Source organism: Schistocerca piceifrons, chromosome 3 (assembly GCF_021461385.2).
Source record: "Schistocerca piceifrons isolate TAMUIC-IGC-003096 chromosome 3, iqSchPice1.1, whole genome shotgun sequence".
NCBI lineage: Eukaryota > Metazoa > Arthropoda > Insecta > Orthoptera > Acrididae > Schistocerca > Schistocerca piceifrons.
Genome location: NC_060140.1, coordinates 550608139 through 550680227, shown reverse-complemented (window position 1 = coordinate 550680227; position 72089 = coordinate 550608139). Strand labels below are relative to the sequence as shown.

At 45.0% G+C, this 72089-nt stretch overlaps 1 protein-coding gene across 1 annotated transcript; it reads left to right on the top strand.

The window, feature by feature from the left end:
• Positions 1-28336: 28336 nt before the first annotated feature.
• LOC124788826 (trypsin-like) lies at positions 28337-55228 on the top strand. Its single transcript, XM_047256107.1, has 4 exons — positions 28337-28684; positions 40320-40436; positions 50405-50560; positions 54989-55228. Exons 1-4 carry the CDS (start codon positions 28337-28339, stop codon positions 55226-55228), a joined length of 861 nt encoding a protein of 286 aa, XP_047112063.1.
• Positions 55229-72089: the final 16861 nt, after the last annotated feature.

Below are 72089 nucleotides of genomic sequence, written 5' to 3'. Positions count from 1 at the left end.
ATACACGAGATGAAACTGGAAGGAAAGAGACCAAGGGGAAGACCGAGAGGCAGATGGCTGAAAGGGGTAGAGGAAGGTGGCCAGAAGAAAGGAGAAGACTGGACCACGGGGAGACTGTGGCAAGACAGAAGACGATGAAGAGGCCTGTGTTCCATACAGACCCGGCCAGAGGCTGGAAATGTCCAAGATGATGATGATGATGACAATTTTACGTTTCTGACCATTTGAAGTTAGCTGCCAATCTTTGTACCACTTTGAACACTTATCAAGGTTTGACAATATTTATGCACAGCTTAAACCGTTTATGAAATTATAAACCGCCAGTGTTTCCTTATACACTGCTTAGTGTCTGATTGGCTGTCACGTTACGAGTGGTTGTTGTACGATCCCCAGACACAATTAGAGATTTCGGCGATAAATGACGTGACTTTCAAACCGTACATGTAATTTATGAATTTAAACATCGTAGTTCTAGAGTCATAAAAACTCAGGCATGTAAGTGACATTATTTTTGGAACTTCCTGGCAGATTAATACTAATTGCCGAAACGAGACTCGAACTCGGGACTTTTGCCTTTCGCAGGCAGGTGCTCTACCGACTGAGCTACCCAAGCGGACGGTAAATTATAGTTAAGTGCATCATTTGCGGAAAGTCTGAGGTTGCTATCAATACTGTCCGCAAGGTCATGATATACAACATGAACAGCAATGGTCCCAGCGTACTTCCTCGGGGCACACGAAGTTAACATCTGTCGATGACTTTCCGCCCACGGTAACTGGCAACGTCCTGCCTAACAATCAATCCTCAGTCCAGTCACAAATTTCGCTAGATACCCCATACTATCATACTTCTGGTAATAAGCGTAGGGGTTCTACCGAGCTAAATACTTGTCGAAAATCGAGAAATTGCGCCTCTACCTGACTGCCTCGATCCGTGGCTTTGAGTATGTCATGTGAGAATACGGCCAGTTGGATTTCATATAATCGATGTTTTAGAGGAGTTGAAGCGACGTTGGTCAGTAACACATTTCCGTAGACTTGTCTCCACAAACGAAGAAAGTTTACTCTGGTAACCTAATTTATTCACACTCTCTGCTTCAGTTGTGGAACAAACGTTGGTCCGAAATACCTCCGGTCTCATTCGAAAACGCCACTGCTTTACACCACGCAAATGGAAACTGAAGTGAGGAATAACTTCTGAAACACCCTGAGTCGTTGCCACAAACCCTAAAATGGGTGGCTACAAGTACTTTTGTTTCCATAAACTAATGAAAACTCTCTTGTCTTTGACAGAATGCCTCTGGACAGCCCTTTTAGGACTTGCTGGAAAGTGGCAGCTCTCCTAAATTTCTTGCCGTACGTCTGGCAAACATGCTGAATTCGCAGTTAAAATACGCTTCACCAGGCGCCCCGTCGGCTGTGTTTTTTCATTGGTTTTTCACTGGCCCATCAGCGAGCCATTTGCATGCTGCCTTTTGTTGCCTCACTGCTGCCGTGTTACGAAAATGTTTTCATAAAAGCTGTTTAATGTTCCTCGCGTGAGGCATTTTGCATCACTTTCTACAGAGGGCGAACTGCTGCAAAACATTTCCGACTGTGTGCACGAGACTGTGCGATCCCTCGAGGTTTATTCTCACACCGACCCCTTCCTCTCCTTGCAGTCTTCACGAAATTTCAAAGCAACGACAGTATGGAGTGCTCTGTTCTGGGATACCAAGACAGAAAACACACACACACACACACACACACACACACACACACATACACAGACAGACAGAGAGAGAACCTTTCGTTGGAACTCGTACTTAAAAAATAGAGTGGCCAAAAATAATGTCTCCAGAAAGTAATTTTCAGTCTTCAGCGGAGTGTGCGCTGGTATGAAACTTCCTGGCAGGTTAAAACTGTATGCCGGACTGAGACTCAAACTCGGGACCTATGCCTTTTGCGGGCAAGTGCTCTACCGACTGAGCTACGCAAGTACGGCTCACGACCCCTCCTCACAGCTTTACTTATGCCAGTACCTGTCTCCAACCTTCCAAACTTCACTTTCCCGCGACAGGAAAAGGTTCCGGGTTCGAGACTCGGATCGGCACACAGTTTTAATCTGCTAGGAAGTTCCATATCAGCGCACACTCCGCTGAAGAGCGGAAATTTCATTCAGTAAACATCCCCCAGACTGTGGATAAGCCAAGTCTCCGCAGTATCATTTCTTCCAGGAATGCTAGTCTCTAAAATCTTCGCAGGAGAGTTTCCGTTAAGTCTGGAAGGTAGGAGACGAGGTACTGGCGGAAGCAAAGCTGTGATGACGGGTCATGAGTCGTGCTTGGGTAGCTCAGTCGGTAGAGCACCTGACCGCGAAAGGCAAAAGTTCCGAGTTCGAGTCTAGATCCAACACACAGTTTTAATCTTCTATAAAGTTTCAAGAATAATGTCGCTTCAATGCATTAATTTTTACGGCTCTAGAACTACCAGGTTTAAATTCATAAAGTACATTTACGGTTTGAAAGTCACGTCATTTACCGTCGAAATCTCTACTTGTGTCTGGAGATCGTACACCAACCACTTGTAACGTGACCTCCAATCAGACACTTAACTGTGTATCAGGAAACGCCAACGGCCTAGTATTTCATAAACGGCTCATGCTATGCACAGCAAGTTTTCGGGAAACGGTAGTACAGAACAGAATGTTTCGCTATATGGACAATACACATTTACGATACTGAGAAGTGTGTATTATTAGTGTTATAAATTCAACATCCACTTACTGATTACTGCTATCCGCACGGTAAGTTTAAACATATTCACACAGATATTTAGTTAGAGGGCAATACTAGACCATCTGCACTAATAACTAGCCGTGACCACAAAGCACAATTCTCCAAATTGTTCTCAACGCTCATTCCTTAGTGACTGTTTCATTCGCCTAACACACTACCAGCGGATCGCAGAGTTGATTTCTGAGCAGTACGGTTTATAGCATCTTGTTGTCACAAACACCCCGCAATCAGCGCAGTACATAGTTAATATTACAGAACCACAAGTTTCAGAGACCCTTTAATCCTGCTAGCGACTTTGGTAGAGATACCATCAGCTATGACAGCCTGCTCTTGAAGGTCGGTAATCCTTCCGGTGTAGTATCCTTGAAATATCTGGGACTGTACATCTATCTATACACTTGAAAACTCTAAGAATCCTGAATTCTTGGTAATATTAGACATGTTTCTGTCGTTCCTTGAGCTCAGACAGACCGTTAACTTACAAGCGTGCTTTCTGCTGTTTGTCAGTTGGTTGTCGCAATTGTAGTACGCACAATGCGTTCGTGACTACATGATTTGTGAGTCCATTTGACCCTATCGGGGCCTTTTGAACATTTCACGTAAGGAAATGTCTCATGTGATATATGTGGGTACATTCCTTTCCTGCCTTTTAAACATGATTAATGTAATACGAAGAGTTGAAGAAAATGAATTCTAGAATGGAAATAGAGTTTTAAGGCTAAGGTCCGCATAACATATTTTCTGTGTCAGGAGCGTTTCCCGTAAGTTTTGCCACACAATTTCGTTACATCTTGGGTAGAAGGAGCCACGTGCAATTCCTTCTAATTTTTTCCCAATGTTTACTTGTATATTTAAGCGATTAAGTGGTATCAGACATGTTCATAAATCTCATATAATGCTTCATTTCACATTGACTGACTGCCTATTTCACTTGTGAAACCAATCATTGCGTGCTATTCGATGGTCAAACAATTCTGCACATTAAATACCGTAGAACGCAATGAGGTTATCCGAGTAAAAACAAAAATTATATTCACGACGCTCAGCACTAACTTCTCCTGCCTGTGAACAATAGTTGTTTTTCTAAGCGGAGCATCCATGTTGTCCATTTTGTTTTCTAACTAAATACAGTAATTCAAACCAAACAAACGTGTTATTAACGATGAAACTTATTTATCACTCAGTTTGTAATGATTTCTTAACTACCCTCTCGAAATTTTGCACATCTTTTCTGCTTTCTTTTTGCTGTTTTACTTCTTGAATATATAATAGCGACAAGTTGTAGGTGATATTTGAAATTATTTAGGCAACACCATTTTTTTTCGTCAAATCACCGCTATATTAAAGGACGTCTTACACAGTATGCGAGTGCACTTCTAGTTTGCGTCCACTCCCTAAGGCTGCTACCATAACAAAAACACAATTGTTTTATTTTTCTCCTTCCATTGTTGACAAATAACAGTGTGTCGGCAGCTCAGAGGTAACTACTCAATTGAGCGCCTAATCCATTGAAAAAGAAGCAGGACTGAAAAAATAAAGCAATGCCATAAACAAACCACCAAACTAAACAGACTGACAGGGGGTGGACAATAATATGCGAATATCACGAACACAACACATTACCTTGCCTAATACGGTGCAGGAAAACCGTAGGTATTTATACAACTTCTAGTCGTCTCATAATCGATAAATACAGCTCCCGTACGGATTTCAAATGAATCTTATACTATTCTGCTTAAAAATAGTGCCAAATTCAGATAACGATGACGGAGGTGATAGCGATTGTGTAGCCTTCTCTCTGAAGTACACCGCAAAGGCTCATTGATATTGAGACCTGGTGATTGTGGTGGCCAAGAGACGCAATAATTCATCCTCGTCCTCACAAAACCAGTCCTGGACGACGTGAGCTATGTGAAAAGCGGCCCTGTCGTCTTTGAACACGGCATCGCCACCGGGGAGAGAACTTTGTACCTCGGCATGGGCCTGAGCAGGCAAAATGTTCACATAATACTTGACAGTAATGCGACCCTGCAGGGTCCACGGAATACCACAGTATGGCTGCCCACATCATCACTGAACATCCGTCGCGTTTGACTCTTGAGACGTAAAGTCGACCACAAGTAGGGAACAGTGAGAAGCAAGACTCATCCGATCAAATGACTCTTCTATCGCGCAACCGACCGGGTCTTACGGCCTCGGCACTATTTTTCCTGGTAGGGGCATTTGCGTCAATGACGAACAATTTTTGGAATTCCAGTTCGGCATGCAATTCCGTGTTTACGGAGCTCCCTCCGCGTTGTTTTGGTACTGACGGGGTTCGCGAGTGCAACATTCAGTTCTGCAGTGACTTCTGCAACTGTCGGGCCCTTATTTTTCGTCACAGTCCACTTCAATGACCGTCCGTCACGACCGCTCGACACATTCTTTCGTCCGCGTTACGACTTAGCGGACAATGTTTTTCTGCTTTCAACGTATGCGTGACACAAAAGCTGTCTAGTAATCCTTATTTATTATGATCGGTTTCCATCACTGGCCGTCCTCATAGTGCCGTGCGAGTGACAAAACAGAAGAAAAACGCGATGTATCACCAAAACAGAATACATGATCCAACGAGATTACACATTCAACTTCAAATACTTACGAAAAGCTACAATCAGAACATCGCATGTCTTACACGTCTTCAAATATGCCCTTAAAACATCATTGTGTACTCAAGAATTTTACTTCTCTTGCGCCTTTGAATCTTTCCCATTTTCTCTCTGTGCATACTTCACAAATCTTCACAAATTTTTCTCTAAATTTATTTTTGTCCGCACTATTGCGATTGAAACGGGAATCTTTCTTTTTACAATTAATCATTGTGCATATTAAGTAATTACATTCAGTGTCTGCATTATCTTCAGTAATAGTTGCCTGTTCATATGCCCCTCTTTCTTGTGTCAAGTAGGCTAGTGCTCTGATGATACATGATTACTTTATGAAGCTCCTTACGTTACTGTCATTTGTTGTCTTGCAACGCAATGTGATTTTCAGTATATTTATGGATGTTAAATGACACGAGTACACCAGTTTAATTATTGAGGATCTTATGATATACGAGGTCCATTTTTACTTTCCTGAGACTTGGTTTGAGAGATTTTGTACTTCAGTGTAGAAGGGAAGGATGATTGACGTATTTAATTTCTTGGCACAGTTTGGTTGGCTTTGACGTGTTGCACTTCATTACAAGAACGAATGAGGACTGAAGTAATTAATTTCATTACACTTTTGTATTCATGTATTATTAGTTAATCATTTTTAATGACCTAACGTGGGTTCTTGAACCTGTTTACTGCACCTTTCATGCAGTTGGATTGTACTACATCTTTAATTATGTGGTTTTATGAGATTACTTGGCGTCAGTTTACATCTTAAACCTTATGTTATGGGTTATGCACAGTTTTTTGTATTATATTTGTGTGACACATACATGTGAAGAATCTTTACGCCTTGTACATGTATTCCACTCGTGAAAGGGAAAACCTCCTTACGTTCAAGATGGCCGTTTCACTGTTTTACCAGTATACTAACCTCCACATTAATATTACGTAAAATTGGTTCTTTGTATGATCTTTGGCTTGTGATCTCTTCTTAGATCGTACCTGCGTAACTGATTACCCAGTGTAATACTTGCCACTTCTCGAGCCATACTGCTTTGGTGATGGCTCTTATGTTTGCTTTATGTATTTGGACTGTTATAAGTTGTTCCTCAGATTTGGAAGCATGTAATGTTACTGTAATTTTTAGTAAGTATTTGAAGTTGACTGTGTTGTCTTTTTCGATCTTGTATACTGTTTTGATGTTAGAGTGCGTTTTTCTTCTGTTCTGTCGTCTGCATAGCATCGTGACGGTGGTCAGTGACCGAAATCGGTAGTAATAACTAAGGATTACAAGACAGCATTGTCTGATGCATGTATTCCGGAATGTGTATGGTGTTAACTGTCGCCTAAAAAAAAGTTCTATATAGATTTTCGATATGGTAACTCCTGAAACACTTCAGGTATCTTTGTAACCGAATCCCAAACACTAATGGTAGTCGAGAATGGGTCGCACCAACGTTCTGTATGTTGCGTACTTTATGCATGATCGCCCTTTTCAAGAATTCTCCTAATAAATAAAAGTCGACGGTTCGCCGACCACGCTAGAGTCCTTATGTGCCCTTTCCATTTCATTTAGCTTTGCAGCATTATGCCTAGATATTAGATCGAGGTGACACAGTCAATCTGCACACTAGTAATACTGTATCTTAACATAATATGCTTACTTTTGCAACCCAGGATTGTGGTTTCTATTCATCTGCATTAACTTAAATTTTTATGCATTCGTAGTGAGCTGCCATTTCATCGCACCTGCTTAAAATTTTTTCTAAGTCATCTTGTATCTCCTATAGTCACTGAACGACAACTTCCCGTGTACCACAGCACTATCAGCCAACAGTCTCAGATTGCTTCTCACCCAATTCGTCACATCATATATATATAATAGCAGCCCTATCACACTTCCCTGGGGCATTCCTCTTGTCTCTGATGAACACTCGCCGTCGATGACAACGTATTAGGTTGAGTGACTTAAGGAGTCTTCGAGTCGGTCACATATCAGGAAACCCACTCCGCACGCTCGTACCGTCCTTAACAGTCCACAGTGTGGCCCTGCGTCAAAGGCTATCCGGAAATCTAGGAATATGGCGTCTACCGTTACCCTTAATCAACGATTCGCAGGATATCGCGTTGAAAAGGGCAAGCTGAGTTTCGTACGAGCGATGCTTTCTAGATCCGTGCTGATTGGTGGACGGAAACTTTTCAGTGTCTAAGAAATTTATTACCTTCGAAAATTCTACAGCAAACCGACATTAACGACATTGGTCGGCAACACTGCGGTCTTTTACTCTTATTATATATGGGAATCAGCTGATCATCTGCGGTTTTTTCCTGTCTGCGAGTGGTTCGTGATAAAATGCAAGATACATTTGGGGCCAACGCCGACGAGCGCTCTCTGTAAAATCCAAATGTCGTCGAAGGAGGCGAACGAACATTCCGATGGGCTCAGCCGATCAGAATGAGGGAAGCGCCTTAGCGTGCCGACTGCCGAGGGAAACGTGTATCCGGATCCGGCGTGTTACGCGGAAAGCTGCCCGCGCCGTTCCGGCTCTGTTTCACTCCCTGCAACCCGAGAGTTGTCGCGAAACCCGAGCTGACGAGGCGAGAGGAGAGGAGAGCGGAGAGAGAGAGAGAGAGAGAGAGAGAGAGAGAGGAGCTTGTCAGATGTGCAGCGCTACGCCGTCGCCCTGCCACCAGACACCGCGCCGCAATGGGATACCTGGCCGCGAAGCGCCTGCCGGCGCCACTTAGAGCCGCGCACTCACTGCTTAGTAGCGGCCGTCGCTCTGAAGCGGCAGGCAGGGTCCTCTGCCGAAGCCGGAGCCCGTACATTCCAGACGCATTACGACCATGTGTAGTCCCATTTCAGTCATGGCGCTTAGGGTGTCAATAGGGGAGCACGAAACAACACGCACCGTCCACGTAATACGGTGAGGAGCCCCCATATCATCAGAGAGAGCCCGGCTCCCGTTTGGGATAACATTGTAATGTTCCGTGACAACACTGATTTGGTGCAGCCCACCACATTATCACGTGCAACGCTCTTCATCTCTGCTTAACTGTTGCAACATACAGTCATTTGAACCTGCCCTGGTCGCCCAGCAGAGTTCTTCAATTTCTCTCCCCTGCCCACTTCTCCATCCAAATTTCCCTCCATTACTGTATTTCTAGGACATAAATCTTAAGGCTGACCGGGAGACGAACATGAAGAGGTGGTACTTGGCTGTTGGAACAGAGAAAGTAAATAATTTGGAGGTGGATGGAGAAATGATTGTACGTCTGGGAAAGGCAAAATACCGTGGAATATTATCCAATAAACAGGGCACAAGCAATGATGATAAAGTAATAGGATTAATGAAGGGCGAGCTATAACAAGGGCAAAGAACTCTGTTCCATAGAAGAGATGAAAAACGAAGAAGAAAATGTGTAAGACAGAGCGCAGTTTAGAGAGAGAGAGAGAGAGAGAGAGAGAGATGGATTGCTTACGGCGAAGCTCAAGTTGTACTAGGACGACTAAGAGGAAAAGAAATGACGTAATTCGACAAAGGTTTAAAACGGATAGGGATATTTGTGGTGGTTTGGTCATGTGAATACGATGAATGAAGACAGGATACCAATAGGATACTACGAAGGATACCATCCCAGGTGGAGAAAAACGAAGAATAATTCTGTTGCTCTGGACTGCTCGTTTGTTATCTGGGGGTTGGCAACATAATTTACTGTCTACATACGTACGTAATACTATTTCGTAATCGGAGGTATAGCGGCAATTTTATCTGAACGTCAAGCAACAGACTGGCTTCATGGAAAGGATGATAACGAAAACTATGAAGTATTACAATAGGTCATAACGTTATGTGTGGTATATTTAGTATCTGTTCTTTATGTTCTCATTCTAGTTAACTTTACAAATGTCAAAAGAAATTTTTATCAGTAGCCTACATATAGAAATTTAGTGAATTAACATTACAGTAATAATCAATATAACACTATCAATTAGTATTTCACAACAAACTGGATACATTATTTTTTTCATAGGCAATAAAGGATGTTGAGACTTAGTTTCAAAAAGCAAGTCAGGCCTACGAGACTTGTGCTTTCACTACAAATTCGATTATCACAAACCTCAATTTTTCTCAGAACTTCGTCTCTGTGCTTTGGGCCCTTACAGTTCTCAGTCCCTGAGTAAAAAGGTTTATAATTTAAGCAACAACCAGCCACTATTGTGGTTTTAAAAAGTTTAACTCAATTATCCGTTTTGGAATTTTAGAAACCCATCTTCAGATGCTTCTTACAGCTTTTCCTTCTTTCCTACAGGGGCTTAGTTGTTTTGTGTTCTTACTCTAACACCTTTCAAATTTTTGTTTTGTGTGTGTGTGTGTGTGTGTGTGTGTGTGTGTGTGTGTGTGTGTGTGCGCTGCCATAAAACATAAAATGGTTTATATTATAGCAGTTTGCAGTGAATTAAACAACACTTACATACCGTCTGTACAAGTGTTAATTTAGTTATGTTGAACACAAATACAGGGATAATTCGTCACACAGGAGCTTCTACGACGCAAGTTTTAGCCACATTTCCTGTTTTATTAACTAAAATAATGTCACCAATGTTCCTGTGAAAGTCAAAATGCGTTGTGAACAAAAAACCTTTTGTTTACCCTGCTGCACCACACCAGCAATCGACACAAATTGGGGCCCCAGGAGGAAAGAATGGGAGATAGGAAGGGACATTTGAAGATCGGTTTGTAAATATCCGAAACGAGTAAAGGTCTGAGTTAAATAAACCTCTTTAAATCAAACTTGCGACTGGTTGCTTCTTCAATTATGAACCTTACAAACAAGAATAAAAGTGTAACAGTCAGATTGTGTGTGTGTGTGTGTGTGTGTGTGTGTGTGTGTGTGTGTGTGTCTTGAGGCACTGTAGCCGACGTCGCACTACAAATGAGAGCACTTAGCGGCTCCCACCATACTTCACATGTAATTCCAAACCTTTTCTGAACGTTTTCTGGCTTACACGCCTAACGTCAAATATGTAACCCATAAATTCATTTTTAAAGTAATCAGACGTTTGAAGCTGTTCTATACACGGGAGTTCGATTCTTTAAGGAATCTACAGTTTCCTGGTACCTTCTGAAAAAGAATTCCTAAGACTTAAATTCATACTGAATGTTAAATTTTTCTTTTTCAGAAATCATTTTCTTGCTATAGCCTGTTTGCATCTTATCTACTTCGGCCGCCGTTAGTCATTTTTCCGCCCAAATAACACTAATTTACAATTTTTAGTGTTTTTCTAATTAGTTCCTTCAATATCGCCTGATATAATTTGACTATATTCCATTACCCAAGTCTTACTTTTGTTAACAGCCATCTTTTTTTGGGTCATCAGTCTTCTGACTGGTTTGATGCGGCCGACCACGACCCTCCTGTACCAGACTTTTCGTTTCAGAGTAGCACTTGCATCCTAAGTCCTCAGTTATTTGCTGAAGAATCTCATTATTTACTGTATCAGTCCATCTGATTTTCAACTTTCTTCTGTAGCATCACTTCTCAAACGCTTCGACTCTCTTCCGTTCTGGTTTCCCCGCAGTCCATGTTTCACTACCGTACAATGCTGTGCTCCAAATTTACATTCTTAGAAATTTCTTCTTCCAATTAAGGCCTATGTTTGATACTAGTAGACTTCTCTTGGGCAGGAATACCCTTTTTGCCAGTGCTACTCAGCTTTTGATGCCCTCCTTGCTCCGTCCTTCGTTGGTTATTTTGCTGTCTAGGTAGCAGAATTCCCGAAATTCATCTACTCTGTGACCATCCATTCTGGTGTTAAATTTCTCACTGATTCTCAATACTATCTTATAATCTCTTTTCAAAACAACAGTTATTGCATTCAGCATATTTCTCAAGTCCTCTGACAACTCCGACTGAATTACGGCGTCATCGGAAAACCGTGAAGTTTTAATTCCTTCTACCACAATTTTAATTCCCTTTCCAATTTTCTTCTTAGTTTCCTTTACTGCTTTCTCAGCCTACAGAATGAATAACAATGACGATAGGCTACATCCCTGAAGCATTCTCTTCTTAACAACCACTTCCTCTTCATGTCCTTCGATAGTTATCTAGGGGATAGAGCCACATACATCCTGAAGGCAGTCCGTAATAATATACACAATTTCTTGGATAATAAAAATGAGAAAGGCAGTGAATAAAAGTTGTTTTATCGTCACATACATGATTAGCCCACATGAATACCAGTTTCAGTAAGAGATGCTTAAGACACTCTAATAATACTCAAAAATTAACCGAAAATGACCAGAGTAAAGGGAGACCTCATAATGGACAACGTAACAGTAGCCAAGGTACGGAAGATGAATTCAAAGGTTGGACTGCTATTAGAAGAGATATCAAAACAGACAGCCAGTGCCTGCATCTTCTCAGATTTGCTGACGGGATCATGATCGTACGTGAAGACCTGACATTGGTGCTTGAGAACTGTGAGTCCCAATGCAGCTGTGGTTTGTAGTTACATATGAGGGAAACTAACAGTCGTTACATCCAATACTTTACAAATGGCCACGAAAGTGTTGAAGTCGTTTGCTAACACATCTACTGTGAGCATAGACTACAACTTTTGAAAGCTGTCTTAAAGGCAGAAATTCTAATAAGAATCTGTTTGAGCTGGATAGCATTCTGAGAACTTCAGTTCATAACCTGACCAACAAGGGTTGTGTCCTACCAGTCCAAACTTAAAGTCTAGAAAAACTGATTATGTCAGAATCGAGAGGTCATGCATAGCGCACGAAGAGTAATGATAGCAATTGTTGGTGATCAGACTAAGGCATAAGATGAGGAATGAGGCCATCCAAAAAAGGACCCAGGCTAAGGGCATCCTCGAGAATGTCATCAGTTGGATGTCAATGAAGTGGCCACATAACGATGCAGTATTTCAACTGATTAAGCCATAAGATCTTTCACTGGATGCTTGGGGGGCGTAAAAGGAGGGAGGATCGATAAAATTAAAACCGTTGCTGGAATACAGTGGTGTTTCAGAAGGACAAAGAGTAGGAAAAGAATGTGGCATCAGTGACTGACGGAAAAAGGCTGGAGAGAGAGAAAAAAAATAGCGGCAGGAGCAGAAGATCCTTGTTGGATGTAATTACTTCGCCACTGCGTGAACAGAATGCACAATGGGTCACTGTGATAACCCGTTAATATTCTTTCGGTGCTCCAAGAGCACCCAATGGAAAGTGGTGCGACCGCTGGAAACTTCCGCAACAATTCGGGGTTTGGGAAACAAAACCGTACGAGCTTTTGCAGGAGAAGCTCCCGCCGAACTCAGGACCACTAGACGGATAATTTATTTGTTCAATGTGAGAGTCGTACTGATGGATGCAGAAGTTCTACATATCCCCAGTAGACTTGCAAATATTGTCGAAAACCTGCCAGCCAAGTGGGTACCGACTACAGTAGACGCTTTCATTGCAGACCCATAAGGTCAAGTAAGTAAGAGACCGCAACACAGTGGCCGTTTGGAGTATTGCCACTGGCGTTTTTGTTTGTTTTAACTGGGGAAGAAAATTTAGCGTGGATGTCTTAGAGGTGATTTAGAAATCTCACTGTTGAATAAGGTTTCTATACTGGGCTGATCATATAAATTTTGTTCAGTTTGTGTAAATTGAGAGCAGATGGAATCTGACCCGAAACAAATTTTGTTAAGCAGACAGAACGTAATAGGGTAGTAAGAATTCAAGAAGGTTTATATCCTAAAATTACACCACTTCGCCTACGCTGCCTTCTGCTGCAGGCGCTCTAGAAACCAGCACGAAAGCAAAATTTAGTCACAAACACACACCATTCTACAAGTGGTTGTTGGGCGGCTGGCTGTATTACCGTAGCGTATACACTTTGTCAGAGGAGCCTTCAGGGTATTCTTAAACACAGACATAGCTTAATTAATGTTAACACAGTTAACTTCTTTAGAACATATGGACAGATCCGAGCACGCAGTCCAAAACTGTGAGAGTCGTGTAATGAGGTACTTACGGACAAGAATCAGTATTTCACCAGAAGACGTACGTGTGTGTGTGTGTGTGTGTGTGTGTGGTGGGGCTGAAGAGGAGGGAGGGGGGGGGGGGGAAGAGAGCGAGCGCACTTCCTAATCATCGAAACAGCGCCAAGCATAGGCGACAGAAGATTATGCATCATCAGCGTCACACAATACGAGAATTTATGTTCACCTGACAATATACTGTCGAGTGGTAGGCTGTTTATCTATACCTGTCCACCTTATCTTGACAAACATCAATTAGCAGCTCATGATTTGTTTACTCTGGCAGGACATCCAGCTTGCTCTGGAGACTTCATATATTTTTCTACGCCTGTCGCTCCAATGGATAACTTCGAACTGTTTAAAGCTTACGCCATTTAAAGTTAACAATTATTCCAGCAGATGCATGAGATTACTCTGCCTACATTCGACGTTGCTTACAGTGGCCCCACACGTTCCCGCAATCTCGACAAACATGCACGTGCTAGCATTTTCTACGGTGCAAACACAAATCTTCCTCGACTACACAAACCGGCAAGCATGTTTGAGCTGTGTGCTGGCATCAGGTCGAGGTCAAACGACGAAAAATTTCTTGGTTGCGTTCTCATTAGAGATGGAAAGAAGCAGAAGTATGGTGTACGGCCTACAGAAGGACTGATAACAAAAAAACATCATTTTTTCACCAAGCTAACTCGAAGATGAATGAATGAGCGTGGTATAATTATTTGGAGGATGAATGAAGAGACGCAATTGCACCTTTTGTCATTCAAACAGCATAGCTGTGAGTAGCAGTAATACCACACGAAAGACTTACAGCAACATAACCATTTTCCCCAAAGGTACCAAGAAAGGTCTCAGATATGCGACCGTCGTTGCGCAACGAGCATTGGGACACGTAATTCCTGAAACCTGCCGCATTATTTAAGAGTCCTGAAAAAGAATGAAAAATATAGTACCATATGGGTTTATACACTTTTATTATGCCTTTCCCAGGCGTACAACAATCTTATATCTGTGTATTATTATTATTATTATTATTATTTATTATTTTTTCTTCGCAACTTGACTCTGAAGGAGGTGATTTTCTAAATGACCCAGTGTTTAACGGTTGTCGGTTTGAATACTTACTACTTGGACCATCAGATACATCACACCCTGCGACAAACCTGTTCTTACCATGATACTCTTCACGATTTTATTTATTCTCAACATACGTGATTGGCTGACGCATACACGAATACAATATTTGAGCATATCATGTTCTACGTGGTTGAGTTCGCTTTACATGCTACTACCACCAAAACCAAACAGAACCAATATTTCCTTGGTCCAGCGGGCAAGAATTTGGCAAGCATACTCACCCATAGATCCTTGTGCATACTTGTATAATCCAAAACCCTTCAAGCCTCAGGCCATTCAAATGCTTAAAATGCTAGCGCACTCCCCACATTAGATCTAGCACGGTTTTCATAGAATGCTTACAACGCATGGTTGTCCAGCTTGCAGTAACCTGTGAGTGCCACTTTCACGATCTCTAGTTCTTGAGAACGTGTGGCTCTTTGTTTGCCACAGATCAGACATACCCAGTTTATATGGGGCTCCTAAAACCGGATTTCGTAAACCGATTTCCCTGTACCGCTTCTGGGTGGCGCTGTTAACACCTCAACATCAATCCTGGAAGTCCGCTTCTGGTTGCCGGTTTTCCAATTCCGCAATCGATTTTCGCTTCGTGTAAAAGCGACCGTTTCTGAAACGTGTTTGGGCTGTCGGGTTTCGTTTTGTTATTTTAAAAAAAAATTCTGTTAATATGGACGGAGTGGCTTTTTGTACAGTGGACGGCAAGTGGAAGTATTAGACTGAAGCTGTTTATACCTCGTCTAATTGAAGAGAAATAGAGACTGTTCTGACTAAATCGGAAACACTAACAGTTGTGTTCCAGGCGCCATATTTAACTGAGCTAGCAAATCTGCTTCAGACCTTAACATGTAAACGACATCGAAGAACGGTTTCCGAAAGATGGGTCGCGTGTAAACGTAGCGACAGAGGGCGACATGTGGAAAACGAGAGCTGTGATGATGATGATGATGTTTCAGCTCACGGCGACAGCAGTCTGCGACATGCTGCGGGACGAGCGGCTCCCAGTGCGCGGACACGTGGTGGGCGGCGAGAATGCGGGAGACTCCGAATTTCCCAGCCAGGTGCGTAGCACAGTGTCCTCCTTTCAAACGTTACTACTATTGCCTTATACGAGAGAGCAGTCAAAGTTTTCATTATCTCGAAATAACAATGTCACCCAATTAACTTTATGTTTGCAGTCTGCAGTCCTGGTACACACTGAAATCCCCACGTCACAGTACCGTTAGTGATGAGAACAACGGAATGAAAACAATAGATTCAGTCTGTGGTGAAAAACAATCGACTCACTCGGTTGTAGCTTTGTATATCGGCTGAATTAGTCAATCGTTCTTCTTAGTAGGACTCGTCGATGAGAGCAACCGAATGGAAACAATCGAATCAGTCTGTTGTAGTTTACGCATCTGTGGGATGTTTATTCATTCATTTCCTTCACGTGAAACCAACCAAATGAAAACAGTCGACACAGTCCAGTGGTGTCTTGCGTACTGATTGAGTTATTCATTCTTTTCTTTTAAAATGAAACGAATGTTTAGTTTTTCTGTCAATTGAAGCTTATATTCATTCGTCCATTCAGCTTAACGCATTGTTTAGTGGTTTAGCTGACCGAATTATCCGGTTATTATTTTGAGTGAAACCAGTCTTTAGTACTTTCATTAGGTGAAGTAAAGCGGTGGTACAGAATACAAACCGGGGTGCACATATTCCCAGGTGTACACGAAGACAAGCTGCACCCAGTATTATGCTCTGAAATAGCTATATTACCTCCTGTACACCATCTGAAAGCCTCAAAAGGTTCGAAAAAACTGTTCATGGAATACATAACTAATTCAGAAACCAAATGGTCGCAGTTTTATGTACGTAAATGGAATTAACAGTCACAGGTTCTTAAACATTCGTAACAGATAAGCTTAGTAAACAAATTAGTTTCATTATGTACTGAAAGCTAATTATTCTATTCAGCATAAAATAGACTGACGTTCAGGTGAAAATGTACGTGAAAATCACTCAATCGCAGAGACTGACTGACAACATTCATATAACTCGCGTAACCGACAAATACTTGTGTCAGTGGGTGTCTCACATTAAGTGAAAAGCCACTGAAATCTGAAGAGCGACATGCCCGCAGACTAGTTTGTTTCACTCGACTGAAAAAACCTACTAAACGAAAAAGCAATCGACGAGCCTATCTGTCGGTTGTTGAGAAGTCAGGCCAAACTATGAGGTCATCAGTCCCTTCATCCTATATTCGTCAAGCTGGGAAGAGTCATCAAAGACGAAGGACACAGAAACCAAATCCTGTAACCTAGAACCAATACAACCAAGAAACAGGAGCGAGGAGAATAGAGAGAGGGCTAAGAGGGAGGGGTGGGTGAGTTCCTACGTTCATAAAGCAGCGAGAAGCCTCGAAGACATGTTATGCGATGGGAGAGAGAACCTTTGCACCCGACTGGCTTTTCCTCATCCAGCATCACCACAAGAAAAGCTAGCAATGCAGAAAATTCAATACAATCTAAGGAAAGAGAACGACGACGACGACGACGACGACGACGACGACGACGACGACGACGACGAGACAGTAACTGAACGACAGTTGTAAAAGAATAAGTAACACATAAAAAAGACTGGAAGGGCAGTACCCAGGCTGGACCACGGAGCAATGGTATACAAAGGCTCCCTGGGTTAGAGCAAGCAACAGGGCACCCCACCAATCCCTCAAGTGACTGACGAGGCCAATGTGCCCTATCTCACAAAGAGTAGAAACAACCTTCATGGGTAACGTAAAATAAAATCAGGCACTTTGGCGTCGTCCGCTAGCACCAGAGGAGCATGTCATCAAGTTTAAGGTTTCGCCATAAGTTGGACAAATTAGAGTAGTCAAGTTAGATGTGGGACACCATCAGATGGGCACCACATGGACATTGGGGTGGATCCTCACATTGTAGAAAGTCGCAATGGGTCAGCCAATTGTGGGCAATGAGAAGTTAACAAAACAGTAGATTCTCTACGAGAAACACAAAGGAAAAACTGCCACATGGTCATGGTCCCCTTTATTGCTCACAGTTCGTTTGGAAAACCAAGGTACACCAATACCACGTTCTGAGTCTCCAAGATCAGATTGCATTGAGTTGAGAGAAGTTCTGGTTACAGTACCCCTATCTGCAAAGTAGTAGCCAACTTGGTCAGCTTGTTCGTTCAGTTGGATCCCAATGTGACCCGCGGCCCAAAGAAAGACAACCGACACAGCAATGGAGTGGTGGTGCTAGGGGGATTCACAAGCACACATAATGTCGCTCGAACTAACGAAGTTTCATGCTTTTATTACACACAAATATTTAAACAGAAAACTCAAAGAGGTGAATGCCCAGTTAGCCTTACAGCAGAATCGACAGAACAATTTTATCACACAATTTTTTTAAATACAACTTTTAAGATCAATGAGCATGGAAAATTTGAATTTAAACTTTCATTTCTTTTTACGGGAATTGAACTAGCAAGACAAACGTACTTGGAATCAACCAAAACAACTTTCAAGTTATGCTCTGGGTTCACTTTCCTGGCCGCAAGGGATAGCCGTGCGATCTCAAGCGCCTTGCCACGGTTCGCGCGGCTCCACCCCCCCCCTCCCCCCACCCCCTCAGAGGTTTGAGTCCTCCCTCTCGGACGCGTGTGTGTGTGTGTGTGTGTGTGTGTGTGTGTGTGTGTGTGTGTGTGTGTGTGTGTTGTCCTTTAGCGTAAGTTAGTTTGACTAAGTAGTGTGTAAGCCTAGAGACTGATGATCTCAGCAACTTGGTCCCATACGAACTCGTCACAAATTTCCAATTTTTCACTTTCCTGCATTTAGAATACAGCATTTTAAAAAGGGCCCACAGATGATCTTTAGATAAAAAAGAAATCCCATTAACTAACATGGCAGGCATAATGACACAGATCTCACTAGCAGTTAACAAGAAAGATTTAAATTTACGCACTGAGTTCACCGTCTTGCATTTCAGAATAAATAACACTAAAATGGTAAGAGGTAATCCTTACACGACAATGAAGACCACTACTACACTGAATTGATAGCTTCTAAATTAACATTACCCACATACAGCGCTCCTTCCAAAACGTGAGCGATACCTTTTGAACAATAATCAGACGAATAACAGGATACACAGTACTCAACATAATGTAATAAATATGATTCTTGTTAAAACAAGCACACACATCCAAAACATGGAGTCAATACAATAACCACGATGTGCACCAATAACGTAATTCACTACAACCAAGTGAGCAGTGTACGTGTCTTTATCAGCCGTAACGGGCACACAAATCCACATAGGCTAACAGATGAAGACGGTCATCTCGACCAACATCGCCCCTTTTTTCTATGTCGCTGTTTAACGTCGCTCACAGTCCACAGTTCGGCGAATGGCGGTATGCAGCAGTTCCAGCGGGCTCCTTAGCAAAACTCTTCGTGCCCTCTGGATCCAACAACGGCTTGGAACCGACATCGTGGCCCGACCAGTCCAACGGATCACCAGGGCAATGGTTGCAGCCACTATTCATCAGTTATCTCTGTCGCAGCGGGTGTTTCCGCCGTCCCCCTCCGGAATGTTCTGCCCGTGCGCTGCCCGCAGCACGGGCGCCACCGACGCTGGAGCGCCCTCTCAGGCACTGCGGCCGCCGGAGACGCCGCTAGGCAGGAATTCAAAGAGGCGGCCGACGGCCCCGGAGTCCAACCGTATCACATTCAGCTTGGTGGAAGCCAGAAAGAAAATCCTGGATACTCACGACCAGTTGTTGTCGAGGGTAGCACTAGTAGTTAGCCTCAAGACGACTCAGCGAATAACAGCGGAACTTTCGCCGATGCAAGAACTACCGTGACTGAGGGCTCAAGTGAAAGCCACCAATTCTACAGTGAATACACTGCATCCGTTCATCAGGGAGAGCGTTGTTCACGACAGCTTGCACGAGTACAGCCAAAACAAGTTCGTTTGTCTTGTAGAACCATTAGTGTACACCACTTCCAAATCGATAAATCCATCAAGGACAGTCAATAACAGGTGGCAGAAAACCGTGGAGTCAATGGACTCACTCTGTCCAAAGGATAGGTCGATACAGATCCGAGACAAGGTACGTAATGTGAGTATACGTGATTGCTCCCTGACCAGAAGGGGCAATGTGGGAAGTTGCAGCTCAGAACAAAGACACTGTATGTGAATTGTAATCGTGACTCAAGTCCTGAGCATCTGTTGAAGGAGATGGAGCTCCTACCAGGATAAAGAACACGCTGGTTTGGATATCGAGGGAGCAGTGAATGTGTACTGCAAAACTGAGCAGCAGTTGTTTGTTTCTGTCTGTACTGGAAGGACCCGAGTAGAGATGTTCAAATTTCTTCTTGGCCTCCTGATACCTGAGCTGGTCAAGAGTCTTGTATTCCTGAATTTTCTTATCTATTTGGAAGGCGGTGCACACCGGTGAACAGGGGGAATGGTGCCCCTACAGTCGATACAAAGAGAGGAGGGGCACAGGAAGTATCCACTTGCAACTGACGTCCCCGATCCCTACACACAGAGCTGGAGTTACGAAGCGATGACATGTGCTCGAATTATTTTTCAGAACCATCATTGTGGTGTCCTAACAGATCATGCTCGTAAGGAGGCAAACTGCCACAGGAACGTGCTGCAGAAATATCCTGTCCACGTTGTAGAAGATGAAGCGCCACGACAACCTGTCCAAGAGGGAGTCTTTGCTCATTTTGCACAGGACAGTCACACGTGCTACTTCTTTGGACTATCTCGTTTTGACTCAGCCTCGCATTCTCCTGGAATCTTTCCTCGAGTGAAGAAACCATTGCGCGACAAGCATTTCCAAAATAATGTGTTTTTCGACGTGAGACGTGTACTAAACAGCCAAAACGAAGACTTCTACGACCAAGATATCTACAAAGTAATCAATTATTGGGAGTAATGTATGACACAATGTTGAGTATGAAATCCAAGATTAAAAGGATCGCCGCTTTTCACTGCCACAGCTTGTTTCTTTCGAGATGGTAATTAAAGCTGAAGATTAACCTTCGTAATGCATATTCCTGTCCGTTCGGAAAAGTTATACCAAAATTTCCCGGCATATGAACTTAAGATCTATGACGGCAGAACTAAGACATCATAAATCAAAAGATCGACAATTAACAGAGTGCTATCTTCTGAAAACATGCGGTAATTATGAGATTAACAAGCCTATTTTTGCATGACGCACGTAATATAAAAATTGGCTTCAGGTCAAAAAATTTCTGGTCTAATTCTTCATTTCTAAAAATTGCATCGGGTATGAAATCACGTCACGGAGAGTTAATGTCTACAGGAATTATTACAATCCCCGACTAGTTAATGACGACGACGAAGTTTGGTTTGTGGGGCGCTCAACTGCGCGGTCATCAGCGCCCGTACAAAGTCCTCCAGTCCGGCCACTTTCACGAATGATGATGATATGATGAGGGAAACACAACACCCTGTCCCCAGGAAAAAAAAAAAAAAAAAAATCCCTACTAGTTAATGTCGCTAATGTAACCGGACTGTGAGTCTGGATTCCAGAGCAGTAAATTTTTTTTACTCGCAGTAATTGGCAGAGAAGTCTAAGATACATGACGATTAGCAATTCATGTCTGCATTTAGTTATTCGGAGCTAGATCACTTGTATTTTTATGACGTGTGATGAGGGCGTAAAACTGTCAACAGAGACAAAACCATTGCATTTTGGACGATGAGGCCGGTGGTCTTTTTTGTAGTAGTCAATAAGAGTAAGCCTTGGCTCACAATAGAGTTTAATGTTGACTATGTCAGTACGTCATTCGGTACGTGATGTTATCGTATCGAACGTCTTCCACGAATGAATAGGGCGTCGCATAACTGAACTGTATGAACTTTTTTACAAACTCCACTAAGAGACACTCATCAGCGCAGTTGCTACGTTCACATTGGAGGGAGGGGGGGGTGGGGAGGGGAGGGAACAAACAAGGTTTTCATAAACCTGTTTCCAAGATGCCGCTTCTGGATGGTCATGCAGACACTCCAGTACGGTTTTTAGAAATGTGGTTCTAGTTACCGTATTCCGTCTTCCACATTTTCGCTCTCGCATAAATGTTCAACAATGTTTTAAAATTGCTTGAGAGTTGTTAAATGCAATCTTGTTTTTATAGATATCAGCTTATCTGTTGGGACTGATTTTTCTGCAGCGGAGGAGGAGAAGAAATATTAGACTGAGAAAGAAGCTATCCATGACGTATATTGGACTTTGGAGAAAAAACCATCACGCTGAATAAGTCTCAGACTTGAGCAGTTGATTTTTAGAAGCCTTTCGTGTAAAACTACTAACGATCTAAAACTAGAATTAGATATGGCTAGCCAAACGGATTCAGGCGTTAACATGTGAAACTACAGCGAAAAATGGTTCGTGATTTCGGCGTTCGTTTTCTGGAAACAGAGTCGTATTAAAACGTAGACGTTGATTTGTTAACTACAGTACGTGTGGCTGTTCCTGTTCGCAGCTGGCGCTGCAAGTCCGGAGGCCTGGCGAGGAGACGCAGCACCGGCTGGTGTGCGGCGCCTCCATACTCAACGAGCACTGGGCGCTCACCGCGGCGCACTGCGTGCAGCCGCGTCTCCAGTGAGTACACACACACACACACACACACACACACACACACACACACACACACACACGGCGTAGCGGCCTAACCGAGACCTGCAGGGCGTCGAAGGAGTGCAACAGCAGCGTGGAGCAACTGGCAGCGGCAGTGCAAACAGCACTGCCAGCAGACTGTTGGACGGAAGGGAAGGGCGGGGGGTTGTGTGGTGATGTTAGTGGCAGGAGAGAGGGTTGTGGGAGATTAAGGAGTGGGAGAGAGGGCACTGGGAAGAGTGGGATAGAGAGATTGTGACGGGGGTGTCATTTTTCTGAATAAATTGCATGATAGTTTAGTTACGAAGCACAAACAAGTAGATTACAGTTGTTACACCGTATTGGTCTGAATTTAAGTGGAACTTTTAAGCTACTTTCGCATCGGGCGCATAGACAAATGTATGCCAAGGTTATCAGCTTTTGTGAATTTGCGTGCTAGGCTCGACCAGTCGTAGGTAGTAACACCGATTGAAATATATATACGCAGATGTCACTTTTGTTGTTTGTAGAAAGTCGACTAAGTACATGCTCGTATTGCTGTAGTGAGTTCTGGTTTTGCTATTTGGGAACAGAAAATAACCGAAAGAATGACGGAAGAAAAGACGGTTGTGTGTCAGGAAGTGCGTACTAAATAGGACATCGGACCGATGTAATGTAGCCGACACAGAACTCAATAATTACTACCCGGATGATTTCATGCACTTACTAGTATCTGTAGGTTAATTTGAATAGCCCCTTTAAAGTATTTCACCACTGATGCCAAATTCAGATTTATTTTTCATATACGAGAGCTAGCTGAAAAGTAACGTCTCAAATTTTTTTTATTCCGTTCTCAATATCGGTTGAGGTATTACATGCCGTACATACCACTCTGTCGACTTTCCCGCTTCGCTGGCGCAAGATGCAACCTGCAGCCGCTAAAGGGCTGCGCCGAACGTGGCCTGTAACTTGGCGGCAAGGTAACTACGTTGGTGCATGAGAAACAGCGTACCGTACTCGATTTTCGAATTCGAAGAGTTCGTCCACACATGGAGCGCCCCCTCTTTCTGCACGACGATCCCCAACCACACACGAAGGATGCGACATCTGTAATTACCCGACGCCTCCGTTTCAGTGTCATCGAACATCCTCCATGCGGTCACTACTTGGCCCCGTCCGATTTTCATTTGTTTCCAAAACTTTGATAGTGATGAAGAGGTGCAAGCAGAGATGAGGCTGTGGCTCCGTCAACAAAGTCTAACTTTCTACTGTGGCGGATCAACAAAATGGGCTCTCGTTGGGAGAAATATGTTCGTCGCCAGGACATGTTGGGAAATAAAATGGCAGACATGAAGAATAAAGATGTAGAAAGTTAAATTTTTGGAGGTATTAATTTTCAAGACGTCCTCGTATTATATAAACTTTTTTATTGATCAAATTTTAATAAGTGGGTCATTTCTGAAGAAATGACATAATGAAATTATTCATTTAGAGGAATCAAAGAGTTCTAGATTCAAGTTCAGTCAGTGAAGGATACTGATTGTTCGTAATCAGTTGATTTTCTACTCCTGACAGTAACTACTACTCAAATTTTTGAATTATGAATTCGACACTCTTAATCTGAAGCTAGGTATTGAGAGGGCACTAGAAATTATCTTTGTCGTTAGCTTTGTTACATCATTATCTGCGTAATGTTCCATGTTTACATCACACAGCACTGGTTTTTCCTCCAGACCGCAGAGTTTCAGTCTTGCAGTTTTATCACCCGACCCGTTGTTGACATGGTGGAAGCAAACACACGACTGCAAATCAAACAAGTTTGATATGAGGCGGAAGTCCTGACGCTTGCCAGTTACGTCATAGGATTTGCAACTACTCTTCTTTCACAAGGATCGTAGCATTGGGAAAATGTGAAAATGCCTTCCTTTTTTGGGGGGGGGGGAGGGGGGGAAGGGGGAAGGGGGGGGGGAAGAAAATCAGAAGCTCAGTGTGTAAAAAATTATGCCAGTCACCCATTTACAAAACCTGTTCACAACATGGTCACACTCAGTCACGTTTTTTAAATGTTGAATGTACGTAAATTACACAGAAATACCAGTCTTGTTATCACAGTCTTCAAGTCTTCACTGATTTCACTTCACAACTAGTATTTGTTTCATCATTGTCACTACTTTTATGAAACTCTTCCCGAAGTGCGTTGTAATCTCTACCAACTTGGGCACTGTACACACAGCAACGAGTCATACTTTCTTAAAACTCTAATGTACGTACTCTCTGTGCACGAAAATATGCGAGTTTGAAATTTGCTTAATAACTACGTCCAGTTCTTAAGTTTGTTGATGATTTTCTTTTTATGTTACCTCCCAGTGGTGAACTCTGAACTTTGTTCTGTAGTTAGGGAATAATTGTGTCTGTCCTGCCTATAAAACAGCGTAAGTGTGAGCACTATAATACCTGAATGAAATGTCAACGTTCTGATATCATCCAGCTTTAGGATTGGAGTTAGCGAACGAAGTATCAACGATCCAAGACTGAGACAGAGACTCTGCTACCTTATACAGGGTGATGTTTTCCACCATGTACAAACTAAGGATTGATCGATGAGAGGATACGGAACGAAAAAAGGTCTAATAACTTAAGTCCGGAAATGCAGTGTTTCTATCCTAGAGACCATTTATTCAGTCATACAATGTTACAGAGACTGTGGTCTAATGGGCGCTGTACCATGCAGCCACAGTTACAGTATGCATGCTTTCCTCCTAGAGAGTGGTACTGTTCCTCATACGTCACGCCCTAGCGCCCTCTCCTGCCATAGTAACTGGTAATGTTGTGTCCGATTCACTTCTGTTGCTGTCTCACCTTGTAGTGGATGTGATATAGCGTTGTACATAATGGTTTGGTATTCGAATCGAGAACTTGCCGATATAGTGTTTACTTACGGAAAGGCAAATAGCAGCCGGCGGCGAGGAGCAACGTTGTATCATGAGACCTATCCCCGCCGACAATAACACAGCATTTAATGTTTGCAACAGTGTTTCGCCGTTTGTCTGAGACAGGGTCGTTTCAGGAAGCAGGAAACCATGAAGGACGTACCCGAAATGTTCGGACAGCAGACCTCGAGGAAAATGTGACGCCAGTACACCGTAAGCCGGACGACCGTGTGGAACATTCTCCATGACAACTATTATTACCATCATCACTTACAGAGTGTTTTGCGATTACTGGCGACAGACTTTCCACATCGGGAGAAGTTTTATCACTGGTTTCTTCACCATGCAACCACAATTCTGGGATTTGTGTAATCCAATCTATTCACAGACGAGGCCACCTTTACGCAGAGTGGTATCTTCAACTTTCGTAACAGACATCTGTGGAACAGTATGCAGAACAGCTATGGTACGGTAACAGCGAATTATCAGCATCGGTGCAGTCGGAATGTATGGGGCCAGGATAACTAGGGACCGAATTTTGGGACCAGTCTTCCTTCCACGTCGCATAATAGGCCGCAACTGTCGGCGTTTCTTCCGGTGACTCTGTCTCCCCTGCTGGGAGAAGTACAAATGACGATTCGAAGGATTTGTGGCTGCTACATGATGGTGCTCTAGAACATGCTATGGCGCGTACAAGCGTGGGTTGAGCCACAAGGAAACCATTTTCAACAGGCACTGCATCTGTAGCTGCATCCTGTGTCTGTAACAACGCATGACTGAATAAATGGTCTCTATCATAGAAACCATGCATTTCCGGACATGAGTTTATTAGACCTTTTTTATTCCGTATCCTCTCATCGACCAATCCCTAGAGTTTGTACACGTTGGAAATACGAGTATAACCCTGCATACAACGCTTAACTTCCAAACATTAGCGATAATCTGCTTCATTTCTAATTAAAGGACGATCACTACAAATGGTTCAAATGGCTCTGAGCACTATGGGACTCAACTGCTGAGGTCATTAGTCCCCTAGAACTTAGAACTAGTTAAACCTTACTAACCTAAGGACATTACAAACATCCATGCCCGAGGTAGGATTCGAACCTGCGACCGTAGCGGTCTCGCGGTTCCAGACTGCAGCGCCTTTAACCGCACGGCCACTTCGGCCGGCGACGATCACTACAGACTAACTTTCTATGGTGAGTAAATACACCGGTATCTGTAAGGTCGCGCCCGTAAACAGCACACTAACATTTCGTGGAATAATATTTGGGGAACAAGTATGACTTATTCGGTCCAATACGGTTTATCTTAATGGAAATCGTTTTCCTATGTAGGCTGCTTTTTTTACTTAATCTCACTATTAGTGATTAGCTAATTCTGCCTCCTTGGTCAATGACAAGCTACCTGGCAAGTAATAGGTTATGAGCCACTTTAAGTAAAACAGTAATAAACACCAACGCTAGTCGTTCCATGGAATGTGAATCGGAAAGAGCATCCTGTTTATTGCTACGTCGTTCATCTGATATAAAATCCACGCGGTTTCTTCATACGTAAACACGTGGAAGATCTGTACTTCGAGACATCCGCGAAGACTTACGGTAATTTCCAACTCAAGTTGGTCGGGTTTGGCTACCCTGCAAATGTAAGCAACTAGAAACATAATAAATTAATTCATTACTTAGTAGCAACAGCTGTTCGCGAGTTCTGATGTTCAACTGCAGAATTTTCTCCACATTCATTTCATTTGCTGAGGTTACCAATTTACTTGACATGTTCCCTGGTTGTATGCATCAGGTCTTATGAACACATGCTATATTTGTGTTATGAGCTATACTGGGTGTGTAAAAAAGTGTCACATATTGATTCAATAGGTAGAATTGGTTACAACTAGAAGAAATATTTTTAAAATTATTCTGTCATATCCCTGAATACTGATTACTTCTCCTGTGACAGACAGTAAGGTCTCAAACCAATACGTTTTGAGATATGGGCAGTTTTTCTTGTATGGTATTGGGTCGTGTGGACGCCCTATTGTTACAGTTCACTGCGCATGTCTGAATAGCTGTAATCTGCAGATCACTGATGGTTACCCTTGAGGAAAGAAAACGATTTTGGTTTATGCACGACGGAGTACCCCCTGTTTTCTGTGGATCGTGCGACAGTACATCGCCGCAACGCTTCGTGGGAGATGGACTTGTTTAAGTGGTTCCGTATCATGGTCTCCCCGTTCACCAGACCCGAATCCTTTATATTTCTGGTTGTGGTGACAATTTTAAAGGCACTTGAGTACGCTCGAACCATCGACAATGTGTAGGTGTTATATGAAAGTCTGACAAATATACGTGATGCAATGCGAGCAGAGCCAAGTATATTTGGAAGAGTATATGATACACTGCAAAGAAGGGTCGAAGGGTGTGCCAGGATACGAGGTAACCACGTGCAGCACTGCCTATAGTGTCTACGTACAAGCAACACGCAGATGGGAATGAGAGACCAGGTTGGCCTGTATCTCAACAGGTATTGGTTTTTTGTCATATCATTATAGGAGCACTATTTCTAGGTTTGACCATTACTAGCTTTTGCAGGCGTAAGTGACACTTCTCAACACCCTGCGGTTCATATTATGATTTTACAGAAAAAATAAGGACACTATGAAGTTACAAATATAATGTATAGGTTACATACCATGACCAGTTCTCGAAATTAATTCTAAGGAAGTGTTATACATTGATAAAGTGTCGGTCTCGGTAAAACTCTAGTCACAGCACTATGTTAACAATTTCGGAAGTCTAAATATCGCCCTATGTTTTCGTTGGACTTTATTTTATTTATACCTGCCCAGAAATCAGCGTTTTTTGATGAAAGTCAAAGATTCACATCTACAGCGATGTTTCCCCTGACATCACTGTTTAGAGAACACACTAATACGATGTGATCAGGCGTACCGATCTCTCCACATTTGTGTCTATCAGATTTTGGCCAATTCTATAGATATGCAGTATGAAATGGATCTCACGTCTGCTTGGATTTATATACAGCAGTTTCAAGTTTTTTTCCAGAACACATTTACCTACATAGCTTTAGCTTTTATATTCAGTCGTTTCTGGACCTGAGTAGTCAATCTCAAATGGATCCAATTTTCTTTTACTGTGGCGCCTGGAGCTTGATGCCACATTCCCATCATCCCCCTCCCCATCATCAGCCCCATCTGATCACCGACCCATCATCCCAACCCAATGCCCATCCAATCATCCTAACAGTCGCGGCATCCCAGCACGAGGTCGTAGCTGTAGTTAGTGGTGGCTACAGCGCTCTCTGCCGTCTCACTCTGCCAGAGGCGAGTGGAAGTGACGCCGCGGCTGTGCCCTGTCACAGTGAGGTGGACTCGCTGTCGGTGGTGTCCGGCACGACGTCGCTGAGCTACGGCGGCACGCGCCATCAGCTGAGTGGAGTGCTCGTCCACCCGGGATATGACCCAGTGAACTTCTGGCGCCACGACATCGCTCTGCTCAAGGTACGACGTCAAAAATAATCAATACAAATCATAATTGAAAGCAGACAGGTCAGTGCAAATTTATGTACAAATGACGACGAAATAACTTGTTTAAGTACCTAAATATAGGCCCGGACAGCTCGACAAACATCGGCCTTTACTGTACAAACCACGGCTGCGACTATAGAATGACGTTTTTTCTTATTAAATATTAAATTGTTGTACCAAACATCAGCTATTTTGTTACCGTATCATTTCCTGAGCGCACTCGTGTGCTAGCCCCGGGGGTATTCTGTACGCCAGAGACCGTTTTCGGTATCGGGGCGAGGTGCTTTTCTGTACACTTGAGGTGAATGGCTGGTATGTACTGATGCAGTTGCATATTTGTGGCTGAGCCTGCGACTGCATGTGCTTTTCCAGCACCCGCTGGAAAGAGGCATCTGGTAGCTGTACGTTTAGCGGTTGTTACATATCATTTTGCCGCCTCCAGTGTAGAAAAAAATCGAAGTCGATATAATTATGAAGACATTTATTGTTCTCTGGACATCAGTGTGTCTTTCTCTTTCTGAAGACGAAGGCGACGCCGGGAAGACAGTTTAGTTCTTAATAGTTCTCTTAATTAACAACACACAAAAATTTCTTCCAGCATTACATAAAAGTGGCGCCAATGTAGTGTAGCGATCTATTTGGGAGACTACTGTGTGAAAACATTTAACTAATGAGAACGTGCATACTCAGTATTGTTGTGAAAAAAGAACCGACTAAAAGAAGGGAAATAACATTCTAATTTTCTGTCTTATGCGCCACAAACCGTATCCGAGCTCGCTAACACACGCCTGTGCGGTGACGCTCGACTCCGAGATAAACTGGTACGAAGCCTGGTGATGGCATAACGTTTCTTGTCACCAGTCTTTGCCTCAATGTCCTGGATTAAACTCCAAACCTCTCCGCAGTGTCCCATGAAGTGAGGGCATGTGACACTGTTGATGGAGATCCGTTCGTCGGATGGTGACGTTGAGCTTGGCGACCCCTCGCCGCTATTCGCGAGCACTACGCCATGTGCCGGCTCCTAGTTTCACCGTCTCTTCTCCTTTGAACCATGACAACACAAATCCAGCATCACTCTTATCCACAGTGATCCACACAGATACGCACTGCACACTTCATAACAAATCGGACAACGGCAGCGGCAGACCACCTCCACTAGAACCTTTCCATGGGCGGCAGATCAGGATTCCTATATCTGCTCCCTCTACGCTGATTCCGTGAGTATGGGACAATATTACTGTATCTGCACTACGAAACAGTTAAACGATTACTTTTCGAAACCCCGTAATCGCCTCTCACTGCGAGGCGGAAGTTTGAAACTGGGCTCAAAGGTGACTATAACCTCTGCAATGATGCATAAGCATGGCGCCCTGCGAGATCACCCTCGGTCTCAGCGGCGCTTGAAATAGGAAGGCGTTCACACAGGGAAAGAAAGGCCACAGCTCAGAAATTGATGTGAGCCGTACGGTGGGTTAATGGTGTCACATTCGCGCCAAATTCTGCGCAGTGCAATCGTCGACCTGCCATACGTTGCGAACGTCGTCACACACACAGTCTCAGCCACGTGCCACCCCTCCTCTTGACGCTTCTGCCATGGAGGTCACAATCGCGATGCCAAGGGTCGAAATCGCGCTGTTTGCACACACACACACACACACACACACACACACACACACACACACACACACACCGCCGCTCAGCAAATGCACGGGAAGGCCTCAGGAGGCGGCACAGAGGGCGTCAGTGGAACCATATCTTTCCTCGGGACGTCGATTTCCACACATTTCACGACAGTTTGCAGCGCGGTGAATAGCAGAAAGACGTCCTTCACAACCTTTGACACCGCTGACACTCTTGGGCGTTTTTCAGCACTCCTGTGGCTTGATCACGCAGCAATGCAACAGTAACATGTGCATGAATGAAACGGCAAACGGTTCCTCCAGGGCCCACGATTTCGTCAACACCCTCGGTGCCACCTTCGCATCTTTGGTAAGAGCGTTAAAAATGTACCTCCAGAAATTGCGACACCAAACCAGCCTGGCGGCTGCTGTAGTGTCCAGATATTTAGTAAACCCCCTCGATACACCTTCGGTGAGGTTCGCCTACTTTCAGGCGCTAGGACAGCTGTCAGGCTGAACTGGTGTCGAAATTTCTGTAGGTACATTCGTAAAGTACACAACAAAGGTGCGCGGGAGGCACTGGAGGTGACGCTAAACTGGAGGAAGGGTCTTTGAGGGACTCATTGCCATATTATTCGTGCACTTCTTAATGTTGCAGCCATGCTTGATTACGGCATAGGCCACAAAATAGGAGCGCTGAAAAAACGTAAGCACTCTTAGTTGCTTCGGATCACGTTCAGATTTCTTCGAATGCTTTCGAACGGTACGCAGTGGTTCCAGCTGTACACGAGAGCTAACACTGCGGCTGCGGTCACGTCCTATGGGAGTGCAAGCCCCACAAGCTCCTTACAGAACGGTTGACCCGCTAGAGGGTGTCAGTAGTGTCAAAGGTTGTGGAGAACGTCTTTTCGGCCGTGATATGTTTGGGAATCAACGTGCCAAGGAAAGAGGTGGTTTCATAGTCGCTCTTTATGTCACCCCTTGCGGCCTTTTCTAGCCGTTTTTAAGCGGCGGTGTGTCTGGAACATTTTACTCAACCATTCGTACGAAAACTGTGCGATTTCAACGCTGGGCGTCGCTGTTTTGACCTCCATCGCATAGGCGTAAGAAGGGGTGAAATGAGGGTAAGAGAGGGTGTGACGACCTTCCAGTCGTGTGACACGTCCGCGACGGCATTGGGGAGAATTGTGGTTGAATTTGGTGCCCACGTGATATAGTTTACGTACCTTACACGTCACATGAATTACTCAGTTATGGACTTTTTTCCGCCTGTGTGTACACCTTGCGTCATCCAGCCCGAGGGTGATGTCGCAGGACAGCGTGTTTTTGCATAATTACAGAGGAAGGTTGTACGCACCTGTGAGCCAAATTTCCAACTTATGCACGCATTGGGTGGGCATTAGATATTTCCGAAATTTTTATCCTTTAATTCCGTTGTGCAATGTATAGTCCACTAAAGTAAATCATAACTATCTGACGAACATTAATCGGTTGCACAGTCCCCTCCAGGTATCCTGATCCGAATTAAACACCCTTAACTGTATTCGGATTCACCTTAGTAACGAAGCCAAAATAAATATTAGTTTTATCTATTGGTCTGTGGCACTATCAAGGTAGCGTGCCTGAAAGTAAAGAACGACGAGAAGAGTCTGTGTAAATTAGCTGTAAGTTCAGGCCACAAAAGGAAATTGAGCCGACAACATATGTTTTGAATCAGACTGCTGAATAAAATACACTTTTTTTATGATGAAGAGATGTAGGAGGAGCAGGAAGACTTAACGTGTGTAACAGTATTAATATCAGCAGACCACGAGTAAATTTATAACGAAATATATTAATAATTATATTTAACGGCTCCCAGGAACAAGTTTTAGTGCAAAATAAACAAGCAATACATTTAAAACACTTTTTGTTTAAACCAGGTTTTATTGAAGCCTACGATACATTTCAAAGGTTTGGGCACCGCAATATTCTTTCCGAAAAGGTTGTCTTTAACATGTGTGTTTTAGCTGCATGCACCCAATCGTCTGCTGTGTAATTTATTCGTCCATAAATTCACTGTAAATCAAACATAACTCAGCAAGTAACGGGTATTAATGACATCACTATCGTGTACTCTCATGTAAAATAGTGGCAGGTTTCCAAAAAGAAAGATTAATTCCGTTGTTGTACATATCGTTACTGAAGTTTTGTCTTTGCACTGCTTGTTAGATTATTTATTCCATATATACCATCGGTAACTTGCATTTTTCAAATCTACTGACAAATATGTTGCAAACAAAATTGCCATGGAGAGTATCTCTCCTTACGCCAAACTTCAAATCTAAGTTCATTAACACAAGATTCTTAACGTTATCTCCTCGCTACAAAAACTACTACGCCACAGTGTAGATTCAAGAGGAAAGTACTGTGTACGTCACTTTCTTGTACGAATCGTGACGTCTGGAATGTATTTCCGCTATTGGATCGACCTGTTACGCACCTTTTTTTTCTGTTGACGCTGCCAAATTCTGGCATTTCCATCCGGCTTGGCGATGTCATAGAGGCCTACGTAACATTTGAGCTGTGTGTTCACAATCCGCGTTACCGGAGCAGCCGTTGCTTCCATTGTGAGGCCCGACACTGGTAGCGTTGTAAGGATTCTGAAACAGGTCTTAGGCCCTGGCAGCTTTCGCGTTCGCTAGCGTACAGAGCACACCTGAAGTTGGAATAGGCACTAGAAGCTTATTACTGAAGAAGTAAGAGTAACCTTACTCTGTATTAATAATAATAATAATAATAATAATAATAAGAAGAAGAAGAAGAAGAAGAAGAAGCAGCTTTTTAATATTAGCGTCATAATCGTTTATTGTGGTAACACCGCAAGACTCTCAGCGGATTTCCACAAGATAGTCCATTTCGAACAGAATGTCGTCTACTGCGGTTATCCACTTTACACTAAAAACGTCATGAAGAGGATCCTCAAGTGATAACTTACGATAGAACTTATCTCTCTACAGGGGAAAATAATACGGCATCAAGTCTATCCACCGTACAGTGTTTTTCATTAACTCCAGTATACCATTCTGCGTGACTGCCGAGCCACTGTTGGTGGGAAGATAACACTACGCCGCAGTATAATACTTTTTCCCCCTTTTCCTGTACTTTGTTTTTCCTTTTTTTGAGTTATTTTCATGATACAGCGAAAGAAGTATTTCAAGACGAGTGTTGTAAATTTATTTCTTTGTACAACTGTATTTGTGTAAGTCACGCAGTTGTCACGAATGTAACTGCTATTCTCATTTTTATGATGCTCAATGTACCTACGTTTACTAACACTTTGTTTGAATTCATTTTCCGTGAGCACGAAAATGTGATGATGTATTTTTGTTCTGAAACTGTACAAGGTCGTACGCCATTAGTGTTAAGCGACATGCGTTGGACGGTGAAGAAGGGTACCGATAATCGATACGTCTACAGTGGAAAGCATGAACAAAGATTCTAAGGCGGGAACAAGAAGAGGGTTATGGGGCGCGAGTGCTAAGTGTGTTCTGCGTCCGTGGCGGACAAAGTAACTGTTTGATAGGCAATACGCTTTTGCTTTTTCGGTGCGTACCGTGTTTAAGGAACTAATTACGTAAGTTTCGTGTTGCTTATTAGTCGTAATTGCTATTTGGCATTTTAATCTTAAATGCTATGATCTGCAACCTGTTAAGCTGCGTGGATGCTTCAAAGTCTACGTTTCTAACTGTTGACAGCACGGTCTGTTTAATGAACACCGCTAACTGTTAAATTAAAGTGAAATACGTCAAAGTATTTTCTTGCCGTGAATTGATATAAAGAACATTAATCTCCAATGTACGGGTGTGTTGACAGCCGCGCGACTGATTTGAGTTTGCGGTGGCTTCCGCACAGCACAGGTTGTTTGATGCATACCGCGGAGTTAATCAAATTACAAATACAGCATATACGAGTACATTAATGTGATTTTAATTGCGGGCGGTTGTTCTGTGAAATGAACCGGACTGTGAGCCAACGGGAAACCACAGGATTAAAACTGTTACTATTAACAGCTGACGAACATTATGACGTTGGGATACGTCATGCGTTAACTTCATGAAGCTTGTCCTACTTTCGTCACCGCATATACTTGCGCTGAACGAGGTAGTTCTATCATCATCTCGAGTTCCTTCTGCATTCACAACAGCCGGCTACGATCAAGAAGAACAGCAAGACGATGATAATTACTGGACTGCATACTCAAGGATTATGGACCAACGTCGACGATTCGCCGACACCACCAGCCAAGCGAAGATTTGCTAATCATAAACAAGCTCAGCCCCCCCGAACTGTTGCTGTGAAAAACTTTATATGCTACTTAATAATTGTGTCAAATTTATGTTACTTTTTCATATCCACTGTCTCTAGAACAACTGAAGTTGCACTCAACGCTGAACTGAATTTTTCGGTATCTTAATGATTAGAATCACTTCTGTTCTGTAAGTCAACTGATTTTACAGGTGTCATTTCTTTGCAAGCCTGTTATCTTCCCATATACATATATAAAAATTTATTTTATTTGTGAGTGTTTATCTGCAGTTGCAGGCTGTCTTGTTTTTGTGTGTGGATCATTCTCCTGTGTATCAAATATGCACGTTGTGCAGTGTCCGCCATCACAGTAGCAGACCGTAACCCACTACGACTTGTTAAAATATTACGTCAGGGGGGAAACATTTTGGCAGATGTGGGAATACTCATGATGTTATGGTACATGAGCCTTGCTTACACGTGTAAGCGTAATATTCAGTTAATCCTGGGAAAAGTTAGATATTCTTGGTTACAGTTACTTTCGGACGTGAGGAATCAGAGTTTTATCATAGTTCCTCCACTATTAGATGAGCACGTCCTTTCTAGTTAGAGTAACATCCGAAGGGGGTCCTGTTTTGTCACATATGGCTAAATTTTGTGACTGAACTGAATCACATTCGTCACACGACGAAATCTGACTTCAATGTCATGTTCCACAGGACGAATATGGTTAACCAGATCTGACAACTTTCTGGAGTGGTAGTGTGGACTAAAACAAGAGAAAAGTGTACAGTAAACACGGGCTCTAAATTGTATATTCTACGAGCTATAAGCAATTCTTCGTCTTTGCTACAATGAAACACATCTCATCTACTGACCAAGTGCTCATAATACATAAGGTATGCAGTTTAGACCCGTGTTTGCACGACATTCTTTTCTTGTTTTCATCTACAGGGTGGTCCGTCTGAAGTTTCGTATGAGATTATCTCGAAAACTATACATCGGGTAAAAATAGTGGGTAAGACCAGTTCGTAAGCTCAGAGGGGGACATCGAATGATACTACACGTGACCTCCAGCCCCCGCCCCCTTCGGTGGGGCGGGGAGCTACTTTTAAATCTTAAATGGAAACACCTATTTTTTATTGCGGATTCGGATTCTTCATAAAAAGGTAATCAAGTTTTGTCCGAAACATTTTTCAAACCATTAACAGATGCCGCTGAAATCGAGAAAAATTAAAAATCGAGGAAGAACTCTGGTTTATTTAGAATGATCCAAGAAGGACGCATCATATCGATACAAAATGTGCACCAATTCTTTCACGGTGCAAAATTAAGCTATTTTTTTTTGCAAAATGTATCCTACCCGCCCCAGTCTTTTATGGAGAGTGGGGGAGGAGGGGAGGCGGAATGGTGTTAAAATCTCGTTAGGGATTACTCACCCGACTGAGAAGCTACCGTGGCCAAACTGCGAACTATGGCTCAGTGTAAAGGTCGGTGCAATGCGATCAGACGTCACTTCACTTTCAGATTGCGAAAGTAAATTATTCTTTAGCGAAACATGGCTCACTATCCTCTTACAGGGATTGTTGATATGATAATTTTAGGTGAATACCATAACAATTACGCTGCAGCTGCGCAATTTTATGCGGATCGTTTCCCAAACAGACGACATCCAAGCGAAAACATTTTCGAAATTGCACTCAACGAGCTCGAAATGGGTACATGCACCGTCTACCTCGTCATCGCTAAAACAATGAAAATAACGCTCGTACCCTTGCCGTTCTCGCCTGTGTTCAAATGGATCCAGAAATTAGTAGTGGTGCGAGTCAGAGAGAAACCGGAATGCCGAAATCAACTGTTTTGAGGATTTTGAAGGCATATAAATATCTTGTATATCATATCACACTGACACAGGCACTAACGCCGAAAGATATGCAAATACGCGTGCATTTCTGCCAATGGGCCTTGGAAATGATAACAGGTGACAATGGTTTTTTTTATGCGTTTTGCTCACCGATGAAGCCACATTAAAAAACAATGGCAAATTAAATTGTCTTGATTGTCATTATTGGTCCCCTGTCAATCCACACTGGCACAGACGCGTTGACAATGAACACAAACGGTCGTTAATGGCCTGGTGTGGACTTTTAAACGGTTACTTGATAGAACCGTATTTTTTGACCGAAATGTTACTGGGGAATCTTATTTACAACTTCTCTACGATGATTTGTTGGAGCTAATGGAAGATGTTGATTTTGAAACTAGGCAACGATTGTGGTTCCAAAAGGACAGAGCAGCTCCCCATTATGCTAAAAGTGGGTGGAACGTTTTAATTTTGCCGTACCCTGGTCGGTGGATAGGACGCGGCGGACCAATTCAGTGGCCTCCACGTTCACCAGACCTAACATCTCCTGATTTTTTCTTGTGGCGCTATTTAAGAAATATTGTTCATGAAAGACAGCCCACAACCCGAAAGGATATGGAGCAACGCATTCGAAGGGCATGTGCAGCCATACCACGGGATGTGCTGCTCGAAACTGTAGACAACTTTCGCAGATGATTGACTTTATGCATTGAAGCAAATGGGGATAGTTTTGAACAATTTCTTAGTGTCTAATTTCATTAATTAAGCACCCCAAATTCTGAGATTCAAGGGGACTCACACTAATGAAGCACCTTATGGGAACATCATTCTACTACGTCCATGTCGTCGTTCCTGGATACAGTCCATTTTGTACAAAAATAGCTTGATTTGGCGTAACGAAAGAACTGGTGCACATTTTTCAATCAATTTGATGCGTCTTTCTCGGATAATTCTAAACAGATTAGAGTTCTTCCCCTAATTTTACTTTTTTCTCGATTTCTGCGCCATCTGTCAATGGTTTAAAAAATGTTTCAGACAAAACTTGATTACTTTTTATGGAGAATCAGAATCTGCAATTAAAAAAGGGTGTTTCCATTTAAGATTTAAGAGTTGCCCCCCGCCCCACCCAAGGGGGCGGGGGCTGGAGGTCACGTGTAGTATCATTTGATGTTCCCTTTTAGCTTACGATCTTGCCTTACCCACTATTTTTACCCGATATATAGTTTTCGAGATAATCTCATCCGAAACTTCAGATGGACCACCCTGCATACTACACCCTCTGAAAATTGGTAGGCAGAGTTCTGGTTCGCCCCATTTGTCCTATGGGACCGGATTTTTGAGTCACCTTGTTTAATAACTTCACCAACAAAACGGTGTGTAGTTCCGTAATACTGGCAGTGACACGCACCGCTTTTCCTAGACCGTTTTAGGCGGAATGTGGGATAAGATTGAATATATTTCACCGATCTACGTAGACAGCCACGCGCAGATTAGTGGTGTGGAGAATGTCTAGGGACAAGAAGTAACTGTGTGGATAAGAAGGGATTAAAATTTCATTCACAAAAATTTACCAAACACTGTGTCCCGTACATTCATTCGACATTCATCCCTAAGGTATCTCGTTCACACTAATACCTCGCTGCAGAAAGACAGCTGCTCGTTAAACCCAAGTTACTCATAGGTTCATCGGCATCTTGTGACAGCAGAACTTTCGATGCACCCCCTAGTTCTATCCTTATACGGACCAGTTTTCGTCTATAAATGACCGTGGTTGGCGATTGGACTCTTAATTATAATGGGCGGACACTCACGTGTAGCAACACCTCACTGTTGATTTCGTTAATCGCTCTAAGCACAAGCTGTCACCAAACAATCTTTAATTTTGAATAATTGGAACCAATATAGTAACTTGACAAGCAAACAAGTGGGAGGAGAGCACACAATATAAATCATAACCACTTTGAAATAGCGACATACACTGCATATGGACAATATGGATCCTACACACGTATTACTTTCGTTACAGCAGCAAAAGACACTTTCATCAGTATCTACTGTGGTGGTGGTATTTGTAGTTTTTGTAACTAATAAACATCTTTCTGTAACATTATCTTTACACAGAATTGACCATTGGTTGAAAATGAGTTTTTACACTGACGTTTCCTCATCATTTTCAACGTGGAGAATTTTTGAATTGATAGTACTTAAATGCAACTTAAACACTTTCCTGGACTTTTGTTGAAACAAATTTAGGTTGTCAAACGCCAAGAATCAGTAAAATCGTATGTTCTGAACACCATAGTAATAATCTTTTTTGTAGTAATGAAAATGCGCACAGTATCTTTTGTTGCCTTCTTCTGCATCTGCTTTTATTACGCTTGTCAATGTAATAAAATAACTGATACTCTGTAGACATCGATGCTTTGTTTAATACGATAATATTAAGCACTTTATATAGGCCTAAGTATAACCAGCTTATGATCTGAAAATGTTGCTGATGAAATATCAGAGTATGTGAAAAGGACATACTAAATATCTACTGAAATAATAACACTGAGATAAAGCTTGTTGCTTTTAAACTATTAAATTTTATTACCTGCACAAGATAACAACGAATCATGACTTTTACAATATGTCCGCCAATATGAAAAATAGAATATACTGAACTTCACCATAGAAATAAATACTTCAGTTCTTTTGTGGCGTTGAGCACCGTATTGCAGCCTTTGACGAGATTTTGCTACCGATGGATGGTTTAGCGGCTTTTACACAGTGGCTTCCAAGTCTTAATTCCCATCGTAATATGGGAATTGGGGGTACTGCTGAAACGTAATGTCTGCCTCCTTCACAGCAAACAACAACTTCCCGCTGGCCCTCGTAGTAGCATTGCCACTTATGTCTGGTTGACAAATAGCTGCTTACTATCGTAGAATTATGTGTAGCATTAATTTCCCGTCCATCCGAGGCCCTTTAACAATGATTGTGCTCAATTTAGTCAACACACTATACGGTACGTGGGTATCGCACCACACGCTACTTCGCAACCCTTTCGACTCAAAGAGAACTGTTCTGGAACTTACTGTCACAACGTTTCTCCCGTCTTACCCTTCCGCGGGGAAGTCTCTTTAAAGCCATGACTCATTAGATGCTTTAGTTACAAAGCTTCATAATACTTTTAAAACTAAGATCTACTTAACAATATATAGAGATTAATACAAAAAAATATTATTTATAGCTATACATTTAAAACACAGTTACAGATTATCGACTGCGTACTTATTAGGCTACTAACGAGCTGCCTTACTTTACCCTGCAGCCGATATATGGCAGATGCACCCTCAGCGCTCTATAATCTCACTGCTTTTACAACTGCCCTGCTACTGATCGTATTTTTTTTTAAGTTATGACAGAATAAAGAAATAACTTCTATGAAATGAAATGGAACAATTTCTAAACTGTGTGACATATACTTGCGTCTCTACAAACTCTAAAAGGCTCTAGAAGGAATTTAGATTATGACGTAGTGCGAAGATGTTCACGTCGGACTACTAAAGCAGAACCACCCTGCATTGGTGTTGGGACCATTTGGAGTTCAGTGGACAATCTTCGCAATGCTACGCCCTTTGCTGGCAACATATTCTGGTGGTCTGTGAGCGTAAGCTACCTTTAGCATAGTTTTCCTGGGGAACAAACTTCCGATATGCCAAGTCACACAGGTTTTTGAGTGGGACCAAGCCCACTCCTAAAACTTTAATACAGATCCGTAGAGAAGCAGTTGCACCGCGTGTTCCCGGCCGCCTGTGCTGTGGTGCCGTAGCCAGCCTGTGCCTCGCCGCAGGTGGTGGAGCCTTTCCGACTGGACGGCTCGAAGGTGGGGCCGGCGCGGCTGCCGCGGCAGGACCAGATCGTGCCTGTGGACGCCGTCGCCACCGTGGTCGGCTGGGGGCTCGTGGAGGTCAGCTGCCAACATTTGCTACTCAAACTGTCGACACTCAGTACTGTGTGTGGCGTGACGAAACGTGTTGACAAGTGATGTTTGTTGCTTTCGCATGGTAAGCCTCGCCGCATTGGCACCTCGAACATTTGCCTTCTCTGTTGTTGAGTCGTACAATTAAATGTCGGTTTTAGCAAGGAGGAGACTCACTGTGGCACTACCCTAATTAAGGACCGGAGTAGGAAATTTTCTAGGAATTCCTGAAACGCTAAAATACAAATATTTAACTATGACATAAAATACGAGCTGCAGGCAATACTTAAACTAAGTAATTTTTTTTGTTAAATGTGTATAGCTACTGGTTGCGTATTACTTAAAGGGCGTTCAAACTGGTTTTTTACATTTATGGGCTTATTTTTTGTCGCATGCTCGTCTCCCATGTGTATTTAACAAAGGCTACCTATGTTGTCCTGAAAACCAAATCTCGTATTTGAAATATTTTCTTAACATTTTCTCCCAATAATGGCATACATTTTTAAATACACAAAAATCAGGGCCATGAAATGATTGCTCTAGACCTTTGAAAGTTTTACCCCTTACAATTTGATCAACTGCGTGTTTCTTATGACAAGAACATTTCTGAACAGTAAAATTTGTTTAACTACAAAATTCTGAAACATGATGATACAATAGGGCTGAGATTCACTTTGACATTAGTAACGTTTGTACATTTTAAACTAAAAAAAGACTTATCACAACTGAGGGTAGTACATTTGAACACATGAATGATTTTTTGTTTCTCCATGTCAAGAACTAGACGTCCATCTCTGCATCAGGCCGATTTTTTGTACAATATATAACTGGCTATTATTAGCATTATTGTCGGAAAATAATTCCTCATACCCAGCCACCCCATGTAGAAGACAGCAGATAGCAATTACAGTCATTCATTACGATATAATCAAACAAAATGAACAGCAGCGGTCACGTCAGACATCCACGGCGGAAGTAGAAAATAGTTCTCTGTTTGTGGATCAATAAATGAAGTATAACCTGCCGATTTCTATTTAACAAGAAGTTTTAAATCCTGATGTAAGTCCCGCTACGCTACACTAACGTAATTCCTTTAGGAAACGGCATTGTTGTATTAAGTCTACAGCACAAACACCAAATCGCTAAGGCTCTTATTACACTCTGTTACTGTAATAGCCGGCCGCGGTGGTCTAGCGGTTCTAGGCGCTCAGTCAGGAACCGCGCGACTGCTGCGGTCGCAGGTTCGAATCCTGCCTCGGGCATGGATGTGTGTGATGTCCTTAGGTTAGTTAGGTTTAAGTAGTTCTAAGTTCTAGGGGACTTATGACCACAGAAGTTGAGTCCCATAGTGCTCAGAGCCATTTGAACCATTTGTTACTGTAACTCCATGCAGGTTACATTCCCTGAATGTCAACCCGCCTCTCAGAACACCATATCGTATGGCGTGATTCACTGCTACCAAGGGTGCCTTTACACTGGGTCAGTCGACGGTATGACATACGGATTACGAACCGCACCACATTCTCTAAAGACTATTTCCTTCCTTCTCTTTCGGCAAATAATAGTGCTAACAACAGAGAATGGGTCAGTGTGGAGCCATTTAGTTACATTGGCGATTTAAAAAGGCCGACATACGAGAAAGATATTCTGAAAGCTCAGTACTATATGGAGCTCCCAAAATGTGACTGGGTGGGTTGGTTGGTTGTTATACCAGAACGAGGTTATAAGTCACTCGAGCCCAGAGAGGTGCATCCGGAAGTAGAAATGTCTATTGAGAACGTTTTCTGATTTTGTCGGGACATTCATAACAGTAAAAGAGAGCCAGCTAGAAACGTAATCGACATATTTCGTACCGTCAGTAATAAAAGCTCGATGAGAGAAACAGGAAGTTTGCAAGTGGACGCCCCTGTGGCTCCGTATGAACAGGAAACGTCCCACCCTCAGCTGTCCTATCCCTAATCCATTACTGTAACGAGCGCCCGCTGTTCAACAAAATGCGACACCCTGTATAGAAAATTTGGGTGCGGCAGGAAGGAGGTAAACCGAATCTAAAAGCGATGTGAACAGAGGAAAAGTGGGGTGAAAGAATAGCTTGATCAAGGAGATAGGGTCGGGGATTCCCCACACGTAGCACACAGTGGAAGACGCCACATCCCCGACCAGCCTGCCCGTGCTACTGAGATAGATTGAAACCTTTAACTGAGAACACACATCACTTTCACGAAGAAAACTGAGAACCAGTTCAGTCATCCATGTATCGTCCGCCAATATTAGAGGTAATGATTCCGGAAGTCCAAACTTAGCGTGGTGGGCCAAAAGGAGAGGGCATTCCACCAAGAATGAGCTACTGTCTGTAAATCTCCTTAGCCACAATGTGGGAGTGGCTCGTCGCACAAAAGAGAACTGTAGGTTAACCTAGCATGCCCGATGCGGAGACGATAGAGGGCTGTGGATTGCTTCCGGGAGAAGTAGGAAGAGTATCGTGCAACATTAGTCACCTTGATTATGCGAAGTTCATTACATGGGGCAGTAGCCCAAGAGATGTTCAGTTTGCGAGCGAGCAGAGATCTCACGTGCACCAGCAAATCAAGCAGCTGACGGAGGCAAAAAAGGAGCGACTAAACGCTCGTCTAGACAAACAGTCGGTCACGAGAACGGCAACTCAACAAACAGCAACAGTGGGAAGGTCATGAATAGCGGAGAGCAAATGGTGGCAAGAATAGCATCGGTCAGTAGCCTGGAGGCTGCTCATTGAGTCAGTACACGCTAGAACACGAACAAGGGAGACCCGCTTAATACAATGGAAGGCTCTTTTTTTTTGTGGTTTTAGGGCGCACAACTTCAACGGTCATTAGCGCCCAGACTACGTTAGGAATGCACCGCGAGTCACAAGTTTAAAACAGCAACGAAACGGAAAACACGATAAAAGACAGACTGACAGGCATAGGATTAAAAAAACAGCATAATCAAATGTCCTTAGAGAGGGTGGTCAAGTTGATAAAATGAAGAACGCGAGCACCTGCTCGTGGGTCATCCGCTAAAATGGCATCTAGAGTACATGGCAGGCCAAGATCAAGACGCAGTGTGTTAAAATCCGGACAGGACGTTAAAATGTGGCGGACCGTCAGCAATTGCCCACATGGGCAGAACGGCGCCGGCGCAGCCGTCAGCAGATGGCGATGGCTGAACCGGCAGTGTCCAATTCGTAACCGGGCCAAAACTACCTCCTCCCGCCGAGAAGGGCGTGAGGAGGACGTCCAAGCTGCGGGAAGAGGTTTCAAGGCCCGAAGCTTGTTGTCTGTAAGTGCAGCCCAATCGGCATGCCACAGCGATAAAATGCGCCGACAAATGACCCTGCTACAATCTGACGAAGGGACACAACAAGAAGCTGTCCGAGGCTGGAGGACCGCAGCCTTGGCCGCGGCATCTGCAGCTTCGTTCCCAGGGATACCGACATGGCTAGGAACCCACATAAAGCTAACCGGAGAACCGACGTCCACCAGCTGCTGAAGAGAGCGTTGGATCCGGTGCACGAAAGGGTGAACCGGGTACGGATCACTGAGGCTCTGGATGGCGCTCAGGGAATCGGAGCAGATGACATAAGCAGAATGTCGGTGGCGGCAGATGTAAAGAACAGCCTGGTAGAGGGCAAAGAGCTCAGCTGTGAAGACCGAACAATGGCCATGGAGCCGGTATTTGAAACTTTGTGCCCCGACAATAAAAGAACACCCGACCCCGTCATTGGTCTTAGAGCCATCTGTATAAATGAAGGTCATATTAATGAACTTCGAGCGAAGTTCGACAAAACGGGAGTGGTAGACCGAACGGGGGGTAACCTCCTTTGGGAGTGAGCTGAGGTCAAGGTGAACGCGAACCTGAGCCGCGAGCTGAGGTCAAGGTGAACGCGAACCTGAGCCGCGAGCTGAGGTCAAGGTGAACGCGAACCTGAGCCGCGAGCTGAGGTCAAGGTGAACGCGAACCTGAGCCGCGAGCTGAGGTCAAGGTGAACGCGAACCTGAGCCGCGAGCTGAGGTCAAGGTGAACGCGAACCTGAGCCGCGAGCTGAGGTCAAGGTGAACGCGAACCTGACCCGCGAGCTGAGGTCAAGGTGAACGCAAACCTGAGCCGCGAGCTGAGGTCAAGGTGAACGCGAACCTGAGCCGCGAGCTGAGGTCAAGGTGAACGCGAACCTGAGCCGCGAGCTGAGGTCAACGTGAACGCGAACCTGAGCCTGGAGCCAAGGTGGCGTGTGGCTCTCGCCCACTCGAAAGGTTGCAGGGAGTGAAAAATTAAGGTGTTGAAGGAAGCGACGAAAGCGAACTCCAGGGGGTAGCAGGGCAGAGACATACAACCCGTATTGACGGTCGAGAGAGTCGTCAAAAAAGGAACGATAAGACGGGTGGTCGGGCATTGCCAGTAGCCGACAGGCATACCGACGAAGCAGTATATCGCGCCGGGACTAGTATAAAACGCTCCGATCGCAAGTCGTAAACCCCGATGTTGTATGGAGTTGAGGAGGTGTAAGATGGATGGCCGTGCAGAGGAGTATACGAAGCTCCCATAATCCAGCTTGGAGCGGACGATCGACCGATATAGGCGAAGTAGGACGATTCGATCCGCTCCCCACGACATACCACTGAGAACACGGAGGACATTTAGAGAACGGGTACAACGGGCAGCCAAATATGACACATGTGGAGACCAGCTAAGTTTCCTGTCAAATGTAAGACCTAAAAATTTTGTTGTCTCCACGAATGGGAGAGCAACGGGACCGAGTCGTAAGGACGGTGGGAGAAACTCTTTGTAGCGCCAGAAGTTAACACAGACCGTCTTCTCGGCAGAAAAACGGAAGCCATTGGCGACACTCCAGGAGTAAAGACGGTCAAGAGAACGCTGAAGACAGCGCTCCAGGAAACATGTACGCTGCGCGCTGCAATAGATGGTAAAATCGTCCACGAAAAGGGAGCCTGATACATCAGCTAGGAGGCAATCCATTATTGGATTGATCGCTATGGCGAAGAGAGCGACGCTCAAAACTGAGCCCTGTGGCACCCCATTCTCCTGGAGAAAGGTGTCTGACAGGACAGAATCCACACGTACCCTGAACTGTCGATCCATTAAAAAGGAACGAATAAAAAGAGGGAGGCGACCGCGAAGGCCCCATGTATGCATGGTGCGGAGAATGCCCGCCCTCCAACAGGTGTCGTAAGCCTTCTCCAAATCAAAGAACACAGCCGCGGTCGGGCGCTTCCGCAAGAAGTTATTCATAATTAAGGTCGACAAGGTAACCAGATGGTCAACAGCAGAGCGGCGCCTACGAAATCCACATTGTACATTGGTAAGTAGGCGTCGAGACTCGAGCAGCCAAACCAAACGAGAGTTAACCATTCGCTCCATCACTTTACAGACACAGTTGGTAAGCGAGATGGGTCGATAACTGGAAGGCAAGTGCTTGTCCTTCTCCGGCTTAGGAATCGGGACAACAATAGACTCGCGCCAGCATGCGGGAACATGTCCCTCAATCCAGATGCGATTGTAAGTACGAAGAAGAAAACCTTTACCCGCAGGAGAAAGGTTCTTCAGCATCTGAATATGAATAGAATCAGGCCCTGGAGCGGAGGACCGTGACCGGCCAAGTGCGTTTTCGAGTTCCCGCATGGTGAATGGGGCATTATAACTTTCACGATTCGAGGAGCGGAAGTTAGGTGGCCTAGCCTCCTCTGCCTGTTTGCGGGGAAGGAAGGCAGGGTGGTAATGAGCGGAGCTCGAAACCTCTGCGGAAAAGCGGCCGAAGGCATTGGAGACATCCTCAGGGGCCACAAGGACGTCATTCGCGACCGTCAAGCCAGAAACTGGTGAGTGGACCTTAGTGCCAGATAGCCGGCGCAGGCTACCCCAGACAACAGAAGAAGGAGTAAAACAGTTGAAGGTGCTTGTGAAAGCAGCCCAGCTGGCTTTCTTGCTTTCTTTAATAATACGACGACACTGTGCACGTAATCGTTTATAATTGATACAATTCGCCACTGTAGGGTGGCGTTTAAAGGTGCGTAAAGCACGTCGACGAGCACGTAAAGCGTCTCTACATGCTGCGGTCCACCAGGGGACCGGTACGCGACGTGGAGAAGAAGTAGGGTGAGGGATGGAATATTCAGCAGCAGTGAGAATGACTTCCGTGAGGTGTGCGACCTGACGATCGCAGCTTGTGAAGGTTTGATCCTGAAAGGTCGCCCTGGAAGAGAAGAGCCCCCAGTCTGCTTTGGAGATGGTCCAACTAGATGAGCACGGAGAGGGGGTATGCTGCAGGAGATGGATAACACACGGGAAGTGGTCGCTCGAATATGTATCAGAAAGTGCATACCACTCAAACCGGCGTGCAAATTGGGTAGTACATATAGAGAGGTCTAAATGGGAATAGGTGTGAGATGTGTCCGAAAGGAAAGTAGGGGCGCCAGTATTGAGGCAGACAAGATTGAGCTGGTTGAAAAGGTCTGCTAACAGGGAGCCCCTCGGGCAGGATGCTGGTGAGCCCCAAAGGGGATGGTGGGCATTGAAGTCTCCAGTTAACAAAAGTGGTGCAGGTAGCTGAGCAATAATTTGCATCATGTCTGCCCTGGTAACGGCAGACGACGATGGAGTGTAAACGGTACAAATGGAAAATGTAAAAGTGGGGAGAGTAATTCGGATGGCAACTGCCTGCAGGCCGGTGTGCAACGTGATGGGATCGTAGTAAATATCATCCCGGACCAGCAACATAACCCATCCATGAGCCGGGATACCTACCACAGGGGGTAGGTCAAAACGCACAGAGGTGTAGTGTGCCAAGGCAATTTGATCGCATGGGCGTAGCTTCGTTTCCTGGAGGGCTACGACGAGCGGACGGTGCAAGCGGAGCAGCAACTTCAAGTCCTCTCGGTTGGAGCGAATGCTGCGAATATTCCAGTGAATAAGTGCCATCGTAAGAAGAAAAGGAAGATGAAAGAGGGGGTCACCTCGAAGGCCGCTGAGGGCCTGGCTTCGAGCGAGCACTGCCGCCGCTATCAGTAGGCGGACAGTCATCGTCCATTGGTTCTATAGGTTCATCGGCCATCTTGGTAAGATGGCCGGGAGGGGGAGCTTCCTCCGCCGGTGAACGGCCAGATATTCGGCTACCAGCGGTGCGGCCAGGCGAAACGGATGACGGCCTGGGGCGGCAACCGCTGGGTGGCGCAGGAGAAGAAATGCGCCGTGGCGGAGAAGGAGAACTGTGCTTCCTATGAGCCTTCTTGGAAGGTCGTTTGGTGGAAGTACTGGTCGATGGCTGGGAGGTCGAGGTACATAGGAAGTCTGCACGGGACGGTTCCTTCTTGAAGGCCCTTGCATCTGACTTCTGGGTCTTCGTCTTAGCAGAAGCTGATGAAGGGGCTGGTGTCTGTGGGGTGATGGGAGGAAGAGGAGACGTCGACCGCGCGATCTTAGCACTGGCCGAACGGACAACCGTGGTGCTGAAGGTCAGATCGCATGTCTGGGTTGCCACCTCCCTGGTAGTCCGAGGAGAGGCGAGGACAGTACTGTATTTCCCCGCTGGGAGCAGCGTGGGCTTCCTACTAGCCAATAGCTTGCGAGCAGCCGAGGTGGACACTTTCTCTTTCTTGGATACAGCGTTCTTCCTTATAGACGGGACAGTCGCGGGAGGATGCTGCATGGTCACCCTGACAGTTCACACAACGAGGAGACGGAGGTGGACAGTCACCCTCATGGGCATCCCTGCCACAAGTGACACATTTAGCGGCACTGGAGCAAGACTGTCGAGTGTGATTGAAACGCTGACACTGGTAGCAGCGCGTAGGTGTCGGGACATAGGGGCGAACAGAAATAACCTCGTAGCCCACTTTGATGCCCGATGGCAGCTTAACACTATCAAAGGTCAAGAAAAGTGTCCGGGTCGGTACAAGGTCATTGTTGACCTTTTTCATGACCCTATGGACAGCCGTCACGCCCTGCTCAGCGAGGAAAGACAATCTCCTCGTCAGTCAATCCGTCGAGGGATCTAGTATAGACCACACCACGAGACGAATTCGAAGTTCGGTGAGCCTCCACCCGGACAGGGAACGTGTACAGGTGTGTGGCTCGAAGCAGTTTCTGTGCCTGAAAGGCGCTCTCAGTTTCTAGTAACAAGGTACCATTACGCAACCTCGTACAAGACTTAACAGTACCGGCTATGGCATCTACGCCCTTCTGGATAACGAAAGGGTTGACAGAGGAAAAATCCTTTCCGTCCTCAGATCGAGAAATGACGAGGAACTGTGTGGTAGGCGGTAGTACTTTTGTCACTGGGGGCTGGTCATGTTTCCGTTTGTGGGCAGAAGTCGAGAGAGAAGAAGAGAAATCCATTGCGGAGGAATCCCCCATGATTGCCAGCGTCTCCGATGGCGCGCTCCTTCCTTATGGGGACCCTCTCAGAGGGCACTCCCGCCTTAGGTGAATGTTTACACCTCAGGTCACACCTCCAGAGAAACAGACGGAGGGACCAATCGGCATGGTCAGAAGGTATCAGCTCAGGCAATCATCCCTCCCTGGGCCTGGCCTTTACCAGGGGTACGTGCGTGCCTTACTTGTCTACCCAGGGCGGGGAATTACGCGTTACCTCGTCACCAGCTACGCGTGCGAACGCGTGGGTCGCCCTTCAGGCGCGCACAGGGAGGAAGGAAGAAGAGGAAAAGGAAGAGAGAGAGAGAGGACAGACTGACTCAAACGCCGAAGCGGAGACCAGAGAAGGCAAGGAGAAGAAGGCAAGGAGAAGAAGGCAAGGAGAAGAAGGCAAGGAGAAGAAGGCAAGGAGAAGAAGGCAAGGGAAAGAGTAAGGAAGACAGTGAGATGGAGAAGAACAAAGAAAGGAACCAACCAAAGAAGGAAGAAACGAGAAGTGAAAAACCAAGAAGACCACAAATATAGGTCGTGGGACCGTCCGTCTCCGGACGCAGGCGCTAACTACCCCCTTGAGGGGGATGGACTCCTTTTAGTCGCCTCTTACGATAGGCAGGAAGACCTCGGGCCTATTCTAACCCCCGGACCCGCAGGGGGGAATGGAGGGCTCTCTTTACAACTGTCAGCTCTGCCGTAACATACAACACATACCCGGCAGAGAAGGCGTTCCACACCGGCAAGAGATGTAAAAGTATATCCCGTCTGGCGCACAGTTTTACAAGCGTCAGTGTGAAAGATGGTAGCACTCTGGAACTCTTCAAGAACTGGACGTAACAGATTATGAAAGGTCATGGCAGCGACCACGAATTTAAGACCTTGGAAGAGATCATTTCTAATACGTGACCTGAGCACTATCAAAAGGCGAGTGGGCGAGAAAACAAAACGTGGCTAGGTTACTTACTTTTTAAATAATGGACCCCTCACTGTGGAAGAGTAGAAGTGAATCTGTACTCTGCAAACTACTGTGACGTGCATAAGGGGGAGGGAGGGAGGGAGCTGAAACGCCAATAAGCCAGAGCTCTAGCGGTCCGATCCAGGGACGACGTACAGCTCGTTCTCATCGTAGACACTGAGCTGTAGCAGACTTTAAAGAAAGGTCTACGACTGTGAAGAAGATCTGTGACTGTGGTGCTATTTAGTAGTCCATATCTGTACCGTTGTTCAAGTGAGATTCATCACCACTTTTAGCTTAGCCAAATTGCACAGGCAACGTCACCGCAGTTAATTACTCCTCCTCAGCTGTACATCGTGAGCGTGGATCAGTTAATCACATACTGACGATAACATGACTGCACTATTTAAATCGAATACCGTCACATTTATTTCGGTGTCTACAGAACATTTTCGTCACACCTAGGTTCAGATTATCTGAACAGAAAGTTGCATTTCCGGCCGGCTGTACGTCAGTTATCAGTAATCTTTACACGTAACGGTAAAATGTATTTTGATATTTTCATACGAATTCCAAACGCGGCAGTGCACCGGCTGTGCAGGAGGGCGGAACAACGCCGTCTGAGCGCCTCCAGAAAGCCGAGCTGCGCGTAACCAGCCAGAGGGACTGCAAGGCAGCCTACGACAAAATAGACGGCGTAATCCATGACACCAACCTGTGCGCCGGAGTCGCGGATGGCAGCGCCGGACCCTGCAAAGTAAGTGCTGTGGAGTACCGTCCAGTCCAGGGTGGGGCTTGCAAACACACTACTCTGGTCTCCAGCAAAGCCTAAAACTCACCACCTTAGAACGGAGCAGTGTATGAGCGAGAAAAGTTTAAAGATATAAAGTAAAACGAAAAATATGCGCGACGAAAGTTAAGCTGAAATGGAAGCGTCACTTTCTCAATTCAGACGTTCTGTATTGCGTTAGTGATAATAACAGGAATTTACAAATTTAATGTCGATTCGTACTTGACGAAACTGAACAGCAAAGTTTCCACACTGCATTACAAACGACGGCATTGGTAACGGGGCGTTAACGTTTCTCGGGAATACAGTTCTGACATTGACGTTGATGGCGGGAACGGCGTCTTCACCTGCTAACATCTCAAGTTAATTTCGCTGCACTCACTGATGTTTTAGTGGTTTTCGTGCTTTTGCACCTTAATTGTCTTCATTTTATTATTTAGCTTCCCTTTCCTTACAAATTGCAAACGTTACGAGACAACCTGGATATTTCCTCAACTGAGTGGTCTTCTACGAGAAAGGTCAGATACCTGTAAGCAAAAATTGATTTAGGGTTTACGTTTTACAACACGTGGACAGAGAAAACGTATTACGCTGTGTGTAAATAAGAACATATGTTGACTGACGTGTTTCAACAGTGAAAAATCCAGCTCTATTGATGGAGAAAAGAATACTGTAGTTTTTGACGGTATTTGTAGCATAGACAAGGGAAGAAACAATGGATAATGTAAACGCCCTCTACGTCTGCTCTCCTTGTCCAGACCCACGCTCAGTGACTGGCTTGAAATACAGGCTCCAGTGCGTTTTACAGTTGCAATGTCCCGTATCAGTACCTGCGCCATGTGGCACGTCATCAGACGAACACTACCAACAACGCAAATTCTGCAGCGCACCATCTGAACACCATTCCTCTAAAATTGGGCGCTTAGACGGTAAATAGTTTTCCGCCAACAATGGCTCAAACACGGAACTTTAATTATAGCCAGTCGGTGTCTACAGTGTGAACACAAGGGAACTTTATATTTAACGAAAGTATATACAAACGAAACAATACAATTTATTCACTTCAAGCCTTATTCTGGAAATAGAATATCTTTGGATTTTTTTCCTTTTCTGGAAGCAGGAACACGTTACGTTCTCCTGCAGTCATAAAGCAAACGTCGCGATGATATTCATACTCCTCCCGAATCTTGGAAATCCACTATCTTTCACGTAACCCCACAAAAAATCACAAGGGGTTAAGTCTTGTTAGCGTGGTGGCCATCTGCAGCGCACATCATCCTCGGCACCTGCACGGCCGATGAATCGTCCAGGCAAATGTTTGTTTAGGTGTTCTCGTACAGCCAAGTGGAAGCGAGGAGGTGCACCATCTTGTTGCAAGATGAAGTAATTTGAATCTTCTTGCAATTGAGGAGAAGCATGTCATGGTAGCAAATACGTACGACAGTTTTCCCTGCAAAAAAGAATGGGCCGTATGTCTTCTCCCTCTACATTGCGCACATTTTTGGCAAATCTCGTTCATGTATCAGACAGAAAAGTGGGATTTCTGTTTTCCAAAACCAACATTGTGCCGATTAGTTTACCACTAGTGTGAAACACAGCTTCGTCAATAAAAATTGACCGTCCATCCCCGCCAACATCTCGGTGCAGAAATCACATCGTGCAGCATAATCTGCTGGAGTGCGTGCCTGGACCAACTTCAGTCCGTACAGTCCCATGCGCAAGCGTTCATGCAGGGTTTTCGAAATGGTTTGTAGGACCTGAAGCTCAAGACTTGCTCGACGTGTTGATTTCTGCGAGCTTCGTTGGAATGCTGCGCGAACGTGATCCACATTTTACTGCGAGACAGGAGATCGATCTGGAGCTTTGCTGTTACGAATAGCGCCCTCATCTTCAAATTATCCGTACCAGTCACAAGAGAAGAGGCTCTTGGTTGGCTCCTGGCTGGCGAAAGTGTTGCAAAGTGGCTCGTCGAAACGCGGTTACCGACTCCCATTCTGTTACGCGGAGGACACGCCAGCTCTTCTGTCGCGGTGTAGTCGCCATTTTCTCAAGGCGTTACGTAGACTAACACGCTCTGGCGGCTGGAACTTGCAACAAAATAATGGTGCCATTACGTACGTGAAAACACCTCCAGATATGCTGTATTAAGAGATTACGTTTTGAAGAGAACAGTTTGTACCGTTTCGTTTGTAGATCTTTTGAAAGCTTGATGTTCTTTTCTATTTTTGCTTGCAAATAAATGTGGATGTCTTGAGACGTTTAAAAAACACTTTTCCTATTTCACTTTTCAGCAGTTTGCCATACAAACTTTATCAAGAGCAATCGTTATTAAGTGTGACTGTTGATATTTTAATTCTGATAGTACTGTGTAGTCTGACCTATTTGGATCATGGCTAGCATATCAAACACACTTTCTCCGTTCGGGACAGGGCTGAGTAAAAGTTACTTTGAGCTGACGCTCCGTCTAATATAAGTACACCATTTGAGGGTCATGTCTTCTGCCTCTCCCTTTCACTGACGTGCCATGTAAATCGACCTTAAGGAGATGATATTTTGATGCAGGGAACTCAACAGCACGGTTATCAACGCCCTGACGATAAGTCAGCCTACCATTCTCTTCGGGGGGGGGGGGGGGGGGGGGGGAAGAGGCGATGGGGACGCGAAGGCTGTCCCCACATGCGGAGTAGTTTATAGTATATTAAGAGTCCCCCTCCACCTCCCCAGGAGTGACCCGTGTAACACTTGTGTCAATGACGGCGAGATTTGCAGATTTCCAGGCAAACCGAAATAAAGGCTGCTCGGATGTCGGCATGAACACACACACACACACACACACACACACACACAGCCAAAATATGCTGAACCGAAAGTGGCACACCACAAACTTCACAGATCTTCCTGCCAGAGGAGGAAACCCTGTGCTAATGGGCTATGTCTTACGCGCAGGCTGGTGAGCAGCAGTTCCTGGTCAGGAATCGGCCCAATGTTCGGGATACGTGCTCTCTAGATTACAATGAAAGTGTTATGGCAGACTAGTGCCCCGTTACCACGCCAAAACAAATGTCGACCCAGATGTTCAGCAAACTCTGAATGCTACTTTAACTAGTCCTTGATACAAGAAGAAATGCGAACAATTTATCAAGTAACAATCGTCGAAAGCGTCGTTTTTGGGTGAGACAGTGGACCTTAAGAAACCGATCGAGAGCTTCAGACACATTGCTAAGGAAATTAGCGTTAGAAGGTAGTGAAGGATACAGAATCATTTGATAAAGTCTGAAGAAAATTTTGAGTAACTCCTATTGAAAGTTCAGTGTATTGTTTTCTACTTAAAAATTGTTGAACCAGAAATGTTCACTTCTTTTATTATACATTTCATAGTGTTTTCCCGCACATCTTTACTTTTATCATTATTCAAACGATGGTTCCTAAAACAATCGTGCTTATTGTATGGTTCAAACGTTTTCGGACGACTTGCCACTAATTTTGTGAGATATTTGAAAACACGGCATGCGAAACACCACACAGAGAAAACACCGGCACACTATACGACTTGCAAATCAACTGACATGCCAGTTGCACGATCCAGAGAGTACATACGTGTCAGTGCCTGGTTCATCTCAAAGATGACTCCTCACTTGAACGATGAAGTTTTACCCACTCAAACTTTTCCTGATCCAGTACAGAGTTAATCAACTCTACTGAAACAAAAGATTCTCACTAGGTTTTTCAACGAACTTTTGCTGATCAGATAAAATCGCTCAGTTAAACTTGACTCGTGAGAATGCGCCTTTACAGAACTGTGGGGGCGGCGGGTGCAGCAGAGGTTGCCCGCTGGATACTGCTTCACCTCTACAGCCATTCACATCATCAGCACGTAGAAGCACACCTCGAGGTTGATGGCTTTTTTCTTGTAGAAGTATGTACCTTCCACGCGGTCCAGTCGGCGAAGCCAAGGCTACCGCTCTCCGAAACACACAACGTTTCACTGCTCCCTGAATTATGCCCAGAGTTTACGGTGGAAAAGGTCTGGCAGCACTGGCCAGTCCTCAGCTCGGGAAATAGTGGGTCATCCCATCCACACCCAACCATTACCGACGGAGATCCCTGGAGAGAGAGAAAAAAAAAAAAAAAACACACCAAGAGTCCTCCCTTCCCTGAGTTGTGGGACTCTTCGTCAGACCCCTTCAATGAGGCCTATCCGGCTTGGGTGGTCCTGCCAGTAGCTTTGCTACCGCCTGCATAGCCCTCAGCGTCACTGAGGCGTGCAAAGCCTCCCGCCCAGCACTGAATGTGCCTCCGGTAAGGCGGAGTCTCACAAGAGGGAACCATAATGAGGCGATATGGCGATTAAAATCGTAGTTGTAGCGTACAGGTATGGTCCCGGTCTGCTCCCAGATGGGATATGACTCGTGTCGTGTAAATGCTACTTGTGCGGCGCAAGTAACGATGAGACGAATCAGAGTTAAGCTAGAGCCAGAGTGGTCGCCTGCACAGGGTGACTCCGGCGGGCCGCTGTTCGTGGGCGGCAAGCTGGTGGGGCTGACGTCGTGGGGCGCCGGCTGCAAGAGCAGGTTCCCGGCCGTCTTCACGCGCGTCGCCTGCTACGTGGACTGGATACAGCAGCACATACAGTGAGCACGAGGCGCCGACACCACCCTCTAATCGAGACTTGTCCACGTTGCACTTACAGCAAATTCACTGTCGAAAGAAGGAAGCCTCGGTTTTTATCCTAGTAACCAATAAATTCGTACAGTTTCAAACATTAGTAATACATGTGGTGTCTGTTGTTTGTGACATGGCCGAAAGAACAGACACATTTTGATCCCGCAGCCTTTATGAACCAAGACACGAAGGAATTAATGCCATTGCCTGCTAGTGGGCATTGATTTAAATCAATGGGGAAACCTGAAAATTTGTGGCGGATCGGGAATAGAACCCGAGTCTCCTGCTTACTAGGCTGATACGCTGACTACAGCGCCATCCAGACACAGTGGTCATCGCAACTGCGCGGACTACCCAAGCACGCCTCCCGTCAGACCCAAATTCTCAAGTTACTCGCAGCATTTCGCCGATTCCCCGTAAGAGTTCGAGCGTAGTATGCATCTGCAATGAAGTGATCAATTTGTCGTCCACATATTCATTGTATAGGTAGTGTCTGTTCTTTCGGACATGTCGTGAAACATTACTGAAGTTGTGTTTTACACAACGTAAACGTACAGTTTTAGCTTTGAAAGAAATGACGTTGTCACTTTCTGTCACTGATTTCCATTTGATGTTCTATTGCCAGTGTCCAAAGAAAGAAACGTAACAAGTCATTTCCTGGCCGTGCCTGTGTACTGTTCCTGCGGCTACTTTCTACGACAGGGACACGTTGTGAGGGAAGGAGGCTTTCTTCAGCCTACGACTTTCCCTGCACATCCGATATGGATTCTGGCTGGAGCGCAAGCGGCTGCAATTTCCGCATCCTCTACGAAGACTAGGCCCACATTTGGGAGATATACTGGGTGGCTAATAGTGTGGCTTTACGCCTAGTAGATCAACTAAGGAACCACCATTCGTACCGAGACAAATATAGCACGAGACACATGAATATAATACAGAACTCAACAATACCTACATGGACTTACAAACTACCTTCCATAATAGTTCAGCGACTATAATTGAAAAAAATTAACGCTCTTGCATTTCATCGAATCATCACTTTTGCAAGACGAAAGTAGTACTGTGCAAAAGTAGTTACATTAAACACTTTCCGTTACTTTCCTTCTTTAATCGCTTCAGCAACCAGGCGCTGTGATTCACTTATCGAATCGTCTGTCTGGATTGTAATTTTTAAATGAATGAAACATTCATTTTATTGCACTGTTGCTAATTTATTTCGGTGTTTTTTCTTGGATGGAAACATACTATTTGTTAAACTTTTCGTATCATAGTTCTTCAAAACAGATTTGTATCTTTAATACGCGACATCATTTCACGATAAAGTAACGAAAATTAACTGCGTGCAGCCACAATCGTAATTTAACACAGACTGGCTGCTGACACAAGGCAATAAATTACTACCGTAGACTCCGTCAGAAATGAATTTCGAAAGAAGTTTCATTGATCGATTGTGTGGCAATTCTGTACATTAGAGAAGTGTTTTCTGTAGTATAGCGAAATGTAACTTGCATTGACAATTATTTTTAACCGATTCTGTTTAAGCTGGACGTAAAAAAATACACGTCTGACTAGCTTTTCAGTATGTACATACTTTTGTATAATAAGCATATTCAGTATTTTCGTAACTATTCAGTAGGATAAAAGAATACAAAAAAAAAATTAATACAACAACAGGCAGCACCCCATCAAAAGCCGAGAATTTCGCCAATATCTACAGAAAATGGTACCGCGCGATTCATTAACTGGGAGACCGGCATCCACAGACTCAACGTGGAAGAAAGAAAATTACCCTGGAGTTGTTACAACTTCAAGCAGGCCTTCGATAATAAAGACGGAAGAGATGTTATAAAATATACAACTGTTCGGCATACCGTCCAAATCTATTTTCGTTATTAACGCAGTCTTGGAAGGTTCGAAGGCAATTGTGAAAGTGGTTGGAGAATTAACCGACTGTTTCAATATCAATAAACGAGTCAGACAAGGTGATATTCTTTCCACGATGATCCCCAATTTGACTTCAGAACCAGTTAACGAAAACTGAAAATATCTGAGCACACAGGTATACCTTTGCTGTAATTAGTAGACAAGAATGCCGTTGTAGATAGTAGTGGTGGAACTGAAAGAAGCCACACAGCAAGGTGACTAGACATTAACGAATCAAAAAGTATATGGAACTGCATAGAACAGGGGCACTGGATAACTGGCCAGCACTAGGTTTTAATTTTGAGCATGTAGAAGATTATGGATACGCAGGGGCTAATATTAATGAAGTAAATTCCATGTCCACTGGAATAAAACGCCGAATTCTAAGTGTTAATAGGTGTTGTTATACATTTAAAAAGATAGTGATATCTAGGTTGGTAAATCGACAGTTCAGAACCCACAATATAGACACAGTCCACTCACAAAGTGACCACAGCCTAAGAGCGACGTCAACGTGCAATAACCAGTCATTGACGGCAGCTGGCTGCACAGGTAGTGAAGGGTGCATAAGGCGTGTCGAGGGGACCAAGGAAATAGTGCGGTCGTTGTCGTAATGTAAATACGGAGCGATTTATCTGACTTCCGAAAGGGCAATATCATTGGTTTTCGGGCCAAGTGTTCAAGCATTTCCGAAACGACCAACCTTGTAAACTGTTCGCTTGCCACCATGGTTAAAGTATCCCATGCATGGCAAAATGGCGCTATACAAAACCAGGGCCACGTTAGGGGTGAACGACGGCTGCGGAGATGTGAACAGATGAACAGACGTGCATCTATTGAGCAACTGACTGCCCAGACGAACCAAGGAGCTAACAACACTGTCTCCTCAACGACCATTCAGCGAACGCTGCTGCGGACGGGCTTCCGCAGCAGATGTCTGATTCATGCGCCCGTACTGACTGCTACTCACGCCGCCGTCGGCTGGAATTTGCCCGCCAATACTCCAATTGGAAGTCCTCTGGCCTTATCAGATGAACCACGTTTTATGTTCCGTCGATAGATGACCTTTTGCGTGTAAGTTGCGAAACGTCTGAAAGCAAACGCCTTCCAACAACCATCGGAAGGGACCAGGCAGGAGGACAGAGCTTTATGGTCTGAGAAATGTTTTCGAGGCATTCCCTGGGTGACATCATTCTGGAAGACACAATGAATGAAAAAGCAAGTATGTGTCTATCCCTGGGGACACGTCCACCGCTACACGCAGTTGTTTTGGCACGATGGCATCTACCAGTAGGACAATGCAACTTTTCCACACCTCGCAGTGTACGTGCGTGTTCGAAGAGCGCCAGGTTGAGGTTACCGTACTCCCCTCGCTACAGAACTCGCCGAATTTAAATCCAATCGGGAATCTCTGGGCAACCCCGATCGGGCTGTTCCTGCCATGGATCCTCAACCGAGGAACATAGCGCAGCTGGCCACGGCACTGCAGGCGGCATGGCTCCACGCCCTGTCGGTACCTTCCAGACCCTAGCTGACACACTTCCTATACGTCTCACAACGGTTAGCGTTGACCAGTATATACGGACATGATTAGGCCAGTGGTTACATATGGATGGAATGCATGGACACTAACCAACACTGTTGAACAACGACTCCGAATATTTGAGCAAAGAATATTACGGAAAATTTATGGAGCGATCTGAAATAATGATGGTACTTAGACAGCAAGGACCAGTCATCAGTGTGATCGCCTTGTAAAAGGAGCTGATATTTTAAGGCTACTTAAAAGTATGAGAGTAGCCGGGCTGGGGCACATCCTAAGGATGAAGGAGACAAGAACTACAAAGAGGATTCCTTCAATGGAAACAAACAAGATGAAGATTAAAAAGAGAACCACGTAAACGATGGATGGATGGCGTTGAAGCAAACATCAGAGCTCTAAGAATTACAGGATGGAGCAGGAAAGTAAACGAGAGGGCAGAATAGAAGGAAACCGTTAAGGAGAAAAAGGCCCACGCAGTATCGTAAAAAGGAAGGTTGGTGTTTAAAATCTCTTGAAGTCTTTCCCGAAGGAAACATCTTACAGAAGCGCTGTAAGAGGGGGCAGCAAATGGCGAATCAGAAAACATACATTCTGCTACTGTTTTTGATTGGCTGAAATACTAATATTTGAAACAAGTTCGGGAGCAGTTCTGAAACTCGGCGACATAGAGGATTCTGCCAGGTGCCCTCGTGGAGTAGAGGTGGCAAGTCGTGGGGCCTTTGGGGGTAGTGTGTGTTTTGAAGTGGTTATCGTAGCAGATGTGATCAACGTTGTTACTTTTCCGGCACAGGAAACCCCCAAAGAATTCGTAAGTGTGATCCTGTCTGCCACCATCAAATTCTGCTTAGGCATTTTACTGTTTCTCTCGGCGAGCGTTACGGATTAGTCAGTATGGCCTTCATTGATATAAAGAGGTCTCGAAGCAGAGCGACGAACTATTAGCTACCTGGATGTGCAGTTGGATAAAAGTAATGGACTTGGTTGGTGTTAATTCATGCCAATAATTGTATCCGTGCAAATTTGAGGAGATGAGGAGATGATGATGATGATTGGTTCGTGGGGCGCTCAACGACACTGTTGTCAGCGCCCGTGCAAATTCCCAATCTTTTCACAGTCCAGCCTCGCCACTTTCCCGAATGATGATGAAATGAGGAGGACAACACAAATACCCAGTCCCCGTGCGGGGAAAATCCCTGATCCGGCCGGGAATCGAACTTGGGACCAAGCGATCCGGAGGGTTGGGTTGTTTGGAGAAGGAGACTGGACAGCGAGGTCATCGGTCTCATCGGATTAGGGAAGGACGGGAAAGGAAGTCTGCCGTGCCATTTGAAAGGAACCATCCCGGCATTTGCCTGAAGCGATTTAGGGAAATCACGAAAAACCTAAATCAGGATGATCGGACGCGGGATTGAACCGTCGCCCTCCCGAATGCGAGTTCAGTGTGATCCAGAGGCAACATCAAATTTGAGACTGATCCGTACAAATTTTAGGATGATGCTTCAGCGTGACTCTTTCCCTGCTGGCTATGAACTGTATTTCTGTTTTGTCGTTGCTAAAGCGCACTGTGCACACTGTGGGAGGAGTGAGTGGTGGTGACACGCCAGAGCAAACACTGGACAGTTACAAATTACTTATTGACTTCAATGGAGGACGACGTGAGGTAGACACGCCTCTCCTCGCTGCCCCGACCGGGCGACAGAGCTGCCGAGCTGGCACCCTGCGCTGCTGCGGCCGGCAGACTGGAGGCCACGGCCGCTGGCGCCAGCGGCGCTACGTGTTGTGCTCCAGCGGCGTTCCACTCGGGAATTGGTTCCTCCTCTCCCCATGCGGCCGCGATGGCACGTGTGGAGTGTGCTGTGCGTGGGGTGGTGCTGCTGGTTTCTGGCGACGGGAAGTGATCACTGTCTTAAAATCCAAACTTATTTAGGTGCCTCCAGTGCCCATTTTGTTTCACTAAAACCCAGCGCCTATTCACATTGTCGTAAAAGAGTTTCGCCCTGGTGTGGCGGCACTGTCCCACTTGCTACAGGATTATCGCTGTGCAGCGTCATTTTCCAGTCAGCTCGGCTATCCTTGCTTCTTACTGTGATCGATATGCTGCCACACTTGCACCTACTAACTCGCAGTTGTTAACGCACCATTCTATGGCGGCTCTTGTACAGCTAGTTCTTTCGTTAATAACTAACAGTTTTATGTCCAGAAACTGGATCTGGGTATTACACTGCAGTCATTGTTCATGAGAGTTGCTGGTGGCCACATTGCTGCCCTGTGATTGGATTTCGGGATCTTTCTGAAAGTACTATGGATTGCTCTGGGGCTTTGATAGGTGGCATTGGAGTCGTCAGATGTTTAACACTGTCTCAAAAGACTGGCGACCGCTATTTAGATTGATTTGTTAGTATAACGGAGCAGAGGGTTAATCGAGGTTGTAATATCCACGACATTATGTTCTAGCCACAAGATGTTAAAATGAACTGAGTGTACAAACTTCAACAAATATTATCGATACTACGTATAAAAAAGTCTGTGTCGTGTAAAAAAGACGATAATTATTTCATTATTTCTGAAATAATTTAATTTCTGTGTGAATTAAAACTATTATCAGATAACTACATTCATAGACAACGACAATTATAATCTTTTTTGTTATCTGCGATAACTGTGGTTCAGTTGTTCTTCCTGTGCTAACCGATGAACTGTTCGGACGTGAGACGTGTGAGGTCTGTAAAGAGAAAACTTGTAACTATATATTGTTAATTATTATTTGAAAAATAGAGTGGCTACTGTCTGGACGTGGATTTGAATTTATTTCAATTGTAATCCAATCTAATTAATGTTTTAAGTTTTAATTTTTCAGCTCCGCAATTAGGAGCGCAGACATTAGCGCCAGTTAACTTACAGCGGAGTTTACCAGTAGCTGGTATAAAAAATATGAATTATTTTTATTGAGAATAATTTTAAATGCTAAAGAATAGAGAGAAAAAGGCTTAAAGACTTTTGTCTAAATATATTAACTTGATACAAAAGGAATCGACAATAACAATAGACAAATTGACTATCGTCTGTCTGCCGCCATCTTAGCAAAAATATCTCCGCGGCAGTTTTTAATCGAGAATTCTAACAAATATAAATGTTGTTAGTTATAAATGAATGGAAGTGAATGTGCACTGGTGGCCCCGAATCTACTTTAAAAGAGAGAATTCAACTCAGATTCGATCTTTAAAAATAGTACTCACAGCACGTTACGTAATATCAATTTCTTATTTGCTGATGTATGAAGCCTAATTATTTCGGACGATGTACATGAAATATTTTATAGGAGACATGCGTCAGTGTTGTGCGCGGGTAGTATTTGGTGACTAACTGTTCCTTTTGCTAGAGATAAGTGCTTCCATCTTAAGTAACAGTTGTGTAAAATCTGATAAACGATATGCAATTTAGTGCCACTCACACGACTTTACAGACAACATTTCTGGAGATTTCTTTAGCAGAGTGAAAAATATTAACCGGGATAATCATTTTTGAGATCAAAGGAATTGTTACGCTGACAGTAGGTAAGTGGTTTTATATATTTTTTGATCTACCTGAAATACCATTTGTAAGTAATTAAAGTCACGAAACACTATAAAACGGTTCCGCCACAAGGTCCACAAGAAAGGAAACATTTCTAAGTTCATAATGGTGTTGGTACAGCAACCAGTATGTATGATAGGGAGAAACAAGCAGTCTTAGCTGCTGTGCACTGTAACAAAGACTACTTGTTTCTTAAATTCGCGGCGCAGTACTTCGCTTCATTGGTCTCTTGTGCCGCACCTCGCCAAGAGTGCATGGATTCTGGCGGCCGCTGGGAGTGTGACTTCGCGCAACGACACGGAAGCTCCGAGGCACAGACCAAAGGAGGGTTTCAGAAAGAAAGAAGCGAAGTTCTGGCTTTATAGCCTGGGCGAGGAAAATGTTGGGGCAGGAAATCAGACATGTCCAGAACGTATCCCTCAGTGATTCACCATTTCTCTAAATGGACACACACTACCACTATAGACACAAAGGGATTTGAACCCCACTCCTCTCGAACTCAAGTCCAAAGCCTTAGCCAGGGTGCTACCTCGTTTTATACCATTCTCGCCTCCATTGGGCTTATAATCTTCCGGAGTTTGTTGTGGCACAATTGGAGGTAAATGCTACAGTCGTAAACATTTTAGACGCCTTAAGTCGGAAGACTTACCACACAGCTTTCCACATTACTCTGTCTGTGCAAGTCCTGTCATTTATACTTACGTATTGCAATATACAGGACTATCAGTTTTGACGAGATTCCTTTCACGTCTTAAGAAATGGGACCCTCTCCTTTTAATTGTCACGTGTTCGAACTTTGAGGCAGATTACTTTGTCACTGAAATTTAGCGAGACCAGTGACTACATACGTTTGTCATAAAAACGATTTTTTTTCGGGGAACAATGAAAAGTAGTGTTTTCATCGATTGATACAGTTATTCCGATACCCGTACATATCTTCGTCAGTACAACATGCTGGTAGCTGAAACCACACACAGTACTTACTGATGACAGTTAAGGCTTCAGCCGTGGTCGAAGCAAACGAACTCACGAATTACGAATCTGCGTTCCAAGAGTGTTCAAACAAATGTTTGTTTTTCCATTATCTATCGTTTCTAGGAAGTCTCCTCAACTTACAGCCACCCCCACCCCCTGTAGCTAAAAAGTAGGACAATAGGTGAAACTGTCTCCGAACCGATATAGCTCACAAAATGAACTTATCACACAAGAAAAACGGAGTGAACACTTGGCTCGGGGAGAACAGTTTTCGGAGACGAAAGAACCTCACATGACGCGCCCTGAAAGCAGTTTAAGCGACGGGAGCCGTACAAGATGAGCGGTGCATTGTGCCAGACAGGGTCGTGACACCAGCCAGTTGTGTAGCCGGGTTTCGAACCGGAGGCGTGAAATCAGTGGGCGTGCGTTGCGAAACGCAGGTGCAGTCGAGTTGTAGCCTGTCGGTGGGAAGCAAAGCACGGCCGTTAACGTCGTCATTTCCTGCGCCTCGTCCTACTTGCTGGGCCCGTTCAAGGCGACGTGCTGTCATTTAAGACTTCATAGTGAATACAAAGGACCCACAGCCTTCGGTGGCAGGCGCCGCAGACTGATAGTTGCAACTCCCTGTGCTCTGCGGTAGACATTTCGAGAGGCGGCCAGTTCCACCTAAACAAAGCTGGAATCGTCACACCTCGCTAGCAGTGTTCACGCAAAACAGTGGAGCACCCACCCGCAGCAGAAGGGGAGACAGATCCCCCACCTGATAGTCACCTGGCCGCCTACCCCCCCACTGTACCGCTGGCTGGAACGCAGCCTTTCTGGCGACGTGGCACGCCTCCACATGCCTGCTACCAAGTGAACTATGCGAATGTCGTACAGAGTTTTATACTGTTGTCAAGGAGCAGTTATTTATACTAACATATTGCCAGCTGTTTGCAATATTTGGGCTGATTCACTGCAGTGATCTAATTTTCATCTATTTTGACTCGTTTCTTATGTAGAAGAGCAACACAAATGTCTTGCGAGGCTAATCCAAAAAATAACCATCGTTTGCCGTTGATACAACGGAAAAATTTATTTCACTAACAAAAAAGACACCATTCACGATTTAAGCATATCGCGATATGTACATGAGCTTTAGAGCTCGTGTGCCACAATGTTCTTCCCTTTCTCAATATTCCTTTATTCCTCAGAATAAATAACATCTAGATAGGTTTTTAATTTAATTTTTGACTATCATCGGTTCTTCAAGCTCAATCTAGCTATATACACGGGTTATACACACCTTGTACTCTTTCTTACACACAGGCCAAAAAAGAAAAAAGAACTGTGGTGTTTTATTCTTGTGATTTCTAGTGTGCTGAATCCTAATGTAACTACGAGAAAGTAATATCATCAAACTTTCTTTTACGTTTAACACTCAGTATTAAACTCGGGCGTAAGTCGCGAAGTCTGTATTGTTTGTTTGTCTTTTCTAATTGGAAAACGTGGCATATTTGCTATTTGCCAGTTTACTGCGTAATTTTTGTTCTGGGATAGAACGTTTCTTCTAATTTTAACATCGCCTTTATCTGAATGTTGGCTAGGTCTGTTCCATGCACTATCAATAACAAATTTTGGATCCTTACACAATTCAGTTTTTCTCCAAACACGGAAGTGTGTTCCAAGGTGTCTACCATCTTGTAAATTTGGCACTGGTAACTTAAGTTTCCTATTGTTACGATTATCTGAATGACTAAGTCGTGCCAGGAAACCTTCGAGTCACTGGTGAGGAATTTAAGATGGAGCTTTTTCCACATGCGCCAGTTAACATTTCGGTGTTTATCCTCAATTTGGATTCGTTTTTGCCCCGTTATTATCTGATTTTAAGTCAGTATTGTTATTTTGAATTTAAAGTTTCACTACTGATGGAACATAGCTCTTTACTAAAGCTTTCATATGGTTTCGTAGGTAGTGAATATGGTGCAGACACACTTGGCGGTGTAGCAGTGTCAGTCGAGGTCCCATCACCTACCCTAGAGGAGCTTGTTTGAAATTTTTCATCGGGGATTACGTGCTGAATTGCGTATCAAGGAGTCTGCCAGCGAACATTTTACATGGGAAAGTATTTCCTATGATCATACCCTTGTCTTTCAACAATGTGCCACCGTCTTTTAGAAGTCCAAGAACGAGGAGTCGCGCATGTGTATTGCTTGTCTGAGTGACTCTGCACGTTCCCTGATGAGGGCAGCAGCGATCGAGCAGTTCATCTTGCGCATTCACATTTCGTTTGTACACCGCAGACTTCATGCTACCGCCTAAACAAAAATCTAATGGCGTAAGGTCCGGCGACGTCGGTGACCAGATAATTGTACCACCAGGACTACAACGACAAATTCAGCAATTGGTATAACTGCGGTTGAGATGTTCCCTCACACATCTTGTAAAATGTGGAGGGGATCCGTCAAGCTGGAAGTACACTACAGTTCGTGTGTGCAAAGGAACGTCCTCAAAATTTGCAACAAACGAATTTTCCAAAAAAAAAAAAAAAAAATGCGAGTAAATTCTGTCCCAATATTCGATGTTCTAAAACAATTGTTCCTATTAACATGTCTCCGATCACAACCCCCCCCCCCCTTTCTTCACCAACAGCGCCACTCAAGGTGAACTCTTGATCGCAGAGAAAATCACGTGGACCCATCCACAAGCAGTCACCGACAAAAAGGTCGACCCCTCCTACAATGTGCTTCGTATTAGTTCTATTTGGTGGATCTTTAATTAAAATTGTGGCTTCGGACTGACTTCTTGTCGCAATCCAGCTGACGTTACATCCAGTGTAGTATTGCTATCTGACATACGTAATGTATGCATCACTTATAGCTGTTATTGATGTTACTTGTACTTGTCACTGTCTTCTTAGGAATAAGTACTTCAGTCATTACTGATTACGTTTTCTTCCCACAAGGTCTGGCGTATCATTTGTTTTCAGTAAATGGAATTTTTAAAATTGAGTTTCCTTTAATATTATCTATATATTAATTTTAACAGCCACAAAATAAGTGTATCTTAGTATGAACATGTTTGGTAATATTTTTGAATAGGGCACAGTCGACTTTACAGTGGATGCTGATTTCCTAATGTATGTCCTTTTCTATTTATTACTTTCCCTGCATACTGTTTCGGACAGAGAATGCAGGAACACCTTTCTTCTGAGCTGTAACTGGATGTTACCCGCAAGCTAAGTAAAGAAATCAACTCACTTGAATGCAACAGGAACTATAAAAAAACTGTGATACGAAAGGTTACGCAAATCGCTCGGATTCGTATCATAAAATCCTTTGCTTCCTATTTACTTGGTTATCACTGGACCTCAAAATTTGTTGTCCATTTTCCATGTGTATCGTTGGAGCCTTCTTCAGCTTAGTGCGCCAAGGATTTTTCAATGTCGTATTCTTAACTGATGTCAACTGAGCTGTGTAGTGTTGTGTCTTGAGTATGATTTTGGAAACTTATGGGTCAGTGTCACCATCAAGGTGGCTGGCTTCAGTGAAGTTAATACAGAGGCAGAAATAAGAGAGGTTGGAGTTTAGTGTCTCGTCTTCGTTGAGATCATTAGAAACTCATGTGGATGCGATATTGAAAGGAGTCAGTCACTAACTTTTCAAAGAAAACCATCGCGGTATTAGTTTAAAGACATTTGCGAAAATCCTGGAAAAAAAGATGGATGGTCGAAGATGGACTTGGCGGACAGGTGTTAACTCTTTCACTACCAGTGGTGTGCATCTATCCCAGATAGTTTGTAAGAGAACCGGTGGTAATTTGCTCCGTATTACAGCTATCTATTAGCGCCCCACTGGTCAAGGCCAGCCTGGTAATGTTTTGCGGAATTCTTGTAATTACTGCTTGCACAGGTTGTGCCGCCTTCAAATTTCATCGTTAACCCTCCGCAATGGCGCATCGAATTGGTTCGCTCCAGCAGATAGGCAACCCAATGAACAGATATGGAAAAAGCGCTGTTGTCGCGCTTTCACCAGGAAGTTTCGTGTCAATGAATTGGACGCACGGATTGGCGTTTGCCATATCGAGTGCCTGTAATGAGAGTTAAAAAACATGGTGAGATGCTCTGTCCACTGATTTGTGTGTTTTCTGTACGTCTTTTAAGTTTTGCGCAGTTTTCTTCTGATACCCCTGGCTACTTATGAATAGCCCTGTATATCCAACTTCTCACCACGCCGGAAAACGAGACCACTGTAAGTATTTCTCATACACTACTGTTTGTGAAAACAAATTCTCAGAAGCAAGTGATTACGAGCCTAGTTTTACATTTCGCGTACGACCTTCAGGATGAACGCAGCAACGTCTCGAGCGCCGCGTCGCGTGCATTCGTAAGGCAGAGCAGCTAACTGGTCCCAGGAGGCCCGCTGACCGCTGACGTCACAGAGTTGCCGCCGAGCTCTCTCGCTGCCGTCTTCTACACACGGCATGCAGACTGCTCCGCACCACGGGCGCACCAATCGAGTACTGTGCTTACAGTAGAGCATCGATTATGTGAAAGTGGTTGCGTGGGGGGGGGGGGGCGAGGCGGGGGCGGGGCGGGGCGGGGGCGGGGGCGGGGCGGGGGGGGGGGGGGGAGTGCATTCGGGTAAATGATTTTTCGGATGACAGAACTAGTGCACTTGATAGGTGGGGCACCCACAACTGTAGAAATCGTACGGAGTAACAAAAAACCTCAAGAGCTTCTGTGAAAAGATTTATTGACCTTCTATTGACCTCCAGGTGCCAAACACTGATATGTATAGTTAATCTATATTATAGTAACAAAAAGAGAGACCACGGACCTTTTTAGACACTGAAGCTGTCCCTCAATAAAACAGATGTCCCGCATCCTTATGCTGATCATAGCGCAAGAACATCATCATCAACAACTGGGGTGGGCTACATGCGAGATGTAACCTAGAACAAACAGGGATACTAAGAACCTGATCAAATTATACGAAAATCCCAGTGACAAACAATGATTACTGACAGGAAGTTCAGAACCCATTTTAAAACCGCCAGTAATAGATAGTGGCCACACAAGCAGCGGTGAGAGGACGTGCGTGGAGCGGACTGGCCCGTAGCATAGCATGTACTGACAGCTCGGGGAGTAATAAATGGCAATACCGCCCTGTCGCGCATGCCGCAAAGCTCCGCCTGGCTCAGCCAAATCGTGGCCTCAGTAGTCGTAAGATTCGGTGGAGAGCCAGTTTAATTTGAAATTAAAGGTACCTGCCAGCAAAGAAGGTAGGGGAACATCTGTACAACAAAACACTGATTCAGAAAACATTAACAAAAATCATGTGAATTCCCCTAACACAAACCGTCCACCGTGTGGACAGACTAATATTTACAGTGATGTACTTCTTAGCAGAATGATAAACAGCAGGCAAACACATACATATTATCAATGAAGACGCACTACTAGAACAGGTGGTCTCCTAATGAAATGACAAAAATGAAGTAACTGAACTGTGTGCAGTCCAATTGGGTTCTTAGGTGGTGGTTGTTGGGATGATTAAGGGGGACTAAACTGATAAGGTCATCAGTCCCCCATTCCAAAAACAGGCGGGACATAAATTCGCGGAGCAGGTAAAACCCCAAGGGGAAGGAGACTCCCCCCCAGGCACTAAACGAACACAAATTAGGCAACGAACACTACAGACACGAAGAGTACAGATGAACACCAGACAGAAAGAAACAGAAGAAAAGAAGATGGCCGGAGACTGGTTGACTGACCATGAGAACAAAAAAAAAAAAAAAGGGGGAAAGAGTCAACCATCCGACGACACACCAAAACAGCAACAAATATCGAGAGACGCGAGGACAAAAGACACAGACAGGGAAAGGTGCAGGACCTCCCTAAATGGAACCATAAAAAGGACTACCACGGATAAAATTTAAAACGTCGTCAGCCATGGAGGCATCGTCACATAAAATCAAAGGCAAAGTGCCCGGGAGATCAAAAGACTGCCGGAGGGTGCGCAGTCGGGGACACTCCAACAAAATGTGGGCGACCGTCAGCCGGGACCCACACCGACACAGGGGGGGATCCTCCTGACGCAAATGATGACCGTGCGTCGGGTAGGTATGGCCGATGCGAGAAGCCCGCAGGGAGGAGCGCCACACATCGGTCGTCTCCTTGACAGCCCGCAGTTTATTCGGAGATGTCATGCCACGCCACTCAGCAGTCCACATCCCAAGTACCTTACGGCGCAACACCAGCTGCTGATCGCGAGCCGTGAGGCCGATCTCCAAAGCTGGGGCGTCGATCGCCCCTTTGGCCAGCCTGTCAACAGGTTCGTTCCCCAGGATGCCAACGTGACCTGGCGTCCAAATAAAGACCACCGAACGACCAGAGCGGGTAATGGCGGAAACAGACTCCTGAATAGAGGACACCAGAGGAGAAGAGGTATAGCAGCGGTCGATGGCCTGGAGGCCGCTCAGGGAGTCACTGCAGATGACGATGGGCGTACCTGAGCAGGAACGCATATGCTCAAGAGCGCGCAATATGGCCACCAGCTCTGCAGTAAAAATACTGCAGCCAGCCGGCAAGGAGCGCTGTACAACATGGGCAGCGTGAGCAAAAGCGTAGGCAGTGCGACCTTCAACCAGGGAACCATCAGTGAAGACAGTCTCACAGCCCGAAAATGAGGCGAGGAGCGCAAGAAAACGGCGACGGAGGGCCACAGGCGGAACCAAGTCCTTGGGTCCCTGTGCCAAGTCCAGACGGATGGACGGCTGGGGCAAACACCAGGGAGGTGTAGGTGCATGGACCCGGAAGGGAGGCAGAAGAGGGAATGACCCCAGTTCCGACAGCAGGGACTGGACGCGGAGAGCTATGGACGATTAGGATGGCCCGGCGAGCAATGCATGTGGACAGCATAGTCAGCGAGCAGTCGATGGCGGCGAATCCGCAGCGGGGGAACCCCGGCCTCCACCAGTAGACTATCCATGGGGCTCATATGAAAAGCGCCAGATGCAAGCCGAACCCCACAGTGGTGTATGGGGTCTAACAACTTCAACACTGAGGGTGATGCAGACCCATAGACCAGGCTCCCATAGTCAAGCCTGGACTGCACAAGGGCTCTGTATAATCGCAACAGCGTGCAGCGATCCGCACCCCAAGATGTGTGGCTCAGGCAGCGGAGGGTGTTGAGGTGCCGCCAGCACTTTTGCTTCAGCTGAGTAATATGAGGAACCCATGTGAGCCGGGCATCAAGGACGACTCCTAAGAAGCGGCAAGTGTCCACCACTTCAAGCAGGTGGCCGTCGAGGTAAAGTTCAGGATGAGGGTGGACCGTCCAACGCATAACTCGAGTCTTGGCTGCAGAGAACTGAAAACCACGAGTCAGAGCCCATGATGCTGCCTTGCGAATGGCTACTTGCAGCCTGCGTTCGGCGACTCCCGTAGTCGTAGAGCCAAATGAGATGCAGAAGTCGTCGGCATACAAAGAAGGAGACACCGACGACCCCTCGGCTGCAGCCAGACCATTAATGGCCACTAGAAATAAGGAGACACTCAACACCGAGCCCTGCAGGACCCTATTTTCCTGTATATAAGATGAACTAGAGGCGGCACCCACTTGCACCCAGAAAGAGCGGCGCAATGAAAAGGTTTGAAGAAAAGCCGGGAGCTGACCACGAAGACCCCACTCATGCAACGTACCAAGGATGTGATGCCTCCATGTGGTGTCATACGCCTTCCGCAGATCAAAAAATACAGCAACGAGATGCTGACATCGGGCAAAGGCCGTACGGATAGCAGCTTCCAGCCGCACCAAATTGTCCGCAGCAGACCGGCCCCGACGGAAGCCACCCTGGGATGGAGCGAGGAGACCACGCGACTCAAGGACCCAACACAAACGCCGCCCCACCATACGTTTGAGCAATTTGCACAAAACGTTGGTGAGGGTAATGGGACGATAGCTGTCCACCGCCAGTGGGTCCGCACCGGGCTTCAAGATGGGGACAATAAGACCCTCTCGCCATTGCGACGGGAACACGCCCTCGCTCCAAATGCGGTTAAAGACGGTGAGGATGTGTCTCTGGCAGTCCCTGGAGAGATGCTTCAGCATCTGTGCGTGGATGCAGTCTGGTCCTGGTGCCGTATCAGGGCAGTCGGCGAGAGCAGCGAGGAATTCCCTCTCGCTGAAAGGAGCATTGTATTTTTCAGAACGACGCGTGTGGAATGATAACGGCGTCTGCTCGGCGCGCTCCTTTAGAGAGCGAAAGGCGGGGGGATAAGTGGCAGTCGCAGAGCTCTGAGCAAAGTGCGCAGCATGGTGTTCAGCAATGGCGGCAGCGTCCGTGCAGACAGCGCCGTCCAAGGAGATCCCAGGGACACCCATAGGGGTCTGGTATCCATAAATCCGCCGGATCCGGGACCACACGAGCGAGGGGGAGACACGGGAGCCCAAGGATGAGACATACCTCTCCCAGCACTCCTGCTTACGCCGTGCGATAAGGCGACGGGCCAAGGCACGGAGCCTCTTAAAGGCGATGAGGGTCTCTAGAGACGGGTGCCGCCTATGACGCTGAAGAGCCCGCCTACGGTTGCGAATAGCCTCAGCAATCTCCGGCGACCACCAGGGGACAGCCTTCCTCCGAGGGAGTCCAGAAGAGCGGGGGGTGGCAGCCTCGTGGTTAAGACACAGACCACCTCGTCAATGTCACCCTGTGGGGGAGACTCAATGGTTGCAGCGGAAGTAAAAGCCGGCCAGTCAGCCCTGTGGAGAGCCCAGCGGGGCAGGCGCCCAGAAGAATGACACTGGGGCAGTGACAAATAGATGGGAAAATGGTCAC

Excerpts from the sequence above, each read along its gene's own strand:
- LOC124788826 (XM_047256107.1), top strand. The coding sequence starts at position 28,337 with ATGCCACATTCCCATCATCCCCCTCCCCATCATCAGCCCCATCTGATC. Across the intron at positions 40,437-50,404 it reads TCGGCTGGGGGCTCGTGGAG|GAGGGCGGAACAACGCCGTC; the intron begins GTCAGCTGCCAA and ends CCGGCTGTGCAG. Across the intron at positions 50,561-54,988 it reads GCAGCGCCGGACCCTGCAAA|ATGGGATATGACTCGTGTCG; the intron begins GTAAGTGCTGTG and ends GTCTGCTCCCAG.